This window comes from Microcaecilia unicolor, chromosome 2, assembly GCF_901765095.1.
Source record: "Microcaecilia unicolor chromosome 2, aMicUni1.1, whole genome shotgun sequence".
Classification (NCBI taxonomy): Eukaryota; Metazoa; Chordata; class Amphibia; order Gymnophiona; family Siphonopidae; genus Microcaecilia; species Microcaecilia unicolor.
This window is the reverse complement of record NC_044032.1, coordinates 232,797,270-232,856,591: the sequence shown is the minus strand read 5'-3', so window position 1 is coordinate 232,856,591 and position 59,322 is coordinate 232,797,270. Positions and strand designations below refer to the sequence as shown.

The following is a 59,322-nucleotide window of genomic DNA, read 5'->3' as shown; positions in this document are numbered from 1 at the left end:
AAACCAATTGTATGTTCTCTTCTACCTGCAGCATCCATGAAGAATTGTAAGCCACATTGAGCCTGCAAAGAGGTGGGATAATGTGGGATACAAATGCAATAAAATAAATAAATAAATAAATAAGATATTTTGATCAAATTGAACAGAAATTTTATGGGGGTTTTTTTTTCTAAAAATGTAACTTTTCTATTATTTTCTATGGAAAGTTATTTACCAAAATAGAGATTGTGAATGTGTCAGATTTGAAACATGATGACTTTGCTAAACAGAGAGAGAGAGAGATTTATGACAAATTGTCTTTAATGTGTGAGCCTGTTTCATTGTATTTAAAGTCATCAATGGTAATGTACATAAAATGCTGAATATAACAGCATAACACACATTTTCATTTGTTATAGTGAAGATCAATGTTGTAGGAAAAGCAAGGATCTTGAATATATTCCTGGGGCCACATGGAAAGTACTTATAAGGTTTAAAGCCTTGCTTAAAGCTTATTTTTTCACCAAAGCTTTTCCGTGATCTCTAATTTATTTACATATTACTCTCCTCCTATACAGTCCCTGGTTACAGAGGCATTAAAGTGGTCTTTTGCTAAGTCATGGTAGCGTTTTTAGCTCATGGTAGAAATCAGCTGGTGGTAAACGCCAAGATACTCATATGGGCGTCTTGGTGTTTACCGCCAGCTGATTTCTACCATGAGCTAAAAAAACGATTGTGGCTTAGTAAAAGACCCCCTAGATGTCCTGTTTACTTTCCCTTGAAATTGACCCTTCCCCCCTTCTGTGATTTAGAGTAACTAATTTCTCTCTTTTTCCCTTCACATATAATTTTAAAATATAGGTAAGCATCCTTTTGTGTTTTCCCTTAAACCCCCTTTTAAAATTGTTATTTAAACTGCTTAGATATCCTTTTGACTGGTGGAATATTAAATAAAAGTGAAATGTGACAAGATTTACTACTTACCTAAAAGACCTGGGAAACAAGTTGGGGAAATCGAAGGAAGAGAAGAAAAAAATTGATATTGATTTGAACAATATATCTACTATCTTGGAACAAGCCATAGAAAACGTATCAGAGAGAGCTACATTATTAGTCTCCTTTGTCTTTGAGCAAGACTTAAATGCCATCTTGAGACTAAATTTTAAACATTCTAAGGAACTTTTTGGATCCGAAAAGATCTCGATTTATCCAGATGTTACTAAAATGACTCAAGAAAGGACAAAGGTTTTTTTTAATTTGAAAAAAGAAGTGGTGGAACTTGGGGCTATATTCTTTCTAGATTATCCATGCAAATGTTTGATTTGATTTGGAGAAACTAAATATATATTTTATACACATGATCAATTAACATTTTTTCTAGATTTGAAAAGGCTTAAATAATGTTAGAAATAGAATAGAGGAATATCACGTAGCCTTTAAATTGTAATATACTCTTCTATGTATTCCTATAATTTCCTGTTTGCTTACACGCTCCCCAGGATTTGTGGTCTAAGAAAGCCAATTTAATTTAAATTCTGAGATAATGTAATATTTTTTTTCTTATGACGATTTTTTTTGGCTGTATTTCTTTGAACAAGTGTTGTACTTGTGAAATTATTGAAAAATTTAATTAAAAAAAAAGTGAAATGTGAAAGAAAGCAGATGAAGCTATAAGGTTCCGCCCCCTCCCCCACCCCCACGTGCGGATGGAGAGAGGAATGTTCATTGTGCTGTCAAAAGTCCTCAACATAAGATACATAGATTAGCCGGGGGGGGGGGGTGAGAAGACAGAGAAAGACACTACTTTGTAGCTTTCATGCTTAGAAATTCAAACCCCATGACAATCATAAGAACGAAGAAAAAAAAAAAAGCATCAGGCAAAATTAAGAAGAAAATCCCACAGAATCAACCACAGCTGTTGTCTGCAAGGATCATTGGTAAGTCCAAAGCATTACCACTGCTTTTAAAGATTCCCCATTTTTTTTTGCCTGCACCTTTTGATTGTAGGAGATTGATATCTTGTGCTCCAGTTCGTTCATTTTGACAGAAGTAGTTTCACTTTTCCTGACCGTGATTTACAGTTGTGCCACTTAACTGTGACAACTAGCTTTATTCTCATCTTGCATAGAACAGCATGAGATGAATCAGGTTCGTCTTTAAATCATCCTTGTGGATTCATATCTTGATACAAAACCTTACAGAAACAGTTTTCAGAATCAAAATGTTCAATGTTAGTTCACTCATCTTCTTTTGAATCTGAATTTTATGGTTTGTGTATTCATTTATAATCTTCATTGGGCAATCATTCATGATAGAAATGAAGTAGAATATGGTCATTTTATGAATTTCAGTGAATGCTAACTGAACCATAAGCCAGCTTTGTATAGACCACACAAGGTTTAGAAGCAAATAGCTTTCAAGATCTGGCAAGCTGAAATAAAACACCCCACATTTGATGATGAGGTTTTCTCTTTAATGTTTTCATTATGGCTGCTATTTAGCATGAATCAGTCGCACAGGTCCGATTAAGAAAACCCTTACAGAAACAGGGTGAATCTTGTGTTTTCATTAAGATTTAATGCAAAGCAAGCAAGATATCAAGATAAAATCTGTTATATCACACTTATTTACATTTTTAATGGTCAAACTAAAACATTAAGGGTGTACACAGGTCAAAAGTTTTGATTCATTTTTCAGTTTGTTTTGCTCATTTGTTTTAATAACTTGTTTTAACCTGCACAGCTCAACTGTATGCACTTTAAATTGATTGTGCACACATTAAAGTGTTTAAGGTGCATTAGTGAACAGAACAAGGGGAAATGGGTTTGTTTCCCACTACTGCTTTGTGAGACTCTGGGCAAGTCACTTAATCCTCCATTGCCCCAGGTACAAAATAAGTACCTGCATATCATATGTCAACCACTTTGATTATAACCATAGAAAGACAGTATATCAAGTCTCATCCCCACTTCCTTTACCAGCTTCCTTCCCCCTGCAATTTTTGCATTCTATGGTGCTCACACGACGACTGTGGTTTTCACTTATTTCTAAGTGGGGGCCACTTTGGATCCAAATGAGCTGAAGAAGAGCTACCAAATATCTTCCCACCTGAGGCCTCTACACTAGAGAGTTGCACGGGGACAGAAATCTTACCCGTCCCCGCTCGTCCTCGCTGGAATCTTACCCGTCCCCACCCATCCCCACTGGAATCTTACCCATCCCCACCCATCCCCGCAAAAATTTAAACCATCCCAACCCGTCCCCACCCGTCCCCGTAAGAATTTAATAGTACTTAAAAGAAAGTTCCAGTCAGCTCCCTCAGTCTCTCTCTGGATTTGAGCCACAGCACTGTAGGCAAGGAAGGAGTGGAAGCTGAAACTTGGAACACTCTGGTGTGCACATGTAAGATTTGTCTCTGATTTACTGGCATTGTGTGCTGAGAGGCCGCCACATGCAGGCGCCAGTAGGTTAGGTGACATCTGATTCTTGTGCCTGTGTCAGAGCTGAGGTCTGACACAAGTCTGGTAGCAAAGAGGATTAATAGTAACAAAGTAAGTGACAGCAAATAGACCTGAACGGTCCATCCACTCTGCCAATAGTCACACTCATGATCAAGTCATCATTAAATCAACGAGTGTGATATTATATACTTGATTATGGTCTTTCTTCTGTGTTTCTGGAACAAAGACCACAGAAGTCTATCTGGCCCTATCCTTATGTTCCAACTGCTGGAGTTGCCATCGAAGCCCACTCCAGCCTATTCATGTTCTCATTTGTGAGACACAGACCGTAAAAGTCTGTCCAGCACTGTCCTCATGTTCCAGCCACTGAAGTTGCTGTCTAAGCCCTTTCCAGCCCATCCTACACCAGATTGCCATGTATGAGACACAGACCATACAAGTCTGCCAGGTATCAGCTCTAGTTCATCACAGCCAGAGTCGCCATCTAAGTGTCAGTTGACATAGCCACACACATGCAGCCATTTAAGGTTAGCTTTTATATAACTTCCATTTTCTAATTAGAGATCCTCTGTGTTCATCCCACGCCTTTTTGAATTCCGTCATCATTTGTGACTCTACCACCTCCTTAATGGAAGACTTTCCACATTTATGCTGTTAAAGCAAGGAAGAAGAGGAGGAGGAGGAGGAGACAGCACTCAAATGGTATTCGGTAGATGAGAGGCTGGTGCAGGTGCAGCTTACACTTCTACGGGAAGCCCACAGAACTGGTTCCATCCCCGTGGGAACCCCGCAGGAACTGCCTCCGTCCCCGCGGGAACCCCGCAGAACTGCTTCCATCCCCGCGGGAACCCCGCAGGAACTGCCTCCGTCCCTGCGGGATTCCCGCGGGGACGGAAGCCGTGCAGCTCTCTACTCTACACTGCTGATTAGTGTGTGACAATGATATCCACCTCACCAGCCTGTTTTCAAACATTTCATTGGGGGTACCGTCAAGGAGGTCAGCATTTCAACATACATTCTCTTTGTCTATTGAGAAATGCCTTGTCCTTCAAGCACATGGCTGTTCCTCAGAGGGACATTTTTTTGAAAGGACGACCAAGTAAGAACATCCTAAATGGATGTGCATGTGCATCTCACATGTATTTACAAAAAGGACACAGCCTGTTCTAAAATAAATCTGAAATGGACGTCCATGCACTGGAAGCGTCCAGCATGAACATCCATTTTACAAACTGAAACATCTGAGTTTTGAACTAGGGCAGTGTTTCCTAAATCTGGACCTGGAGGCACCCCAGTCAGTCAGGTTTTCAGTATATTCGCAATGAATATTCATGAGATAGATTTGCTTGCAGTAGAGGCAGTACATGCAAATCTCTCTCATGAATATTCATTGTGGGCTTCCTGAAAACCTGACTGGCTAAGGTGCCTCCAGGACCAGATTTGGGATTCACTGAACTGGGGAAAACAAGGGACATGGACGACTGTATAGCAGCATTCTTAGAAAATGGTCACACCAATGGCCATGCAGAGCAGAGGGTCAGCCTAGTGGTTAGAGCAGTGGACTGGAAACCAAGGGACCCAAGTTCAAATCCTGCTTTAACTCTTTGTTTTTGTAATTTTGAGTCCTCCAGGAACAGAAATGTACACCACTTCAATAGCTTTCAGGCTTGCAGATATCTTATGTATTTAGATACAGTAGGTATTTTTCAGGTTCTGGAGAGCTCACAATAGTAATAATAATAATGAAAAGGGTAATAGTGGGATTTGAACTTGGGTCCCTTGGGGTTTACAGTCGACTGCACTAACCACTAGGTTGACCCTTTCTGTTGTGAGTTTGGGTAGAGAGGCAGAGCATAGCACCACTGGCCCCCATGGCTTGCATTGAAGAACACTGTACTAAGGACAATCTGGAGGTTCAATGGGCCCGATATTTAAAACGAATTATCCAGATAGAGTTGCCAGGGCCATCCACTGTCTGGCTAATACTGCTTAGAGAATGACATGGGGACGGGGAACCACAGTAACCATGGGGACAGGGACAGATCCCACAGGGAGGGGGTGGGGATGGGAACAGAGCTCGTGGGGACGGGGCGGGGATGGGGACAGAGCCCACAGGGACGGGGACAAACTTTGTCCCCGTGTCATTTACTTTGAAGCCTGTTAACGAAGTGGACTGATTTATGTTTGAGTGATACCTACAATAATATTTTGATTTTTGTGGAAAAACAAGCAAACATGCTGGCCACAACTAGCAAAATTTGAATGGGGGATCCTGTGCTACCAGCACATCTTCTAAGAAGACAACTTCTATTCCAGGAAGGACTGTGGAAGACAGGAGAACTAGACTGAATCCTGAGATTGTTGATGACTTATTCATCCACAGATTAAAAAAACCATAACAGTGCTTCATAGGGCATATTTTTCCCCTCTAGGGCATATAGAACGGGTTGTATTTTATACCCCTGGACATTTTAACAGTGTGAATTTGGATTCCTTGGTGTAGTAGAAATCGCCTATTTTAGGGGTTGGAAGGGTAGAGGGTGGTGGTGGTGGGAAAGAAGGTTATTATAGCTGCTCATTGTTATTATTGTTTTCTATCTGTAATTTCTACACAACAGTTGCAGAGCATATTATTCCTTTATATACTTTAATAAAATAATTTAAATATAAAATCATAAGTGTTCAAGGCTTGTGCAGATGAGGACAGAGCCCATGGTGACAGGCCGGGGACAGGGACAGAACCTGCGGGGATGGGGTGGGGACAGAGACAGTATCCTTATAGAAAAGCAGTAATTCCCAAACTTTTATCTTTTCATGGTGCCCCTAGGCTACACATTTTCTGTCATGTCTCCCCATCCCCAACAGTGTTGACTCCTACCTTTGCTGTTGGGGATGCCCAAGCCCCACCAGCAGAAGAGGTCCACTGCCTGAGGCCTGAGCTCCATGCTGCTTTCACAGCAAGCAAAATTGGTGGCATGCTTCAGCCACCAATGCCTGAATTCCGATGCAGGCCCTCCTTCTCTTCTCCCTTCCATCCAGCATCTGCTCTCCCTCTCAATCAATCAATCCCAGTAGGAGGAGGACAGCTAAGTGAAAGAGAAATAAGCTTTGAAAAATATCAGGAGCGTTATTAGGAGGTGGTAGCGAAGCAGCTATGAGGTTATTTAAATGTTTAGAGCTAAGTTAAATACAAAGTTTTGTTGTTTAAAGGGTATAAAAATTCTTTTGGAAATGAATAAAATTTATATTTTACATTAATTCAAACTGGTATTCTTCAAATTCAGAATCTATCCTAAACCTAGTTTTAATTCCTCTCCCGCCCTTTGAGGACGGGAGACGAGGTTAGTTGATTTGTACCCCCTTCTGGTTCGGGCAGAGAGTTCCTGAGGGTGAGCCACGACTACTGACAACTAACCCTCAGAGAATCTACAGCCAACATTGCCTGCCTTTACCAGGAGGGCGGGTTACATCTAGACCTCTTTTCTGCTTTTGACCTCATATCTTTCAGACCGCTTGTTCCAAGTCACTTACTGTCAGTCATTTTCCTCTTCTTACCCTGTAATATATGGGATTCTGTAGGGCTCTATTCTCCCACCAGTATTGTTCAATATCTTCATAGTTTTATTGTTCACATCATTCAGTCACAAGGTTGTAGCTTTTGTTGCTGTGCTGACAGATTCTGTACCCATTATCACCAACCTCTTCATCCATCAGCACTCTTAATGATTGTCTACAATTAGTTTTCTCGTGGCTTAAGGTCTGTCAGTTATTTCGTAATTCATCTAAGTGTGAGGTTATTTCCTTAAGCTCCCACTCCCTTTCCTCCTGTGATTGATGCTTATGCAGTTCCCTTTAGTAAGTCTGTCAGAATTTTAGGTTTCCTTACTGAATGCTATCTGCCCTTTCACTCATTCGACTATTGATACTTTCCCTTGTTATTACCATTCTGGATTACTGGAATGTCCTTTATTTTGGTCTACTTTTATCTACCCTGAAGCATCTACAATTGATCCAATCCACTGCTGTTGAACTTCTTCAGAATGCCTTTGCTTTCTTCATGTCATACTTCTTCTGATTTCTCAACATTGTCTGCTGGTCTCAGCACATATTAAATTTAAAGTCTTCGCTTTGGTCCATAAAGGTCTGGCCCCCTCTGCTCATGAATACCCAATCTTCTGGTTCCTTACACTCCTTCATGAACACTATGCTCATCCCAACAAGCCCTACCCATTTACCTCCCCCTTCTTGCTTCAACTGGACATTTCACGTGGCTCTGCCTTTAGTCATTCTGGTCCACACTTATAGAACATCTTGCATTTAAATATTGGATTGGAACCCTCACATCCAAATTAAATAAAAAAGATCAAAACTTGGCTTTGAGATAACTTGTGGAACCAACATACAACCAGCTGTAGGGCTAATAACAGAAAAAAAATCTAGGAGATCTGAATGTTCTCTGGAGAGACCAACATTTATTGCCACATATCTCCAATGATTACGTGAAAAGAAATGTGCTCTTCTTAATTTTTAAAGTAAGAATACCCTATCCCATACAGGCAGCTGTCCAGTAAGGTTGTAAATTCAGGCAATAGTATAGCATATGAGGAAGCGTACCTGTATCAGAGTTGCAGGACCATCACCGATTGCTACCATAGCTAGTGAATCTGGCCACCTTCACAGGAGTCAGTATTGCTCTATGATTTCTTTTCCACCCATTTATGCTGATGTTTTTAAGTTGAGTTCTGAAGAGCTGGATAAGTAAGATACACAAGGATTGTCCTGAAGAAGTCCATTTCTCATATTCCTCATATTCTTGGATGGGCTACTTGACACTTTCTTTGGGAGCCCTTTGGAGGTAGAAACTAATGCTATTGGAACTGAGTAAATGCTTAACCTTGATTGCACTTGTTATCTGATTGCAGGTGCAGTTAACAGTCTTCGAAGATGCCGAGGTCAGATGGACACCACCCAACGAGGGCATTGAGCGGCAGAGGTTATAACCATCTAAGTGCAGAGGAGTAAGTGAAAGCCATGCTGCACTAGATCAAACCAGTGCCAGGATACTACTCCTTACAAAAATGAAATCTTTTTGTTAAATTGTTGGGAAGTGTGACAGTGTGTGAGAAGGAAAAGGCACAAGGAGGAAGGATGTTGCTGGGCTTCCCCTACTAGATAATCTTGGGTTGTTCATGCATTAGGTGTTTTTATTGTATCATATTTTAATGCTCCTTTTGTAAACTGCTGTTCTCCGAGGACACACAGGATGGCAAGTCCTCACAAGTGGGTGATGTCATCCAGTGGAAAAACCTTCTCTCAGCTTCCATGATTGCTAGAAGCTTTGTCTGATACTTCCACACATGTGCATTCATTTTTGTTCTGTATTGTGCATTAGGTTTCCTCAGTGTCCTTCCTGTTGTACTAACTAAGGGGTCTATTTACTAAGCCACAGTAAAAAGTGGCCTGCGGTAGTGTGAACGTGTCTTTTGGGCACGCGCTGGCCCATTTTTACCACGTCTAGGAAAAAGGGCCTATTTTTTAAGGGGCCAGAAAATGGACATACGCTAAAACTGAAACCAGTGCACGTCCATTTTCGACCTGAGACCTTACCACCACCCATTGACCTAGCAGTAAGGTTTCACGTGTTACCCGCACGGTAAGCATGCAGCACACGCCAACTGCTGTTTACCGCCGGGTAAGCGGCCCACGGTAGAAAATAAGAAAATTATTTTCTACCTCGGGATTTGGCACGTGCCAGATTCAGAATTCCCACCTGGCTCACGTGCTAGCCGGCCAGTAGTGCCGATTTGGAGCATGCTGTATGTGCGTAGGCCCTCCCCCGCCTTTGTAAAAGGGCTCCTCAATTCTTTAGAACTGTGGATTGCAACCTCAAATGGAGTTAATAAATTCTCATTTGGGGTTATACGCACTCAAGTACTTCAGCACAGACAAAAAGGCATAAAGCCAGCAACACCAACACATGGTCAGCTGATACACACAGCCAACCTCTGAATTCCCTGTGTGTTGGTAGATCAGATAAGGAAGTAATTGCAGCTCTTATTATTGCATCTACTTTCAGCAATCATATCCTCAGCCTGCTCCTAATCTCTCCTTTCAGTCTGCCCTTCTTCCTCTTCCCCATTGATTGCCAACATCTGCCTGTGCCTGCTTTCCCTTCATTCACTGCCACAATCTAAGATCTCGGAGGTGCCAAGGGTGGCCCCACCCCAAAGCTGGAAATGTACCACCACTGTGCTGGAGATTGAAGGCCAGTGAGTGAGGTTCTGGCAGATGCACATTCCAAAAACTGACATAGTCTAATCAATAAATAGAAAATAAAATGATTTTTTTCTATACTATACTAAGATGCTGAAAACATCCAAAAATCAAGTGGCGAACATAGCAATTTTTGAACCAGAAACGGTCAATTTTTGTTTTGAAAATGACTATTTGTTAGATGTTTTTGTACTCAGTGTGTCTATCTTTCTAGATCATTTTTGGAAAAAAAATGTCTAAGGGAAAAACGCACAAAAACAAGCCATGGGGGGGGGGGGGGGGGCAGCATTCTTAGTAGACTGGTCACACAGACATCCCAGCCAGGGGCGTAGCCAGGGGCGGGCCTGGACGGGCCCAGGCCCAGCCACTTTCCCTCCAGGCCCGCCCATCCAACATCCTGCTGCTGTCGCTGCCTTTTCTCCCGCGGCTCTGCCGGGTCCGGGAAGCAGCGTTCAGCAGTGTTGCCTGCCTGACTTTTAAAATAATTTATCTCCCCAGGCTCCGCTGCATTTATTTATTCGCCCGTCGCAAAGCGCTGCCATTTGCACAGGCAGCTCTGCTCCCCTTTGCTGCGTCCATCTGGCCCTACGTATCCACTACAGGAAGTGGATCAGAGAGGGCCGGATGGACGCGGCAAAGGGGAGCGGAGCTGCCTTTGTAAACGGCAGTGCCAGGGCCGCCGAGAGGGGGGGCCAGGGGGGACAAAAGTCCCCGGGCCCGGGCCTCCAGGGGGGCCCGGCGCAGCCGCTGCAGTGTGGCCCGCCTGCCCTCCTCGCTCTTCTCCTCGCTCCGGAACTAACCTTAAGTCTCCTCCTTTCACTTCGCGCAAGAAGCAGCAGCAGGGCAAGCCACTCCTTCCTTCCGTGTCCTGCCTTCACCTGACGTAACGTCCGCGAGGGCAGGGCACGGAAAGAAGGAGGAGAAGTCTGCCCTGCTGCTGCTTCTTGCGCGAAGTGAAAGGAAGAGACTTAAGGTTAGTTCCGGGCGGGTGGAGGGGGGGGGCTGGCGACTTCAGGTGGGCAGCGACCTCGGGTGGGGGGGCCCGGGGGTGACCTTGTCCCGGGCCCGGCCCCTGCTCTCGGCGGCCATGGGCAGTGCTTTGCGACGGGCGAAGAAGTAAATGCAGCGGAGCCTGGGGAGACAAATTATTTTAAAAGGCAGGCAGGCACGCAGGCAATGCTGCTGAACGCTGCTTCCCGCCACGCTGGTGAGTGGTGCAGGGATGAGACTTCTCAAGCCTTGGGGGCCTCCAGAAGATTCTTCAGCTGGCAGGGCCCGGAGATCCCCGCCAGCCCAGGTATTTACCTTTATGGGAGGGGGATGGACAGTGAGGAAATATGTGGGTCATGCCCACCCATTCCACCCCCAGGCCCACCCAAAAATTGAGGTCTGGCTACGCTACTGATCCTAGCAGAGCAGTGGGGCACCATTACCCCCTTATATTATATGGTGAGCCAGGGGCGTAGCCAGACAACAGATTTTGGGTGGGCCTAGGCAAGACGTGGGTGGGCACCAAGTGTTCTTCCTCCTCCCCGCCCCCAACCACCACCAAAAAAATATCTCAGCTGGCGGGAAAACGCTTCTTTCCACCTTGGCAGTCGCCATCAGGTATGCGCTGAAAAATGAGCATGCTCAGGTGCCAGTATCATGGAGAGGAGCGTTTTCGTTACCATCAGGGAGAAGTCTTCAGCTGGCCAAGCTTGGGATCCCCACCAGCTACCACTAAATGTGTGTTACTGTTGGGTGGGCCTGAGTCCTAAATGGGTGGGCCCTGGCCCACCCAGGCCCACCTGTGGCTACGCCACTGTGGTGAGCCCTCCAAAGCCCACCAAAAACCTACTGTACCCAAATGTACACTCCTATAATAGCCCTTATGGCTGAAGGTGTCACCTATATGTGGGTTTTGGCCAGCTCACACTTTCCAGACAAGTGTAACAGTTAGAGCTTTTGGTTGCGTATGATAGAGTAGCACAGCAGCTTTGTACACGATACCTCTTTTAGCAGTTTTAGTGCTGGTTTTTCACCTGACCCACAAGGCATTTTTTTCTTCAGATAATACTAGACCCCTAACGCAGGCCTCACGGCCGAAACACGTCACGTGTCGGGTCAATTGTGCTATTGTTAATAAAGACCTTGTTCAGGAAGACACTCATTGTGAGAGGACTTTTATTGGATCCACTGTTTGTTTCACCTACCGTTGGTTTTCCTGTGGAGAGCTCACCTTCTGTGTGTGTTTGCTTTGCTGCACTAATAGGCCTGGCTATAGCATCTGAAGCTGTCATAAAGGCTGGTATGTACTGTGGTAGGGAATTAGTGACCACTTGGGGAATAAGGGGTGGGGGTCATGCCTTAAACCCTCCAGTGGTCATTTAGGGCACCTTTTTGTGACTTAGTCATGATTGAAATCTATTATAAGGCTACTTTAATTGCTTTCTGTTCAGTTTCCGTTCTTTTTGATCCTTCTTGGAAGAGATGCTACTCACTCCCCACCCCATATCAAATTAGCACTATATTAGTGGTATCCACAACAAAGACACAGGAAAATGAGATAAATGTGGATGTGTTGGAGATTGAGCATATACAAATTTATCTTATGCATATTCTCCTGGCCATAGAGCCCCAGGACAGGTTTGGAAATCCCTGCCCTTTTTTTATAAAAACTCCTGTAGTATTAAGGTTTGGATCTATCCTGACATGACAAAAATGACTCAACAAAAAAGAAAACAATTTCTTGCCTTGAAACAAAAAACTGTAGAGATTGGAGCTACTTTTTTTCTAGCATACCCATGCAAGTGTGTAGTGAAATTGGGTCAAACAAAATATAATTTCTTTTCGCCGGAACAACTGAAAGTGTTTCTAGAAGTTAAAACAGTGAAATAAGTTAAATTCTGGAATTTACAGCCTGTATTTTATTTAAACATGAGTGCCAGGAGGTCACGTGACGCGATGAGCGGGAGAAGACGCTGAGTGCGCAGCTCCTGCCTTCCCTTAGATTCTTTATCAAAGATTCGTCCTAAAAATTGGATACAATACCCCACAAACGAAGGTAAACGAAGAGTGCTTAAAAGGAGAAAAGTTTAATACCAATTTGGAGGAGAATGACATCTAAGATTACCAGAAAAGATAGAGAAAAGACCCGGCCGCCCGACGACAAGATGGCGGCTCCGGCGAGCCCGGGGACATCAGCGGTGGGATCCGCGTGGGCAGCCGAGATTGTTGGGGAGGTTACTCAGGCATTGGAAGCCATATTGGAGAAAAAGCTGGGAGCGCTGGATAACAAACTGGAACAACTACATAATAGCGTAACGCAAATACAATTGGACATGGGACAATATCAACAACGGGCAAGTGATACGGAAGATCGTGTGGACAAGGTGGAAACAGAAGTAAGTCGCTTACAAAAACTAATAGCTACTTACACCGATAAAATCGAAGACCTCGAAAATAGATCGAGGCGTAACAATCTTCGCCTCGTGGGGCTTGCTGAAGATTTAGGAGAACGAGACCTGGCCAAATACCTTGAGACGTGGCTTACCAAAGAACTACAACTACCGACTGCGTTGGGCCCGCTGCGAATTGAAAGAGCGCATCGGCTGGGCCTTAAGCAGGGAGCAGAAGGGCGGCCCAGGGTAGTTATTTGTCGCATACTTAATTTTGCCCACAAGGTAGCCATTTTGCAGGCGATGAGAGGCGGAAAAGATCTACACAGTGGCAATAGGAAAGTATTATGCTTTCAAGATTACTCTGCCGTGGTAGCGGCGCAACGAAAGAAATTTTCCCCAGTGTGCTCGGAGCTGATACAGCGAAAAGTTAGATTTGCACTGATGTATCCAGCGAAACTGCGAGTAACCCACCAAACGGGAAATAAAATATTTACCACAGCAGAGGAGGCGAAAGAGTTCCTAGATCAACTGGAAGGAGAAAACTGAAGTGCTACTAAGCTCAAATGAAGAATATATAAAACTGGAAGAGATAAATAACCAATGCACCAATTGGGGACACTAAGCTCAAGAGATCTCAACAGAAAGACAATAATAATTAATAGTATTTTCACCCTGAAGCTGAGACTGTGTTTAACCAACATAGCAGAACAGATATGGGTGTAAACAGTGGAAAACATCAACAGAAAGAATAAAACACAGAATTCAACTATGAACTTGGTCCCAATGGATGACTCTACATTATAAGGGAAGCTGAGCTTACAAAAAATGATACAGTAAGACTGAACTGAAATACAGACTGAGCAATTTTGAAGAGGACCAATGAAACCCAACTAAACTCACTAACTTAACCATAACAAATATCTTGATTCAATCTGACAGCAGTTAATACAGAGATGAAGAAAGGTATGATGAACAAATTTGTCAAGCTGTACTGTTGCTACTATTAAACTGAGCGCAGAATCTTGGATTCAAGATAGGTATAACTATTGTGGAAATAGTAAGACATAAGAAGCAACTTTAAAGAGAGCTATAAAGAGGATGTTGGGGCTTAGTTGGAAGGACCCACAACATGTACGTGGGACTATAATTGACACAGAGGATAATGTTATAACTATAGAAGCCCTGGATTACAAATGAAGTTGTCTTATGGCAGGAACGGGACATAGATGATGAAACACTGATCTGGCCGGTGGAAACCACATAGGTTTATGAGAATGATCATCATAGACTTACTGAACTAACCTAATAGCAGATAGTACAAGGATGAAGAGAAGAATGTTGAGTAATTATAAAACACTGCATTGATATTTATGTTAAGTTGCACTGTATGGTTAAAGTTTAAAATGTGTTAGTAATCGATAGAGGGGTCAAAAACATGTAAAAGATTCATCAGCGAGCTAATATATAGAGGGAAACAGTAGGACGAATATACTGCATACAAATGAGAACAGGGGGGAAAAAAAGGGAAAGGCGTCGAAGGTGACCTAATTCCAATAGGAATAGAAGGGGATAGTAGGGGGGGAGAGGGGATTCCCAGGGGAAGGGAAGGGATAGGGGAGGGGAGGAGGGAGGGAGGGTACAGGAGACATTACCAGACAACACAAGTGATACCTGAAAAGAAAGATAGACTATTCGCCCGATTATTTGAACAGGGGGGGGGGGGGCTGGAGGCTGGGCTGGCTCCTCTCGGACATCAAGATCATGTAAATATGGAGATGGAAGGCCAAGGCAGATACACTAATTAAGGTTATTACATGGAATGTTGGGGGCATCCCTTCGCCCATAAAAAGATCAAAAATCTTAAGACACCTCCAAAGGCTTAGGGCTGACATAGCCTTTTTACAAGAGACACATTTAACTGCAGAAGAACATGCTAAATTGAATAAATGGTGGGTGGGGGAATGTATGTCAACAGCAGCGGTGGGGAGAAAAAGGGGAGTAGCAATTCTAATTAGAAAAGGAATAACAAACCACATTCATAAGATAATCCAGGATCCTGAGGGACGATATGTGTTAGCTATTGTCACAATTAATAGACAAAAACTCTTACTGGGCAGTATATATGCCCCAAATGTCCTAGATCTTAAATTCTACAAAAAACTAGTGGCAAAAATAGCACGTTTAGAATCTATACCAATAATACTAGGAGGAGATTTTAATATGACCTGGGACCCACAAGTGGACCGATCGCACCCTCCGGCAACAATCCACCGTACACAAACTAGAGGACTACCTGAATTGTGCACCACACTAGATCTCATAGATATATGGAGGACGTTGCATCCTGGGATCAGAGAATATACACATATGTCAAGAGCTCATGGTACCTCTTCCAGGATTGACTACCTATTAACATCAAGCACATTATTTCCCACAATTAGAGACGCTGATATAGGACCGTGCGTTATCTCGGATCATGCGACGGTACATATGAATTGGATGGGGGGAGGGGAAGAAGAGAAATTTCGGGGGTGGACGTTCCCAACGTATTTAGTAAATAATGTGAGATTTCGAGAACATTTACAAACGAAATGGGCAGAGTATAAACATTTTAATGAAGACACAGTACCAACTTCAACTAGTTTTTGGGAAGCTGCAAAGGTGGTCTTGCGGGGAGAAACTATCAGTTTTACTACCCAATACAAGCGTGCAAGAGATAGGGAAATCCTGCGATTGGAGAAACAATTGAGAGAAGTGAATAGACATTATGGCTTAAATCCTTGCCCTCGGCTTAGACAGGAGATATTAGAAATACAGGCGGCTTATAACTCCTTATTACATGATAGGGAAGTGAAATCCCAAACATATTATAGATTCCAATTGTATAAATTTGGGAATAAGGGAGGGAAACTTCTGGCAAGAGTTATTGCCCCTAGATACGCTTCCAGAAATATCACTAGTATTAAAACACAAGAGGGAAATGTGATACATTCCAATAAAGAAATTAGACAGGAATTTAAAACATATTATCAACACTTATATAGCTCCACAGAACAAGAAGGGCTATCAGGCACGCAATATCTTCAAAACCTTACGATCCCACAGATAAATGAACATGACCGCAATCTACTGAACGCGGAGATTAGTGAGGATGAGATCACATGGGCTATAAGACATAGCAAGATGGGTAAAGCGCCAGGTCCCGATGGATACAAAGCAGAATTTTATAAATTAATGGGAGAGTCGATTGTACCTACATTAACTAAAGTGTTTAAAGAATGGATATCAAATGGTACATTACCTGAACATTTAAATCTAGCGCGTATAATTGTGTTTCCAAAGCCTAATCGAGATGAGCAACTAGTAACATCGTATCGCCCTATATCGCTTATTAACCATGAAGCAAAACTATTTGCAAAAATTTTAGCAAATAGACTAGGCCGTGTTCTACCAAAAATAATCCATGAAGCTCAAGTTGGCTTTGTGCAGGGTAGGTCGGTAGCTAAGAATCTCAGACGAATTTTGACATCATTGGAATATTTAGAGCACACTAATGAACAAGCTTTAATGATTAGCTTTGACGCTGAAAAGGCGTTCGACAAAGTGGAATGGTCTTTCTTATATGAGGTGATGGAGGGATATGGTATAAAAGGAGAGTTTGTACAGGCGATTAAAGCGTTATATGCAGACCCTCTAGCGCAGGTAATGGTCAATGGAACCTTATCTGAGGTAATTCATATAGGCAGGGGAACGAGACAAGGCTGCCCGTTATCGCCCTTACTATTTGCACTATATTTAGACCCTCTAATTAGGGATATTCAAGAATGCCCAGCGGTGCCTGGAGTGGACATACAACACCAGCAGTTCAAAATGGCTGCATTTGCAGATGATTTGCTAATTATTTTAAAGAACCCAAGAGAAGCGCTGGGTAATGTATTAGAGATTTTTAGGGAGTTTGGAGACTACTCGGGATTCACGCTAAACCTTGACAAATCAGAGGCCTTAGCTATAAATACAGATGCCCATAGCCTGTGGCCCATAGATTTCCCTCTAAAGCGGGCAACTAAATCTTTTAAATATTTAGGGATTATATTACCGGTAAATACAAGAGATCTATATGATTTAAATGTTAGCAAACTCAAAGAGCAGACCATGCACCAGTTAAATTCTTGGCAAAACCTTACGATATCCTTGACAGGGAGGATATGTTTAACAAGGATGGTAATAATGCCGAGGTGGCTGTATGTTTTACAGGTTCTACCACTAAAACTCAAGCAGACTGACATAAAATACTTTTATAAAATTCTGAGAAAATTCTGTTGGGCTGGGAAAAGGGCCAAACTTCAATTGAAATTCCTGCTAGGAGGGTGGAGACAAGGGGGAATGGGGATTCCAAATATTAAATACTACAATATGGCTTGCTTGCTAAGACAGGTTAGAGATTGGGTAATGAATACATCGGATCATACACCACTTGAGTATGAGATAGTGTACTTCGCCCCATATAATTATCTAGCGTTATTACATACCCAGAATAAGATACTCCCCCATAGATTTAAACATAGTGTTTTGCTCCAGCCTACTAGGGAAGCGTGGAGATTTATAGGGAAACTTCTGGGGGGAGACCCCTTTAATACAGAGCTATTAACTATTAGGGGCAACCCGATGTTTGTACCGGGGATAGAGAGTCAAACTTTTGTCACGTGGGAAAGAAACGGCATAGCAATTATGCAAGATATATTGGGGGGTGATGGGCATATCAAAGCAGTAACACAAATGCAAACTAATGCACAATGGAGGGATCATTTTGCGCATAGCCAACTCACGCACTATGTGCGCACACTAAATACAGATGAGATTAAGAAACACTTAGGTGAGAAAATTAGAAAATTCTTCGAAGAAATAGCTGAGGAGGTGCCATCAATCTCCAGTATACACCTGAAATTGTGGGGACTGATGCCTGAGAAAGAGTTTAGTCAACTCCGTCAGAAATGGGAAACAGATATAGGCAGGGCATTGACAGGTTGGAATATTGTAAAACAAATACAGGATATGCCCAGAATAGTAGGAGGAGCTAACCTTAGGGAATGTGCGTTTCGCATATTGCATAGGGCTTATTTTACCCAGACACAACTATACAAATCAGGGGGCATCCATACCGCTACCTGCCTGAAATGTCAGAGGGCAGATAATACGCTATATCATGCGATATGGGCATGCCCTGCAATAAAAAAATACTGGAGACACATAGCTGTATTTCTATCTACAACTGTCAATTGTGATATTGCATTGAACCCTCTATGTCTAGTGCTAGATAAACATGACGCCTTTCCCAGGCTAAACAAAGATAAAATGATGCTATGCCGCAAAACATGTCTCATTGCCAAGAAATGCATAATGCAGCACTGGACCTCTGCACACCCTCCGACTTTCTGGCATTGGCGGAACCAGGTACACCAATTGCTCACTTGGGAAGCGAGAGAGGCAAAAGGGACATACAAACGCAAAGAGCGCTTTCTAAAAATCTGGGGGTGTTATCTGGATGGGATGACTCACAGAGGGAGAAGTCGAATTCTTAACAATCTGTAATATTTTTTTTTTCTTTTTTTTTTGTTTGTTTTTGTTTGGGTGTCAATTGTGATAACAGAAGACTTATCTATAGGTAAATAGGGGGGGAGGGGGATATTATGATCAAGATGTGATATTGGTTATAATATATAGCCGAAACTGGAGGATAACAAATGAAAACACATAAGTCATCGGAGGTTGATACTATTACACTTTATTATGTAAATGATGTTAATCCTTTCTTTTGGCAATAATATCACAATAATATATCAGTTGTTGGAAAGGAGGAGTGGGGAAGGGAGGGAGGGGAGAAAGGGGAACATGGGGGGGGGGAAATTATTACAAACAAGTTGTTGATGATATATTTAGATGACTGCGTTGTATATATACTCATTTTGGTGTTGTATAATGGTCTGTTATTACGATAATATAATAAAAAAGTTGAAACATAAACATGAGCGCCTATTTAGGTCTAGTTTAATTTGCTTAATGTCTATATAACTTCTCTTACTCTTTTCCCCCCAAGCAATTATTGGGGTCTAAGAAAGGTTAAATTTATTTGCATTTGTGTTTGTATTATACTCATTATAATTTTCTTATCTTTTTTATTAATGACAGAAATGTAAATTTCTATTTTGAATGAGAATGTTACAAATTCTTAAAATTATATATTTCTTTACCTGTATTGCTTTAACAAGGTTATCCTTGCGAATTATAATTAAAATTATAAATAAAATAATTAAAAAAAAAAAAAAACTCCTGTTTCAGATTCCTGCTGTATGTTGTTCTTGGGTATGCTAAAACAAGCTTACTCTAAAAATATTGCTCTCTCCTGACTTTCTTGCAGGGCTGCAGGAATTGCTATCCTTGTAATGGTGATTGCTGTTTTGCTGATCATTGGATGCTGGTATTGCAAGCGACGTAGAGGTTATAAAATAATTAAGGTAAGCAGGAACCTTATTCCCTGGTATGCACTTGTAGCTTCGCCAACACTTCAGCTGGGTGTGACATACCAGTAGGTTTTACAAATACTTAAAAAACAAACAAAAAAAGCAAAAATAACCAAAACATTTTGGTCAATATTCAGCTAGCGGTAGGCCCAATATTTAATGTCATGTCATGTCATGTCATGTCTAAGCACCAGCATGGAATATCCAGGGCCATGCCGGCATATGCTGGCCATCGTACCTTATTGGGATGCCAGCTGACAGGTATAAGACACTTATGTGTCCCCCAACTGAATATTGGCCAGGCCATCATAAGAGGAAGCAGGTATCATCACCCACTGAGTTCCCTCTCCCTCCCCAATCCTGACCCCTTCTCCTTCTCTCTCCCCAAAGACAAGAAGTCCCTGACCAGGCCCTCACCCACAGTACTACGAGATTGCTGCTCGAAGTTGTGGTGGCCATTTGGAGGCCAGAGCCGTGACAGGCATCACTTCTGCCCTTCGGACCCCTAAACCATCAGGGCTAGCAAGGGTAAGGTTGGGGGGGGGGGCATAGGGGAAGGAGACCTGATCAGGGGCTTTATGTCTTGGCGGGGGGAACCAGGAATCCCTCAGGCCACTAACTGGAAGTTAACCAGGTACCAGCTGATAGTCAGACTGGTGCCGTTAGCTCAGTGGTAAGGTCTAATCAGTGGCTAAACTAAGACAGCAAAAATGCTTGTTGTGTGAGCTTTCAGCATTGGTGTTTCAGCGCCAGCATTTCTGCAGTGCTTTCACAGTGCTGAACTTTTGGTTGCAATAATTTTGGCCATACTGGAATTTTGGATACAGTCCAAATTATTGCGCCTCTCATGCTGGCACCAAAACAGCAACTCCCTCAGCCAGATCGTTACAGCCTTGCTCCCCACACTGACCCTGCCTGCAGAGTTAAAGTGGCTGGTGTGGGAGCAGCGTGCTTTGCAGCCGAGAAGGTTCTCAGGAGTAGCCAGGGGTCCTTGAGCAGAAAGGAAATGTGGGCTGCCCCAAGCAGTGCTTGTGAGGGAGGGCAGAACAGTCTTCCTGAAGAACCATCCTCCCTCACAGGTACTGCCTGGGACAGTCCACATTTCCTTTTTGCTCAAGGACCCCTGGCCGCTACCAAGAATTACCCCGGCTGCACAGCACACTGCTCCCATACCGGCCGCTTTGACACTGCAGGCAAGCGTATTTGCTGTTTCAGCACTGACATAAGAGGAACAATAATGCCGCATACAAAATTCCAGTGCATCCAAAATTATTGTGGCCAAACGTTCTGCACTATGAGAGCAACGCAGAAATGCCAGCGCCAAAAAACTGATAGCCAAGTCCTGCTTTGAAAATGCTGTCCTAATTTTTGTTGTCGTAATTTTAGCTGCTAATTTGCCAGTTAGTGCTGTGAATATCACTGCTAATTAATTAAATACTGGCTCTGGCCATGAACCATCCCAGCACTAACTGGCTAGCGCCTATATTCTTTGGCAGTGTCTGCTTACTGCCAGCTAGGCAGATACAAGTGATTTAAACAAGCAGAAGGCTGAACAAAAGCTATTCATTGTTATAAACAGCCCCTAGATAACCTGAGAACCTATACAAAAATAGAACTCACAAAATCAGATTGATGAACCAAGGCTTAAATAAGCAATTTATTGTTAAAAAATCATCCTTGCAAGAATGGATGTGTGTCTCTGTGTCTCTAAACTACGAGCTACACACACTATAAGATTTCCCAGATTTTATAGTTACAGTTAAGTGTCTGCCCCTAAGTTTTTCTCATTGGCCGATGGTCACCTGCCTGTCTGCTAGTGTGTTCTGCTTAACAGCAACTGGGACTTCTCACTCTTCGTCCTAACTCCCTCCTCCCTCTCTGTAGTTTCTTTGTTCATAGTTCCCTGCTATCTCACAGATGTCCAGTGTCATGCCTGGTTTGGCCTTGGGCTGGTATAACCCCCCCCCCCCCCCTTTCCTGTCTCTCCTTCATGGTCTCATGCTACAGGGTATCTCAGCTCTGGGCCCTGACTGAAGTTTTTCCCTTTCTTAGTACTTTTACAAGTCCCCCTCCCCCCCCTGTTCCCGCTTCTTACAAGTAGTAATTCAAACAGCTATAATGTACTTCTTTCTGTTACAAAAGAACAAGTTAGAACCTGAACTATACATTTACACCTATGTTCTTTGGAAACACAATATCTTTATTTCCAACATTCATGTGCTACGAAATTTGCAAAATTGCTGCACTGCAGCAAATTGCAAGTGTCTTCCCTTACTGTTCTGTCATTTCCATTATATTCCTGGATGATATAATTGATGTTGCACATCTTCTAGTGGGTGAGAATATATGAACTATTTAAAGGTTAGTTGAAGCAGGTTGGATTTCAACTGCACTGAGCTTCAGGGCAGTGGTGTTGCTAGGCATTGGCAAACAGGATCTATAGCCAGGTTGTGTTTGATAGAGCCCTGAATTTCCTGCTTTTGAAAAATCTGAATTGATGTTGGCTTGGGACCTTAATCCATTGTTTATTAAACAATGCATACATTTTGCCTCTCATTCATTGATCACATCACAGTAGTTCAGATCAGAGGTGGGAGGAAAGACACCACACAGCAGTGCCATTTTTCCTGCCTCTCTCTCCTTCCCATGCAGTCTATACTGAATTGAAGGGCAAACACTACCAACAGAAGAGCTTGTGGACACACAGTGGTGTAGCCACTGGTGGGCACAGGCCCACTCACTTTGAGCTCAGGGCCAGGCCCACCAGCAGCGGCACAGCTGTGATTTGGCTGTTGGAGATCCTCAAGCTTTGCCAGCTGAAGACACCAGTCTTCTCTCCTTCACCTCCCCTCCCCCCCCCCAGGTGATTGGGAGTCTCAACTCCATTCCCCCAATCCCCAGTACCTTTTAAACTCTTCAGTTCTTTGCTAGCAGCAAACAGCAATTCATAGCTGCTGCTCGCACTGGCCCCTAGCCTTCCATCTGAACAACTTCCTGTTCATGAGACTAGGAGGTTGCATTAGAGGGAAGGCCTGGGGCCCTTGTGAGCAGGAGGTACGAGTCGCTGCTTGATGCTAGTCAAGAACTAAAGGACTTAAAAGGTACCGGGAGGTTGGGGGAGGGGAGTTAAGAGACCCCTGATCACCTGGGGGAAGGGAGGGAGAGATGATGGGTGAGGGGCAGGGTTCTCATGCCCACCCACTTTGGGCTCAGGCCTGTCCAAAATTGGGTGTCTGGCTATGCCCCTGTGGACATAGCAGAACACAGAAAAGCTGATAGTAAATCAATATTCCTAAGCATTTGAATTGCTTTACTAATGTTATAGATCTGCCATCTAACAGTGGAGCAAGGTCAAGAGAAGTAGCTTGATTGGTAGTCCACATAGCATTTGTCTTTGTGGGACTGAGATCAAGTTGATTAATAGTCAACTAGTGTGAGACTGCATCTAGACAATTCTGAAAAGGAGTAAGGTTGATGTGTAAAGGGTTGTAAGAAGTGTACAGAATGCCATTAGCATAATAAATAGACTTGATGCCATAGCTATGCGAGTCTGCTGCTGTGCAGACAGGAAGGGGCGAGGCTGGAGCAGCAGCAGCAGCAACTCTTCAAAGCTTTCAGAACTCTGGACTGGTACTGGTAGAGAGAGAGAGAGGAAGCTAGCATCCACAACTAGTGAGGCAGGCAAGCTGTGAGTGATGTTTGGGAAGGGAGAGATGGAGTTGCAAAAGAAAGGGGTAATATGAAGAGGGGTGTGAATACGGGAGGTGGAGGGAGGAGTAAGAAGTGCTGGAGGTGTTGGTGTCAGATGAGAAAGGAGAATGTTGGCGCTATGGTGGGGGAGAAACAAGGAAGGGATGAATGCTATTTTTCTGATGTCAAAATTGCAAGTTTGGGTTATCTGGCATCTTTTAGTTTCAAAAGGTCTTCACTGCCATGTGTGTAGGATAGGGATGGGGAATACAGAGTGCAGAAGAACCATAGAAGGAAGTAGATAGCGTATGAGAGAGCTTGAAGATAAAGGTATGCAAAAGAACTGGTGTGGGGTGGAAGTGTGTTGAGGGAGAACCAGGGCATTAGAAAATTAGGGGGAGAAGAAAGAGGGGTACAAGAGAGTTAGATGGGAGGCTGATGGAGTACATGAGTGAACCATATGCAGTCTCCTGAAATATTAAATTGTATATATGTTGTTTTTCTGGCTTGTACCTTCTGTTGTGTTGACAGAACCATTTTGGTCCTGCTGTGGTCAGAACTCTGAGGGGAAGTTATTGTGAGCAAGTTGCACCAATGGACATTAAACTGCCACTGCAGGAGTACAGCAACCTGGACCTTGGACCTGTGGTGAGTTCAAATTAAGCTTTTGTCCTAGGTTCTATTAATGTTAAAAATGAATAACAGATCACAGCAGAAAAAGGTCATCTGGCCCATGCCCAACAGGATGGGTAGAAGAAAGGAGATGAAAAGGGGCCATAAATAGATGATATGGAAAAGGAGACAAGAAAGTGAAAGAACAAGGAAGGAAATCTGGATATGTTGGCAGGTGAGACAAAATGAGGATGATAGAAGAAGAATAGATTAAAACAAAAAGGCATTGGGGTGGTAAGCATGCTGTATTTCTACTAGAAGAACATAGGAAAAATACTCTGCAATACTTAGCTGATCAGCAAATGCCCAAAGAAATAGATTTTTCTTTCCTTATGATTTCAATAACATGGAACAGGGACCCTCTTTTTTTTTTTTTTTTTTTTTTTTTTACCACTCCATGGTGTGTGATCTGGTGTTGGGAAGGAGTCACTGTGGTGGACTCTTCCTCTGCACTTTACACCTGCTCAATGTGCAGTAACACAAGGTGTCACTAGGCTCCAAATCATTCCGTGTGGTGTACAAATAACACACAGGCTGCCCTCATTTTAAATAGGATATACAAACTGGAATTGAGACATCCAGGTCAGGATGTGTACAGTTCTGATATGGTGCTACTTATGATTTGTACCTGTTGTTGGGGGGGGGGGGGGGGGGCAGAAATAGGGTCTTCATGAATGCAGAACAAATTTACATTTATAAGAATTGCCATACTATCTATATAAGTAATTCTCACCCAGGGAAGCACTGCCCGTCAGCACCACTCACTGTCACTCCACCACTCCCTGCTCCTCACTGTCACTCATGCACCACTCTTAGACCCGCCTCAGCCACGCCTCTTCCACACATAATTCGCAACTCCAACGTTCTAAGTGAAGCTGCAACTTCCGGAATGTGAGGCGGCATAGATCGGAATGTGTCCCCACAAGTGTCCGCCCCGCCCTTGCGTCCGAACGTCCCCATGACATCCGAAAAGCATTGCCGCCCCGCCCTCGCATCAAGACGTCATGATGTCGAGGGCGGGTGAACATAACACAACTCTACAAACGCCGCGACCGCCGCTATGCTGACGCAAACCCCCTACAAACAACATTGGCACCCGCCCCGCCCTTGCGTTTACACGTCAAGACGTCGAGGGCGGCAGAGGACTTCCACAGCCTTAATCCGTGCCGAGGACCGCGACGGGGACAGCGAACAAAATGCAGCGGTGCTAGGTGAACAAAGTGGACTCCCTTCCTCCACCACTTCAGACACAACAGATGATTACCATGCTAAGCAGGAGTGACATCACTCCCCTTCACTGGCAGGCAGGCAGGCAAGGAAGCAGGGAGGGAAGGGGGGGGGAGGAGCGACACCCTGCCCCCCCCAAACTCTCTCTCTCTCACAAACACACTCGCCCACAATCACTCTCTCTCAGTCACAAACACACACTTCCATCTGCCAGGGAGAGAGGGAAGGGAGCCACCCTGGGGGAGGGAGGCCACCCTGGCACACACTCTCATTCCACACACTCTCTCTCTCTGTCCCAAACACACACATCCACCTGGGAGGGAGGGGGGCCACCCTGGCAGAAAATCCCCTTCAAGACATTCATTGCACAAAACAAATACCTTGCTAGCGCCTGTTTCATTGCTCTCAGAAACGGGCCTTTTTTACTAGTATCATATAAAAGGTCTGTAAGGGTCATACATGCAGTGTGTCATATATGTGAGCAGCATCCATCAACTATGTCCTAACTGAAAAAAGGGTGAGAACCATGGCTCTAGAGAATACATATTCAGGTCTTCAAGTCTTTTCATGTTTTTGGTACAAACCCCATACCATTTTTGTCTCCTTCCTCTAAACTGCTTTGAGTCTTATTTTCCTAATGTGATTATGGCCTCCAAAACTGTAAATACTCCTCCAAGTGAGGCCTCAGCAACAACTTGTACAGGAGTATTAGTACCTTCTTTCTTCTACTGGTAATGCCTCACACACTGTGCAACTTCAGATCCTTCTGTCTTTGGCTACTGCCTTGTCACCCGGTTTTGCCACCTTGTGATCCTTAGACACTGTCACCATAAGGTCTTGCTCCCAATCTATGTATATCAGCTCTCACCATGCTGATAGTCTTTTGGTCTTCTTCACACCTGTTCAAGTCCAGATTTCCAAGATGGATAGTTTATGTTAAATCTTTTTTTTATTAAGAAATAAACATACCATTGTATATTACAGTATCTCAGTACGTTTTAACTAGTGAAAGGCCTTACAATATTTTCTAAACAGAAACATCCCCCCCTCAAAATTCTCCCACCACAAATATAGTCTTCCATGAAAGGCATAAATGATGGCTATGAGGGACAGGGACTTGCTAGACCATAAGGGGGAAGGAGGAAGGGAGCACCTGACAAGTACAGAATAACCAAATAACCCTCATCTATCCCTCCCCCACCCCAGAGCCCTAGGGAACTTTACATCGACCTTCAAAACATTTCCTGAAAACTGTTGGCTATGTGATTTTTGGAGATATCGATTAGAGGTGTACGTCCTATACAGATAAAAATGCCTTTTGCCTTTTAGGGTAGAGATGGGCTCCACATGACTGCCAGATCACTAACGCATATAATTTGTTCCTCCCATACCAAAAGGTCAGAGGCTGATCTTGTAGTCAATAATTAAGAATACATTTTTCCCCTACTCAAAAGAACCTTTCACTGCAGCCCTGAGCTCCACATAAATTTGTTTTATTGAGTAGAATCTCCATAGTCATCATTTTCAATGTGTCCCAATAAATGTTGAAAATAAGTTATGAGAGTTATCCAGAAAGCATTTATCTATCTACAGTACCAAATAACATGAAAAAAAAAAGGTGTTGTCATGTGCTTGAAATGTTTCAGACAAAAAGACAAATGGGGTTCACACTCTCCACAAGGACAGAACACAGCTGTGTCTTGAAATGTTTCAAACATTTTGGGGTGCTGGCACATTCCAAAGGAAAAGCTTGTAACTGAGAGAAATAGGCTCTATGTAGTATACAAAACTGACATTCTTGCAACTCAGTGCTATGCATTGCCCCAGGAATCTCTTTCATTAGATTCTTAAATTGTGTTAATCCCAAGAAACCGTCCTGTATCTTTAGCCCATACCTCCAACAATGAAGTGTATACTTTAGGATGCTGGTATTTACATAATTCTTTATGAAGCCAGAAGATGGAAGCCTACCCCCAAAGCATCCCATTTCAGAAAGTCCCTAACTTATTCCCCAAATGTTGAAGGTATGCCCCATGGGTCCAAGGTAGCCAAATAATGGATGGGACAACTGCATGTGTATCTATCAGCAGGCCTAAAAGCCAATTACTATTGTAGTTCACAAAGGTCAATACAATACCATCTTCCCACAGTAAGTATTCTATGAGATGAATGTAGCCAAAACTCAGATTTTGTGGCTAGTGAGGTCAGGAAAGGCTTGTCCTTTCCCTGGTTTTAATCTGGATTCCATTTTTGTCCCTGTCTCTGCTTCTGTTCCTAGTTTGGGATACTACATTGTCATTTAAACCATATGATGCTTCACTCGTTAAGCTAGTGTTTTTCAAGTTATAGTTAGTTATTAGATAAAGAGATTTTCTGTCTGATCAGAATTTTCATTTGGTGCTGCAGAGTTATGTGCTGCCACATTTTGATTATTGCAGTGCCTTGTGTGGTTTACCACAAACAACGCTACAGGCATTCAAGTGGCACAAAACTCTGCAGCAACAGCTAATTATGCAGGTTAGTAAATTAGAGCATATCACTCCACACTTATAGAAACTACATTGGTTGCCTATAGTTCAGTGGGTTGAGTTTAAGTTCCTGGTGGTGTTTTTTTAGAGCTCTACATGATGATGTTCCATTGGCCTTGACTCAGAGGTTGTATTGTCCTGTTTGATCTTTTCAGTATCAAGATCAAGCATTGTTGCAAGTTCCTTCCCTTCATGATGTTCGTTTGCAAACAATGCATTCTTGCATTTTCTCGGTTGTTGGCCCCACATTGTGGAATGCTCTTCCTCTGTCTTTGTGTCAAATTTCTCCCTTGCTTTTGTTCAGGAAGCAGTTGAAGACTTTGGTGTCTGGTAAGGTCTTTTCTGGGTAGCAGGGATTTTAGACCGTTTTGATTGTTTTGCGTTAAATGCATTTACAGCAATGACTGCATTTTTCATTTGTACAAGTAGTTTCCATTTTAATTTTTAAAAATTGTTTTTAGCATTTTATATAGTTGTAATGTCCATTTGTTTTAATGATCATGTTTGTAATATTGTAACCCTGATGTGCAGGCTATAAATTTTGTTAAAATAATTAAAATGAGACACCCATTGTTTTCCATCCCATGGGAAAAGTCTGCATTTCCTTCTAGGGGAAGAAGATCACTACTACTCGATGTAGAAGCTCCCTGTACAAGTGCTGGAGGGGCTTCAATAGAAGACTACCCAAGAATGCCACAGGTAGCCTGGGGTGTTCTGCATAAAGTAAGAAATTTAAAGACCATGGCTTAAAATAAGCTTGTCCAAAGGCTAGGGCAGTATAATTATTACCCTCCAATATCCAGTCTCTAAGATGCCACAATAAGAATGCCTGATTGTACAGTTTTAAGACTGGTATACCCAACCCTCCCTGACTCCTTCAAATAATATCACTTCAATTTGGCCATTTTCCCTCCCCAGCAGAATCTCCCTAAAATACATCACAAAGCTATTAAAGTTTTTTGCCAAGGAGTCAACTAGAAAGTGTTCGAATGATTATTTGAGGGAAGACAACCATACGAAAAAAGTTTGTTCTACCCAGTAATGATAAAGGTAAATTGTTTCAGTATTCCAACTGACATTTTGTATCATTTAACAGTTTATCTACATTCAGTCTATACAGAGAAGAGATATCAGAGATTATTAAGATACCTAACAAAATTACCCAGTTGCTCATTTCAGGTGAAATGATGTACCCCAATACCATCTATATAGTCACTCCCCAACAAAGCTTCTGACTTTGTCAAATTTAGTTTAAAACCTGAGAAGTCTCTATACCCCTAAAAACTTTCCAAGAGTATAGGGAACAATGTACAAGGCTCAATAATCAAGACCAGTCATCTGTAAGGGCAGCTATTTAAAAAAAAACACTGTGTCCCATTCCAAATCCTTGAATCTCTGGGTTGCCCTAAAGTTCATGGATCAATGGATCTACAATTAAAAGTAAGGGGGATAGTGGGCATCCATGCCTAGTTCCTCTGTGAATGGGGAAGGAATTTGATAACAACCCATTAGCTCATACCCGTACATTTAGAGCAGGCCAGAGTGCATTATTGGCCTTTGAGAAAAAAAAACAAACACCATAGGCCTCCAAAACCCTAAATAGAAATTCCCAAATTACTCTATCAAAGGCCTTTTAGGTATCAAAACTAAATAACAGTGAAGGTATATTTCTATGTCTTGCTCTCTCCAATGCAGCTAGCATCTTTATTACATTTTTTACCGGGTTGCAACCACTTACAAAAACCTACATGGTGCTCCACTATGACTAAGGGCAACACGTTAGCTAGAGTTTTGGAAAATTTAGCTTTGTAATTTAGTAAAGAGATAGGGCAATAAGATTCTGGTCATTCAGGATCCTTCTCTGGTTTCAGCAGAATGGTTATCTGAGCACTGTTCAGCGATCCAGATAGAGAGCTTTGATATATGATATTACTGAATATGGAAGTGAGAGGGAGCACAATCTCATCCTTCAACAGCTTATATAATTCACTCCAAAACCTGTCAGGTCCAGGAGTTTTACCCAGGGGGCTGTTAAATGGCCCATGCCACCTCTTCTGGCAGAATACTAGTATTGATCATAGTTGTCTTCATTCAATATTTTAGAGAGATCTAAGCTGAATAGGTAGATGTCACTGTCCGTTGGTGTGGCATCAGCACTAAGTATAAAGAAGCAAAGAATGCTTTAAAAACTGATAATAGCATCATCAATATGTACCAGCACCCACCAAGAGTCTCTCAGGGTGGAAATCTTGCTAGGATCGCAGCAGTGCCTTATCAACTTGGCTAATAATCTACTACTCTTATTTGCATATTTATATAATTGATATTTATCATAGCCAATAGATTTTTGTGTACTTTGATGAAGCTCATTGAAAGCTTGTTGCGTTTCCAATAACTACGTTTTATAAGATAAGGTGTGATGACGCCCATACAAGCGTCTCAATTTGGTTACTTGTCTCTCTAGCCTTACAGTCTCATGTTCTCTGGACTTCTTTTTGAAACTGGAGTATGCTAAGATTTCACCCCTTAAAATTGCCTTAGCAGCTTCTGAGTAAAAAAATGGGATCACTCCAATACTCCTGGTTACAGTCGTCATAACTTTTCCATTTAGACAACAGAAATTTGCAAAATTTCCCATCCTGATATAAATAGAACTGCCACTGAGAGACACGTGGGATGGGAATCAAAACAAATACACAACTCATTTCAATCAAGAGCCGATATCTCTTTTAGACCTATCTCTGTTTTGGCAACTCTAGAGATTAATATATAATCAATTCTGGACATGATGGGGTATGCCTTAGATAAATGGGTATAATCTTTTTCAGTGAAATGCAAAGTTCTCCATATATCCACCATGTCCAGTAACTCACATAGCATAGAAGGGCCTACCCAAACAAGGATCATGTGCCTTGTTAAAATCCCCCCCCCCCCCCCCCCCGCAATCAAAATTGGCAAATCTCCAAAGCTGTGTAAATGCTGCAATAGTTGCTTATAGAAATTGCTATCATAGGTGTTAGGACCATACACATTGCTTAGCACCAGATCTTTCCTATCTATTGTTACAGAAGCAATCACAAATCTGCTCTTACCATAATGTACAATTTTATGAGTTACTATCTGTACCTCTTCTGATTAATATGATCACCCCTGCCTTTTTCTCACTTGCGGGGGACTAAAAATAGTCTGCCACCCACCACTGGTGGCGTCTACTGTGTTCATTAGCATCTAACTGTGTCTCTTGCAGATATGCAATTGTTGCTTGCCTTTTGTTCATAGCATACAAAACTTTATGCCTCTTTATAGGTGAGTGAATACCCTCAACATTCCACCTTATAACCTTTAATGACATTGTTACAGTAATTCTACCTATAGACAAAATAATGGGATCAGCTTCATAATACCCTCAGGGGAATGTTTCAGGCTCCTCCTCCCCCCCCCCCCCCCCCCCCCAGGAGCCATCTCTCCAACATGCCAAATGCATATAGAAAGGGCACACAGGAAAGCCGTCTACTAGAAAAATAAAAACTTAACCTCTAGTCCAGGGCTCTAGGAAACCCACCCTCCCCTCTAGAACATCCCTAAATATACATTCCAGAATCTTATTCCCTCTTAACTTCTCTCCCTCCCCCACCCATCCCCCTCCTCTTCCCCATTTTAAACACACAGAGTGGTGCTACCTTGCCCCCCCCCCCCAAAAGAGAACAGTTTATAAAACTACAGCAAATTAACAATTAACTTTTAAATAATAAAACTGTACCCCTCCACTTCGTGGGTCTATTTTGTAAAGAAAGGCACTCTCAGCAGTGCAACTGTCTTACTAAGGGAAAGGGAAATGGGACTTGATATACTGCCTTTCTGAGGTTTTTGCAACCACATTCAAAGCTGTTTACATATATTCAGGTACTTATTTTTTTACCAGGGGCAATGGAGGGTTAAGTGACTTGCCCGGAGTCACAAGGAGCTGCAGTGGGAATCAAATTCAGTTCCCCAGGATCAAAGTCCACTGCACTAACCACTAGGCTACTCCTCCACAGCATCTGCCCATAGTACTGTTGTCAACAGAATGCAGGTGATGTCACTCCTTCTTAGCATTATTTGGATCAGTGAAACATTATAATAGTACTAAGCAATCCATTTTCTGAAGGTCCAAAAGTGCGGGGAACACCAGCTAGATGCGCATTTTCAAGAGCAGTGCCTGTGACTCTGATCCTCTTTAGCTTCACTTGGAGCAGAGATTTATATCACATTGAGCCTGCAAATAGGTGGGGAAATGTGGGATACAAATGTTATAAATAAATATCTATGGTGCCCAACAGCCCATTCTCAGCATTTTAACAATGCGAATAAGCACCAGACAGCTGTCGTTGTGCTGAAATAGTGCATGTGATGCCAGATCTTTGCAGCATCTGTTAGAGCTACGTACTATATCCATTTTCAGTAGTTAAACTCCAAAGCTCACTTAAGTTAAATAAACATTGTCCAGCCAAACTTGTGCAAGAAGAATGCAGGTGATGCTAATCCTTCATGGTATCTATAAGCAATCAGTTATTCCTAATTATTGTAATCAATCTGCTCTCCAACATTCAGGTAGTTAAACAAAGCAAAACCAACTATACTTGTACAAGAGGAATGCAGATGCAGTTAATCCTTCTTAGATCCAGTTATCAGTCCTTTTAGAAAATATATAACACTGTCCTACTACCAAGGAATAATCAGATTAGCATCCATGCTGTCTACTTGTTTACTATTGCCCATGATCCAAATACCAGTTCTCCAGCTGGCCAGCTCCCCATGAACAATAAACCAAGCAGTAAACTAGAACAAAAAACAGATAGTAATCTCCAGCCAGGACATGCTTCCCCTGGCCTGGCAATAAAGCAAGCTAGTCCAATTGAGAACCCGTTGTTTCTTAATACTTGAACCAAACCAACAACTATTTAAACAGCTCTCATTCAGTCAGGTAAATGTCGCTATAGGCAGTGATACATAGTTTATATCTCCATATCAAAGTTGAAGTTCTATGCAGGTTAAACAGATTTAACCGTACTAACAGATGCCTCATGATTGCAAACTTGGCCTCTACACCGCAGTGGCACTGCTCCCAATGATGCATCTCCGCAGTTCATTGTCTCCAGCTGGTCCACAAAGGTTGCTGCATATGACACTGCAAAGAATTTCACTGCCAAAGCAACAAAAAAGGTCCAGGTGCTTTTACTCTTTGCGTTTTTTTTCTGGTCTATTTTGGTTTTTCTCCCGCTTTCTTTGTTGTTTTAAGAATTTCACTGCCCCATTTCTCATGATTTTCAGATGGGCAGGTACAAAAGGCTAAAATGCACCTGTAATTTCACCAATCTAGAGCACGCTGGGAGGAAATGCTATCCGTGCCAGAGACACCTTAGTGGAATAGTCCTGAAAGCAGAGTACTTTTTGGTTATTATATTCTAGGGACTTGTCATTTCTAGGGGGTTGAAGGATTTCCAGTTTGTGAACGTAACTCAGGACCTTAAAAATCATCACTCTTGGGCATTCAGCCCCTTGTGGTGTGTCCTTTCTACAGGGCCATGCCAAGGGTCTCTGGCGCCCCCCTGCAGACTATCAGTTGGCGCCCCCCCCCCCCCGGTGTGGCACAAGATGCAAAGGAAATAGGAGCTGAAAGATGGAGTGCATCTTTGTGGGATTGCTGAACAAATAAAGGGTTTACAACCACTTAGCATCTCCAAAAAGGTATAGTGGAATTGGGAAAGGTACAAAGAACAATGACCAAAATGATTAAGGGGATGAAACGACTCTCATATGCAGAGCTGCCAAGGGGTCCTAATTTTTGAGAGGGAAATTTTAGTACACGCCCAATCTGTCTTGGCTCCACCCACTCTGGCCTGGCTCCGCCCACTCTACCGTGTGTCAGCTTGAATTTCTTTTGATGTAGGCATAGAAAAAAAAAAGATTTTAAGTGCTCCCAGGTTTCAACCCAATTCATGTTCAATTATGGGATATAAATTATATAAATAAGTAAATAAATAGAAACTCTGAATGTTGAATACCTGATTCTCATAACATGATGTCTGTTTTAGAGGCCGTTTATCTTGAGAAAAAAAATCTCTGCACCAATATAACAATGCTAGGGTGAGATAAATTTAAAAAAAAAATGCTAACAACAATATAAAAATGACAACAGTGGATGCAGCAGCTCAGAGGTTACAATTTTGCTTACTATGTTGAAGGAGAAACAGAGACCAATTGGCTTCAACTTTTCATTCGATCCCTATGGTCTCCCTCCACCATGATGCAGCCTGTGCTCTGTGCAGCAACCAGCCAACCACGTCCACGACAAAAAAAAAAAAGCAAACACGGGGCCGCAGCAGCCTTCAGGCATGCACTGTGGACCCTCTGTCCCCGCTGACATCAACTTTGAGTTCCAGGGGCAGAGGACTGGCAGAACTGACAGCGCATGCCTGAAGGCAGTGCTGCGGCTCCGCATGTTTGCTTTTTGTTTTTCTGCCGCTGCTCCACCGGCTAAGCTAGCTGAAGACCTTGATCCCTATACAAAGTGGTGTAGAGGCTGCGGAATCAAAAACCAAATATAAGGATTTCAAATGGGGTTTGATACCAGTCCCGGTCTCCTTCTAACATTACCTCAGTGGTCAGAAGAGACCTCATTTTGTTCTGGAAACTGTAAGGCTGCAAACTTCGGCTCTGAAGCCACTAGAGGTCTCTGCTAGTCACCTGGCACAAAACCTGAGGGATCTCTACACATATAAATTGGGTACTACCTATTTAATATGCTCAGTTTGTTTAAATCTGAGTGTGGCATAGAATAACTTTCTACCTTTTAGCTAAGTACATAAGTAATGCCATACTGGGAAAAGACCAAGGGCCCATCGAGCCCAGCATCCTGTCCACGACAGCGGCCAATCCAGGCCAAGGGCACCTGGCAAGCTTCCCAACGTACAAACATTCTATACATGTTATTCCCGTAATTGTGGATTTTTCCCAAGTCCATTTAGTAGCGGTTTTTGGACCTGTCCTTTAGGAAACCGTCCAACCCCTTTTTAAACTCTGCTAAGCTAACCGCCTTCACCACTTTCTCTGGCAACGAATTCCAGAGTTTAATTATACGTTGGGTGAAGAAAACTTTTCTCTGATTTGTTTTAAATTTACTACACTGTAGTTTCATCGCATGCCCCCTAGTCCTAGTATTTTTGGAAAGCGTGGACGCTTCATATCCACCTGTTCCACTCCACTCATTATTTTATATACCTCTATCATGTCTCCCCTCAGCCATCTCTTCTCCAAGCTGAATAGCCCTAACCTCCTTAATCTGTGTTTGTCCATCACCATCACCCACTCTTACATTTCATCTTTTGTGAAAGGCATCTTGTTAACTGGAAAACGTAAGAAGATGGGGAGAAACAAGAGAGTTAAAGTCACAGGAAATAAAGAGATAGTTTCCAGAGGATATGGTAATAGTGGTTAGTGCATCTGGGTTTAAAAAAATGTTTGAACACGTTCCTGGAGGAAAAGTCCATAGTCTGTTATTGAGATAGACATGGGGGAAACCACTGATTGCCCTGTGATTGGTAGCATGGAATGCTGCTACTAATTGGATTTCTGTCAGGTACTTTGGATTGGTTACTGTTGGAAGCAGGATACTGGGCTAGATGGACCATTGGTCTGACCCAGTATGGCTGTTCTTACATACTTATGTTCTGTGTTTGGGGTTCCATGTATTATGCATGCATTTGAGAGTTTCTTTTTGTTTCTTTCCACAGGTGCCTGATGCTCCACCAGCCGACAGTAAAACTGACACTGGATCACTGCCTCCACCTTATTCTCCATGACCTTTGTTGTCTTGAAACTACATGAAATAATGCTTTTACAAATCCCTACCCTGAATAATACAAGATACCTATAATGATTCATTAGCATTAAATGTGTCTTTGCTTTCAGTTATTTTTTGTACTGACTGATTTTCTAAATGTCTCAACACAACATTATTAGGTGTTTGTTGTTTGCCCTGTTCTAGACTAGGTGCTTTATGATTTTTCTAACATCCTAGCATGCTGCTTCCATTTACTGTGCGTGAGTATGGACCTGCATGAGAAAAGTGCAGGTTTGGCAATTGGTAGGACAGCTAATAACAAAATTGCTTTTCTGTTCTATGTAAGATAGCCAAAAGCCCCTAAAAAGAGCACTAAGGAAACTATTATTGTTTAAAAAGGAATACAGAATAAAACAAAAATAATAATTTCTCTGTATCACTCCATAGTATGACCACAACATGAGTACTATGTGCAGTTCTGCTTGCTGCGTCTCAAAAAACATAGTGGAATTAGAAAAGGTACAGAGAACAGCGACCAAAATGATTAAATGGGTGAAATGATTCTCTTAGGAGGAAAGGTCAATGAGGTTGGACTTTTCAGCTTGGAAAAGAAATGGCTGAAAAGAGATATGATAGAGGTCTGTAAAATAATAAAGGGGTCTTTTACTAAAGCTTAGCTTGAGTTACCTGCAGCAGCCCATAGGAATAAAATGGGCCCTGCTGAAGATAAATCGAACTAAGCTTTAGTAAAAGACCCCCTAAGAGAAGTGGAATGGGTAAACAAACTAACTGTTTGCATGTCCCCTAATCTTTGTAGTTCCTGAAAGAGTAATGAAATTACTAAGTAGTACATTTAATATAAATCACAATCTGAACTCATTGCCGGAGGATGTGGTAAAAGCAGTTAGTGTGGCTGGGTTTAGAAAAAAGGTTCACACAAATTCCAGGAAGAATAGTCTGTAAGCCCTTCTGGGAAAAGCCACTGCTTATCCCCAGGGGTAAGCAGCATGGAATTTTACCACCTTTTGGGATCCCGCCAGGTACTTGTGACCTGGATTGGCTTCTGTTGAATACAGGATGCTGGGCTAAATACACCTTTGGTCTAATGCAGTATGGCATGTTAGAGAAAGGGTCATAGACTTGATATACTGCCTTTTCTGTGGTACAACCAAAGTGGTTTACATATATTATATGCAGGCACTTTTTCTCTCTCTAGTAGGCTCACAATCTAACTTTTGTACCTGGGGGGATGGAGGGTTAAATGACTTGCCCAGGGTCAGAAGGAGCTGCAGTGGGATTTGTACCTAATACCGCAGGTTCTCAGCCCACTGTATTAACCATTGAAAAATGTCTTACCTGATAATTCTTTCCTTTAGTCACAGCAGGTGAATCCAGAGACTTGTGGGTTGTGTCCATCTACCAGCAGGTGGAGATAGAGAGCATCGAGTTGAACTGTGCCTTATGGGATGGAAAGCTCCTTGGCCTGCCAGTATATGTCATAACAAAGCAGAAGGAAATAACAATGAAACAAAACATTTCCTCTTCCTTACAAAATGTGTATATGGAATCCAAACATCCAAAATCTTCTAGAAGAAACAACTAAGAATAACAAACATAACGCAGCAAAAATGTCTTCAGGATAAAGCTCCCAAGATCTATCACGTCTGAAAGAGCAGGGTGGGACTATGGATTCATCTGCTGCTACTAAAAGAAAGAAAATGATAAGGTAAGACATAATTTTTTTCTATTAGCATCAGCAGCAGATGAATCCAGAGACTTGTGGGATGTAGCACAGCAGTTCCTAAACAGAGTGGGAAGCCAAACCCCCTCGGCAAGAACAGAAGCCCCAAAAGACGCTTCCTCCCATGCCCCAATGTCCAAACAACAGTGTCTGACAAACATGTGGATGGATAGACCAGGTTGCTGCCTAACAGATCTCCTCAATAGCAACCACCCGTGCCTCCACCCACGAGATCGCCAAAGCCTCAGTAGAATGCGCCTGGATGCAATGGTTGCTTTGGAGACCTCCTCTCCTTTTCGAGGTCCCAAAAAGCGTACAAAAAGATGATTCAAATGGCGGACGTCATTAGTAAAAGCCAAACACTGCATCAGGACCCACTTAACATCCAGTAAGCGTTAACATCAAGAACTCTGATGGAAACTGTTCCTTGCAAAAAGATGGCAGATAGAACAGCTGGTTCAGATGAAAGGCAGAAACCACCTTTGGCAGAAAGGAACGAACTGTATGCACTGCAAACCTCACCTCTGAGCAACTGCAGCTTGGAGACTCTTTGGGTCAACGAAACATCCATCAGAAATACCAAGTTAAGTGTCCATTCTAGATATGGATGAACAACTGGAGGCTTAAAGCAGGATACACCTTTGACAAAACGCACTATGGTCTTCTGGGTCAATCTGGAGCAATCAGCATCACCAGGCCCTTGTGAAAATGAACTTGATGCAATACCCTGCCTATCATCAGCCACGGAGGAAAGACATACAGAAGCCGGACTCTGGCCATGGCTGAAAGGGGGCATTGAGGCCCTCAGTGCTGCGTTCTCATTTTCTGCTGAAGAACCCGGGGACCTTGGCATTGCAGTGGGTTGCAATAATATCCAGCACCAGAGCCCTCCACATTCGGGTGACTAACTGAAAGGCCTGCACTGAGAGTTCCCATTCCCTTGGATCCAAACTGTTCTGGCTCAGATAGTCTGCCTGTACATTCAATGCACCCGCGATGTGAGCTGCTGACAGCTGTGGCAGATGAGATTCTGCCCACCACAGAAGCAAACCTATCTCCATCACCAAGACAGGACTGAGAGTGCAGCCCTGTCTGTTGATGTATGCCACCATCATCATATTGTCGGACAGCATGCGAACTGGCGTGCCCTCCACCAGGGCACGAGAGGCTATCAGAGCCCTGTGAACAGCCTGGAGTTCTAAACTGTTTATAGGCCATGGCGACTCAGTTGCAGACCACAGACCCTGTGCATACTGAGAGCGACAGTGCACCCCCAAAATTTGGAGACTAGCACTGGCTATCATAACTGTCCACACAGGAGAGGCTAGCTGAACCCCTCGCATCACATTGAAGTCCCACAACCAGCAGCCCAGACTGTGGCATGCCTTCGGCTGCCAGGACATCCAGGCCCAAGTGTCAGCCTGATTGTCTGACATTGCTGCCTGAATGTCTCACTGCCATCTGAAACTAAACATTACCAAGACTGAGCTTCTTGTCTTTCCCACTAAACCCACCTCTCCTCTTCCCTCATTCTCTATCTCTGTGGATAACATGCTCATCCTCCCCGTCTCATCAAATTGTAACCTTGGAATATTTTTTTTTTTTAGGTATATTAAAAGCAAGAAGCTGACAAAAGAATCAATTGGACTGCTACATGACCGAAGGGTAAAAGGGGCAATCAGGGAAGACAAAGCCATAGCGGACAGATTAAATGAATTCTTTGCTTCGGTCTTCACCGAGGAAGATCGGGGAGAGATACCGGTGCCAGAAATGGTATTCAAAGCTGAGTCGGAGAGACAATGAAATCTCTATAAACCTGGAGGATGTAATGGGGCAATTTGACAAATTGATGAGTAGCAAATTTCCTGGACTGCATGGTACTCATCCTAGAGTAATGATAGAATTGAAAAATGAACTTGCAAAAATATTGTTAGTAATATGTAATTTATCTTTAAAATTCAGACTGGTACCGGAAGATTGGAGGGTGGCCAATGTAACGCCGATTTAAAAAAAAAAAAAAAAAGGCTCCAGAGAAGATCCAGGAAATTATAGACCGGTGAGCCTGTCAGTGTGGGGCAAAACGGTAGAGACTATTATAAAGAACAAAATTACAGAGCATATTCAAAAGCATGGATTAATGAGACAAAGCCAACATTGATTTAGTGAAGGGAAATCCTGCGTCACCAATCTATTACATTTATTTGAAGGGGTGAACAAACGTGGATAAAGGTGAGCCGGTTGATATTGTGTATCTGGATTTTCAGAAGGCATTTGACAAAGTACCTCATGAAAGACTCCAGAGGAAATTGGAGAGTCATGGGATAGGAGGTAGTGTCCTATTGTGGATCAAAAACTGGTTAAAAGATAGACAGGTCAGTATTTTCAATGGAGAAGGGTAGATAGTGGGGTTCCCCAGGGCTCTGTTCTGAGACTGCTGCTTTTTAACATATTTATAAATGATCTAGAGATGGGAGTAACTAGTGAGGTAATTACATTTGCTGATGACACAAAGTTATTCAAAGTTGTTAAATTGCAAGAGGATTGTGAGAAATTACAAGAGGACCTTACAAGACTGGGAGACTGGGCGTCTAAATGGCAGATGATGTTTAATGTGAGTGCAAAGTGATGCATGTGGGAAAGAGGAACCTGAATTATAGCTCGGTAATGCAAGGTTCCACATTGAGTCACCGACCAAGAAAGGGATGTAGGCATCATTGTTGATGATACGTTGAAACCCTCTGCTCAGTGTGCTGCGGTGGATAAGAAAGCAAATAGAATGTTAGGTGCTATTAGGAAAGGAATGGAAAACAAAAATGAGGACATTATATTGGTCCATGGTGCGACCGCACCTCAAATATTGTGTTCAATTCTGGTCGCCATATCTCAAAAAAGATACAGTGGAATTAGAAAAGGTACAGAGAGGGGTGACAAAAATGATAAAAGGGGATGGAATGACTTCCCTGTGAGGAAAGGCTGAAGTGGCTAGGACAGTTCAGCTTGGAGAAAAGATAGCTGAGGGGAGATATGATAAAGGTCTATAAAATAATGAATGGAGTGGAACGGGTAGACGTGAATCGTTTGTTTACTCTTTCCAAAAATACTAGGACTAAGGGGAATGCGAAGAAGATACAAAGTAGTAAATTTAAAACAAATCAGAAAAATTTTTTCTTCACTCAACGTGTAATTAATCTCTGGAATTAGTTGCCAGAGAATGTGGTAACGGCAGTTAGCTTAGCGGGGTTTAAAAAGGTTTGGACGGCTTCCTAAAGGAAAAGTCCATAGACCCTTATTAAAACGGACTTGGGGAAAATCCACTGCTTATTTCTGGGATAAGCAGTATAAAATGTATTGAGCTTTTTTGGGATCTTGCCAGGTATTTGTGACCTGGATTGGCCACTGTTGGAAACAGGATGCTGGGCTTCATGGACCTTTGGTCTGTCCCAGTGTGGCAATACTTATGTACATAACTAGAGGAGGAGCAGTCTACTCACAAACCAACCAACAGATACAGCAGGTAAAGGGTTAAAGAGAAACCCAAACAAAGGAATTAAGATACCACGGACTCACCCAGCAAACATAGCAGGAAAGGGTAACAACAAAGCACACCGGGAAGCAGCATACTGCCGATCAACAGCTGAGCAAACTGAGAAGCAGAATACAGCTGAACAGCAAAGCAATCAGAGGGAGCAAACTTCTACAGACACAAAGAACAAACACAGACAAGGAAAAATCACACTGTGGCACATGCATAGAAGTAAGGTAAGCTGACAGCTAGAGAAAGTAATGCTAGAGCGTCCTATGTAAGCAGAGGCAAACTTAAATAGGTCTGGCATATGATGTCAGCTGCCTCAGACGTCAGCCCAATCCCTTACATGACCAATCAGGAGCCAGACCCAGTCGCTACCCTGCCTGTCTCAGTAAGATCATAGCACGCCACATTGCTCCACCTCAGAGAGCCTCCTGGTAGTAGAGTCAAACTTTTCACTCAGTTCATCAACTGTGATTGCAGTTTATTTAAACTGTTTTCCAACGCCGCTGTGACTGAGCATGTGATTTCTTGCATCCAGTCCCCCGCCGGAATCCTGAACGCAGCTTGCTCTGTCACCATCTTTGTGGTAAGGGACTTAGATTTGTCTCTTGCACCTTTTGCAGTCCTAATAGACATTCTAGGGCTCCCAGCATCAAAAACTACCCAGTAGGGTAAAAATGCTCAAGGTCCCCTTCACCCCTGGAATATGCAGCCTTAATTTGGGAGAGGTAAATATCAGTTTTTTAGCGATTTCTAGAGGTCTCCTGCGAAACTCCACTTTCGCACATCTAATCAGCCTGGATACATCACGTTCTCTCCCTCCCCCCCTATGAAAATTAATTCTTTTCAATTTGAGATTATCAACAAATCTCTGGTGTAGCAATGTGGGCCATGATGGCACCCTCCATTGCAAATCTCTTTATGTCTCATTTTGAAGTGAATTGTTAGTCTACATTTTTCACTGATCATGTGTTTTTATGGTCACACTTTATAGCTGATAGATTTTACCTTTGGAAGAATTACAAAACACAGTTAAATGATGTTGTGCAATATTTAAGCCACTGTCACCCTAATATAAACTTTACTATGACATGCAGTTTGACTGAAATTATGTTTCTGGACATAAGATTGAAGACAATGGTGTTTAGCAAAGTGACAGATCATAACACTCTCTTGCATTTTTCTAGTTGTCATCCTATGGTTTAAAATTTGTTCGTCATGAAAAGATTTTAAAGTAAAGGTGAAAGATTTAAAAGCGAAGTTGTTATGTAGGCATTATCCAGGTTCAGTGGTGAATAAAACATATAAGCCAGCCTTATTTTTCAATAAAGATCTATTGAGTTATAGGAAGAAAAATGCATCAGAATCTACACATTTTGTTACCTATGTGATGCAATATGATAATAGAGCCAAACAACTTTCTAAAGTTTTGAGGAAACACTGCTCTTCCAGCATTTGTCGATTTTGAGCTATGGATTACTTTTTGAAGGGGAAGTAATCTGAAAGAACAATTGAGTCCCTCTCGGATGAGGGTTAATTAAGTTATGGAAGATTCTTTGATACAGGAGACATTTTTCAAGTAAACAGTTTTCTTTATGTGATATCACGATGACCCTTTCAGAATTTATTAATCCAGTTGATGGCAAACTGCATACCCTGTGATATCGTACTTCCTGTAATACGAGTTTTGTAGTCTATGGTATTTTTTATCCATGTCAAAAATATATATAGGTCAAACTTATCGCCAATTTAAAATTAGAATGCAAGAGCATCAGAGTGCTCACTAAAGATGAAAACAGGAAGCTCCGATAGTTGAACAATGCATTGAGTTTGGCCATTTGTTTGAAGATTTACGTTGCTATATTTTAGCTCATATTCCAGTGGAAGTTTGGGGTGATCATCGCTGAAAACAACAGCAATAGGAGCAACAGTGTATTTTTAATTAAAAACAGTTCAACCTGTGGAACTGAATTCAGAGATTGATTTTATTTTTATTGATGCTTTAGAAGACTGGAGATCTGGTTGATGACATCAGAGCTGTTCCAGTTGGATCAGTAGGAGAGATATTAGTGGTCCGTTCATACCCTGATAAAGCAACATGAATATTAGTCATGAAACAAGGGCCTTGTTGGCAGAGACAAAGGATATCTACTTGTGAGATTTATAGAGCACCCAGATGAATTTGGTAATATGAGACAATTTTACTTGAATTGAATTTCATGAATGTTCGATTGGGTTGCATGCTTATTTAGCACTCTTTAAACATTTATAAAAAAACCTTTTTACAAAAATATTTTAAAAACGATACTGGCCGGAGGCTTTTTTATGCCTATGATGGAATAAGTAGCATATATATTTTGTGCACATAGAATTCAGAGCCTTTTTCCTCCTCTTTGGCTAATTTATGTTTTTTTGCACTGAATATTTGGTGGGTGTTCTCAAGAAGTAGCAAAGAAAGTGTGCCTGTGGCTTCCCCAAGAGACTAAACACTGAGCACCAGGACTAGATATATTCTTCAAATATCAGCAGTGCTCTAACTGGCTGCAAAGTGGATGGATGAGGTTTAGTAAAAAAAAAAAATCTACTGTATGCTGTACATGTCTTATCAGAAAGTTGGTTAAGTAATTTTCTTTAAGGGATTCTTTTTTTAAAGTTTTGGCAACTGTGGTTTACATACCCGTATTATCAAGGAGGCGATTTATTCCAGTGACTGTCAGAAATAAGTAGCCAGACCTTGGACTGAAGAGCTGAGAGAATTGGAAGGTTCCTGGACCCAATAGCTTACAATGTGTACATATTTAAAAAATGCGCATTGTAACTTCACAAATGACATCTCTGAGAATGAGCAGATTGCACAAAAGTAAGCAAAATTGTTTTAGGTGTTTATTCAGGTTCCCTTTGTCTAATACTACATTTTGTTTAAAGATCAGACACCATTCAAGTGCAACATATATGCAATAATCAGGAGGGGGTGAAATGTTTTCATATTGCTGTAGATACATATAAAAACATTGTGAAATGTCTGTACACAAATGCTAGAAGCCTAAAAAATGAATTTGAATATACAGTACTAAACGAGGTAGATATAATAGGCATCTCAGAGACTTGGTGGAAGACGGCTAACCAATGGGACACCGATACCAGGGTATTAGTTATATTGCAATCAAATTGGAGGAGGGGAGGTGCAATATGTTATGGAGGGCACCAAGTCAAACAGAATAAATATTTTTCGGAGAACAGAAATTCCAGGTGTGAAGGGAAAGTGAACAGTTTGGGGGGTATACTACTATCCGCCTGGCAAGAATTCACAGATGATGAAATGCTAGCAGAAATTAGAAAAGCCAACAAAATGTAGTAACACCAAAAGAATGGGTGATCTCATTTTTTTCTGATTTAAATTAACGCTATATGACTGGATAAATGCCACATCAGGGAACGCTAGGAAGATAACATTTCTAGATGAAATAAATGGCTGCTTCAGGGAGCAGCTGGTTCAGAAACCAAGAAAGGTGGAGTTATTTTAGATGTAGTGCATAGTAAAATGAAAGACTTGGTGTGAGAGGTTAAATTGGAGCCACTTGGCAATACCGATTATAAAATGATCATATATGAGTTAATAACTAGCATTAACACACTAAAGAATCAACTGCATTAGCATTTTCAAAAGGGCAACTATGATAAAATGATAAAAGAAAAGGCTAAAACGAGCTTGGAAGATATAAAAGGCCAAATACAGAGCAAGAAATTAACTGCACCAGATGGTATCATCTGTATCATCTCAGCATACTGAAAGAACTCAAAAAAGAAATTGCTGATCTACTATTAGTAATCTGTAATCTATCATTGAAATTATTTATGGTATCTGAAGATTGGAGGATGACCAACATAACACCAATTTTTAGAAAGGGTTCCAGAGGTGATCTGGAAAACTACAGACTGGTGAACCAGCTGTCTGTGCCAGGCAAACTAGTCACTTTGCCTACTGTGTTGTATATTGTTGGATGTTTACTAACTTTATGTTTCAACAATTTTTATTGATAATCCAGCATGTTAGACATTCCAACAAGCTCGGTATTGCAAAAAATTAAACATTAAAACATGCTTCATAGGTACAAAATAATATCATCTAGCATCCAAGTTTTAATATTTTCTCCCCTCTCCACCCAACCTCTCCTCCCCAAGTGGTACAGTCACAACTTTAAACATTAGATGGTAATAATACTATAAACCAGCCAGGACTGGCCAGTAGCTCAAAAGGTATATTGTAACCAAAAAATCTTATTGAATATTAACCCACCCAACTTTGAGAACTCCCCCCTCCCCTATTACAATCTCCTCCCATCTGTGCCCCAGGAGGTCTGTACTCTTATGACCTCCCATAACGATGGACGGAAAGCAACTTAAACCGACTCTTGTCCCAATCTCCCCTCCCCCTATTATGTTTTGACAATTGTGATTGAAATTATTTAAAAAAAAACCCACCTAAGGAGTTCCAGTGTGTGCAGCATGGAAAAAACTTCAGTCAAACGCAGACAGATATAACCGACTGCCAACAATAAGGGAATAGTTATCTACAGACTATTCAAAATCAAACTTCTTGCTCTATGTGGGAGAGATTGAGTATATGCACCCCATATTGCCAAAAACGACTTCTTTCGCTTTGGAGAGCTGCAAGCTACCCTCCGCTCCAACAGTATCAATGCATGTAAACGGTTTCTCCATGCCCAAAAAGACGGTACTGCTTCATCTATCCATTCATCTAATATGATTCGTTTACCCCAAATTGTCACTTTCCTTATAAAGAGAACTGCTTCGCGATTAGGGACACAAAAATTTTCATATTTATCTAAAAGTAGTCCCACAGGCACCATCGGCAAAGAACAGCACAAAAGCCCTCCCACATACTGTAAAATAGCTGCCCAGAATAACTGCACCTTTCAGCATTCCCAAAAAGTATGGAAAAATGAATTAGGGTGTTGCCTACACTTCGGGCAGACCAGTGTATCAACTCCACCAATCTTAAATATCTGCTCCTGTGTAAAATATGCCCTGTGTAATACCCGATATTGACACTCTCTCAACTCTGCACTTATAGAAATGTCAGGGATCCGTTTAATTAATGCCATGAAATCCAACAGAGAAATAGGCACCCCTAGATCCTGGCTCCATTTCTCCAAAACAGCCATCCGAGGACTAACCACCAACAGTCGCTGTAACTCCTTATAAAGAGACGAAACAAACAGACCACCTCCCCTGAACTGTCCAAACAATTCCTCTAAATGCTGGCCTAAACTAAAAGTCAATCCTCCTCTATCCAGGGACTTATGATAATGACGTAATTGGAGGTATGCCAGCAAATCTCTAGGTTCCACCCCTCCATTAGCCTGCAACTGTGCTCAACTGAGCCTTCGACCATCATCGTCCAACACGTGCTGCAAAAGAATCAACCCTTGCCCAGCCCATCTCCCAAAACCGGCGTTATCCTGTCCTGGAGGAAATTGTAAATTACCTCGAATGGGGATCTGATCTGAAGTTTCCAGATTTCCTCCCAATAGGAGAACCAAATATCTCCACACCTCTCGCAATGGCCTAAGAATTACACTTTGCCACAACCCCTTCGGTAACATCTTCCAAGTTCCTTGCAACAAATAGTTAACATGCCATGGCACATAATACGCAGTTTCAAACTCTATTGGGGTGAAGTCTTGCTCACCTAAAAACCATTCTCCAAGATGATGTAACAAACAGGCTTGGTTATACACATGCAAATTAGGTAGCCACAGACCCCCGTATTTCCATGAACCTATTAAATACTTGAAAGCCATTTTTGGCTTCTTCCCTGCCCAACAAAATTTAGAAAGAAGTTTCCGCAATAAGTGTAAATCCCACTTCAACAACCGGAGTGGCAATAATTAAAGAGTATAAAGCCATCTGGGAAATAAAACCATATTCAATAACTGTATTCTACCATGCACAGACAATGGCAGATATATCCACCGTGATACCCAGTCTCTAGTTGAATCCAGTAACCTCTCTATATTATACTTGTACAATAATGTAGTCTTATAGCATAGTTTAATCCCCAGGTAGATGAATGAAGTGGCTTCCAGACACAGCAGAAATAACCCTACCCAATCTCTTCGCACAGAGTTGGAGGTTGGAAGAGCCAGAGACTTGTCAAGATTTAGCTTAAAACCAGAAAAATCACCATATTCCACAAAACTATCCATCAGTGCTGCCAGAGATCTCTGAGGTTCGGTAATGTGTATTAATATATCATCCACAAAGGCCGATACTTTGAATTTTTGTGTCCCTAACTCAACCCCTTTAATCTCAGGATTACCCACAATTTCTCTGATCAAAGGATCCAAAGAGAGTACAAATAGTAATGAAGATAAATGGCAAACCTGTCTTGTGCCTCTACCAATCCCAAAGGATGACGAGAAGCCCCCATTTATCCAAATCACTGCCTGAGGTGAGGTATACAAAGTCTGAACTGCCTTAAAAAAAAATCTCCTACACCATAATGACACAAAGAAGCAAATAAAAACTTCCAACCCACACGATCAAAAGCTTTTTCCGCGTCAAAACTAACCAATAGGGACGGGCACCTGTAACCGCTCTACCTGCTCCAAAGAAATAAGAATTTTCCTCATATTCCTCGTGATTGTACGTCCTCATATAAAGCTAGCTTGCGGCTCGGCTATCACAGAAGACAACAACCAAGCCAATCTATTTGCCAAAATCTTAGCGAACGTAACTTCTACATTCAACAACGAGATAGGCCGATACGAGGACTGCTGTGTAGGATCCTTCCCCGGCTTCAACAACAAAATGATCTGGGCTAATTGTAAAGAGCTGGGCATACACCCATCCATAATGATCTGCGTAAACAAATATTGTAACATAGGTACAATGGACAGTGATAAAAGCTTATAAAATTCAGCTCCAAGCCCATCGGGGCTTGATGACTTACATAAGGTACTTTGCTGAATAGCCAAAGACACCTGCTCTTCAGTTATAGGTGCATCAAGTTTATCCCTATCCTCCTCCAACAACCGTGGTGGATCTAAACTATTTAGGTATATCTCTCCTTCCAACTCCTCCCCCACTGGGCGAGTATATAAACGCTTATAATACCTCAGAAAAACCTCTGCAATCTCAGAATCTTCCCTCACCAGAACCCCATCTCCACGATCTATCTGAGATATTCTAGGTGAACCTTTAGATCCCTTAACCAACTTCGCCAAAAGCTTTCCTGATTTGTTGCCATGACAGTATAGCTGAAATTTGTAATATGGTATCGACTTTACCGCCCGAGCATGGAGCAACTCCCCCAATGCGGTCTGCAAAGCCAAGAATGAGCTACGCTGACTCACTGGAGACTTCCCATATTGAATATGCTCCTTAATTAATTGCCTTTCTAGCCTTAAGATTTCCCGGTATCTCGCCTTCCTCTTGAAAGCAGTATATGTTATAATATCTCCTCGCAACACCGCTTTAGCCGCCTCCCAAAAAAGTACTGGAGTGTGTACATGCTCTGCATTATTATTTTGATATTCACTCCACTTATGCAACAGATATTCCCAAAATTCAGCATCCCGATACAAATGTACTGGACAATGCCAGCAAAATGCCTTGTCCTCCACTGGCCCTACAGTAACCGAGCACCACACCAAAGCATGATCCGACACGCTATAGGGACCAATCCCTGCTTCCAAAACTGAAGAAAAAAAAAATCAAAGACAAAACCAGTCAGTAGTCAATACGAGACTGAGACCCATGAGTCCTCGACAGATGTGTATAGTCCCTATCCGTGGGTGTAATGTTCACCAAATATCCAAAAGATGCAAAGTAGAACAAAGCAACGGAATGCCCCTATTCGGATTCCCAACATCTCGTGCAGAATTGAGAGATCTATCCAGGTTTGGGTCATGTACTAAGTTAAAATCCCCTCCCATAAGAATCAGAATATCCAGCATCCCCAAAATCCTATTTGTGAGTGTTTGGATAAATTTATGATCATACACATTAGGGCCATAGACATTGCACAGGAGCATCTCTCTGTGACAAATAACTTTGACAATGAGAAATCTGCCCTTAGGGTCCTTCCAAGTTTACAATATTTGGATAGCCAACCCTTTCTGGAATAAGATCAACAACCCCACCTTACGGTTTATCATTTGTGCCTCCATCAAATCTCCAACCCACCATTTTTTAAAGTTAAGGTGCTCTAAAGTTGATAAATGAGTTTCCTGTGAAAACACCAAATCTGCTGTTTGCCGATTCAAAGCCTGCAAAATTTTTTGCCTCTTAATGGGAGATGTTACTCCATTAACGTTCCATGAAATTAACTTAATCGGGGCCATGGTTGATAAAAATGGCAGTACATCCAAAGATCTAATACCTCGAACCAGGTCTCAGGGCCACCCCAGCTTATAGCCCCCCAACCCAAAGTTACAGCAACAAAAGACCAGACCTCAGTCTTCCACCCTGCCACACACGCCTTCCCAGTACACTGTGCCCTCCCAACATAATAAAACACCAAAGAAAAAAAGAAAAACAAACTACCAACCCCATCCCCCACCCGAAACACTGTCTCCAATCCCACCTTGATTCCCAAGATGCACAGATGAAATTATCTCCTTACCACCCTCCTTCCCTCATACCTGCCTTCCCATCACACACCACCCAATATGGGTCGAGGCCCACGTGGAGTACATGCCCCCAAGCCCCCCCCCTCTTGTAAATTAGGCCCCATTAAAGTACCAAGAACACATCAAGGTGTAGCACCTATCAAGTACTAACAGCATATAACATTTATCAGCAACAAGTCCCTACACCCATACATCCACATCCCCGCTATGCACCTTCAACTTCACTCAAAGGCACTCCACCTTTTAGACCTATTACAGACATATCAGCTAAGCCACTTTATATCATTGTTCAGATATGGTTACTCAATCCTGACAATAGCTTTTATATAGACATCTAGAGTCTGTCTACTACCCCTAACCAGTGCCACATCAGCATACCCCACACTTCCAATCAAACCACTAACAGCCCGCATTCTGCTCTATCACAACCACACTCCTTCACATTCATATTCACATTTAATTGCTCAGAGGTGCAACAGTTAAACGGGACATTTTGGCCTGGTCCACTGTAATAAAAATATGCATTAAAGACAAGCCCCAAAATAAACCAACCAAACTATTAACAACTCGTGTTTAGAACCACTATATCAAACTTCACCAAACTAACATTCCTAGTTAAGTACTCATAACATGAAAGAGTGTAGGGAGACACTTCGGCACAGTCTGTGGAAGCCAAGATATAGACTAACACTACATCTTACAATGATCCTGCCAATTGATGTTAACTTAGAGTCATGCCCACAGTGTCTGAACAGGTCCATGTGAATACCTCCAGTAAAGTGGCCAAAGACGAAAATCTTATGAAAAACATTCCGTCCCGACCTACTGCTTTCAAAGGCGCGCCTTACAAGCACCTCCTGCTATAGTCCAACAAACTGTCAACGACTCATATGTGGGTCCACAGCTTCCAAACTAGCCTGCACTAGTAATTCATGGTTGACTGCTCAAGGGCGATAAAGTTTGAAGAAAAGCCTTCGCCCCGTATGCCGTATCAAAAATTTGAGGTTTCCCCTCTGTGAACACCTTAAGACGTGCTGAATATAACAGGGCAAACTGGATATGTCGTTGATGCAGTTCCCCACAAATCGGAGCATACGCCTTCCGCAACAGAGAGACTCTAGATGAAAAGTCTTGAAAAGACAACACTGGCTTTTTTTCAAACGTGAGTGACCCCTTAGTCCGAATAGCACGTAATATTTCAGTTTTATGAACAAAGTTCAGGAGTTTAAAGATGACAACTCAAGGCCGCGCCTCTGTAGGCCTCCGTGGGCCTAGTCGATGTGCTCTTTCAATACGCAGCACTCCCACTTCCGATTGTAACTGCAAACTGGTGACCTACTAGGATTCCAAAAATCCCCGAAGCTCTGACTCAGCAATCTTTTCGGGCAAACCTACCAAACGCAGGTTCTCCCTTCGCGACCTGTTTTCAAAGTCGTCCAACTTGTCCTCCAAGGTACGCACCCTTTTATGCAGTTCTTCATTACCAGTAGCAAATTGCTGCACCCTGTCCTCTAAGTCCAATACACGCTGACAATATGCTGTAAATTCTCCCTTTAAAGATTCTAGCTGACTATCCACGATGTCAAGCTTATCGGTGATACCCTGCAAACGCTTATCCAACGACGTATCAATAGCCTGTTTCACTTCTGTCACAATCTCTGCAACCCATGCGGAGCTGATTGAACAGTGCCCTGAGTCTCCATCGTCCGCCATCTTGTTCTCACTCTGGCGCGGCTTCTCTTTGTCTCATCGCGGCACTCGCATTGCCATCTTCTCCAACCGACACAAATTAGTTGCCAAAACACTAATGTAGGTTACAATCCTTCACCGGCCAGGATCCAATCACCGATAAACCCTCTGAAAATAACTTCTTTGAGGTATGGGCCCAGGAGCGCGCTCCACCAACGCCCGCTTACTAGCACGGCATCACGTTAGTCCCCTGTTTACTAACTTTAAATAAAGAGTTATAAAAAAAATTACTGAACACCTAGACAAACCTGGTTTAATGGGAGAGACAACAGGGATTTAGGCAAGGAATTCTTGCTTCACCAATCTTATTTTTTTTGATGGTGTAAATAAACATGTGGATAAAGATGAGGATGTTGATATAATGTATCTAGATTTTCAGAAAGCTTTTAACAAAGGCTCTCATGAGAGACTTCTGAGGAAATGAAAAACCTATGAGACAGCAAAGTTACTTATCTGTAGCAGGTGTTCTCTGAGGACAACAGGTATATATTCTCACATGTGGGCGACATCATCCACAGAGTCTGGTGTGGACACTGCCATAGTGCACTGTCACCCTACAAACGTTGAGGCAGTGCCCACACATACATGCGAGGAACTTCAGAGAACAGGAATGAAGTAGTTCAAAGGGAGGTTTCATGAAAGCTGTGAGGATGACATTGAGATCCTAAACCAAAGGCAGTGGTTTGATAGGAGGTTTGGTATGAAAAACATTTCATAAATCTAACTATCGAGGATGAACAGCAACTGGTTTATTATCAACTTTGAAGTAAAATGCACTAACGGCATTCAAGTGTACTATGACTTAGTTTTGAGGCCAGAATCTGAAAGATGTGAGCAGTCTGGAGTGCCCTAAAAACTTTCTAAGACCACATAAGGGTAGGCAGAGAGCTCCTAGCAGGGTCAAGTGCTGTGGCTGTACACCAGAGGGAAATCTTTTCCAATGTATTTATTTATTTTTATTAGACTAGAATTACAAGCCAAGTGAATAACAACTTGTTCAGATAATAGGAAAAGAAAATTACACATCCCAAAACTTTTACAATGCAATATAACATCCTCTCATTGTCCCCAAAATTAAAGAGGAAGGAAGGAGGATCCCTCAAAAATGAGAGAGAGATTCCAAAAGGAAAACATAAAAACTATCAATAATAATATAGCCTAAAGACAGATAATCATAAATGCCTGATTGAGAAAGAACTGTAAGTATCTCTAAATAGAGGGTGCATTCACTAACTGCAAAGGGAACTTATTAAGAAATTGTTTTAATTGCATTGGGTCATAAAATAAATATGTCACATTCTGGAACTTTATCAAACAAGAGACTGTAAATTGCAAAAAAAAAAAAAAAAAAAAATCAACAACAAAAAATCCCTCACCATTCTGTTGAACCCGTGGGCGGAGATTCAAGAAAGACTTACATCTCTGCTGAGTTTCCCTACCCATGTCAGGAAAACACCTCTATTTCTGAAAAACCTCAGTATTACATTCTTATCAGATTTAAACATGGACACCAAAAGTGTTGAGTCTCTACCAAATCCTGAGATGTCTCCAATAACTCAGATCATTTAAACTGCCAGGGGAGACAGTTTCCAAACCAACATTTATATCCACTCTAGATGTTCCCACAGTCTCTTTTTGAAAGCAAAATGGTAGATACTATTTATTGGGGACAGCAAATTATTGGGCAACTGTAAGATCTCTAACATATACTTCTTACATAGTTCTCTAGCTGATAACATCTGTAATTTAGGAAAGTTCAGAAACCTGAGATTGCAATCTCTCATAGAATTCTCTAGTTCTTCCATTCTAAATTGCCTCTGAACACAATCAATTTCATCTGCCCATCTCAGTAATTTAACTTATTCCTCTACACATTTAATTCTTCCTAGTTTTCATGTGATGTTTCAATTTTGGTCACCCTTGATGTTACAGTCTCAACTACATTTTCTACAATTTTAGTTAGTGATATAACGGCTCTCCAGATAGAGGCAAGCTGGCTCCTCCACAACAACAGATGACCCCAGCTTCCGCACTGTACCTACTGCCTTGGGCAATTCGCCACAGGGTCGAGATGCACCAAAGAAACAACCAACATCCAAAGACTCTGCTGCACCTTGTACTACCTCTTCCGGGGTTGGAAAGCTGCCTGCCAGAGGTTGTAGCAGGGTTCGAGCAGGTGGGCTAAGCATGTCATCAAGCTGTACTGTCTCTCTGTGCCGGAGCAGCTGCAAGTATGCCTCCAGTCCCATGCTGAGGAATTGTGGCATACCACAAAACTGAAGCCTGTACTGAGGGGGAAACACTTGGTAAGGGTCCCCTTACTTTTGCCCTCCACTTATGCATCTTTATGCAAAACTCTTCAGGAAAAAAAACAAATGAATTGAAAGAGCAACCTACAGCAGTTCAAACTGTGTTGGCCATCTTGGGAGATCCTCAACCTTTTCCACTTTAAATGGTAACATTTATGTGTAGAAGGTTTACTGGAGGCTAGGAGTACCCAAGAAACTCCAAGGATCGTAAATCTATGTAGTCAGGAACCACGCCATCTAGGCTAGAGTGTGAGGGTCTGGATGGAGGAGGGACCCCTTGTTCTGTGTTATTAGGGTTGGAAAAGAATCTAACCTCAATGGTTCTCAGGATGTTAACTCTAGGAGAAGAGGGAACCAGATTAGACATGGACAGTACGGATCAATCAGAATCATGGTTCCTTGGTCTAGACACAGTTTGAGAAGAGTTTTCCCTACGAGAGGTAGCGGGGGAAAGGTGTATAAAAGGTCTGTTCCACAGTGGAGCAAGAAGGCATCTGGGGCTGTACTGTTGGGAGCATACATCCTGGGACAAAAGTAGGGAAGCTTGTTGTTCTGAGCAGAAGCGAAGAGGTCTAACGCTGGGGTCCCCCACTGCTGGAATATATGATGAACTACTGAGATGCTGAGGGACCATTTGTGAGACTGCAGGACTCTGCTCAATTTGTCTACCACAGCATTCTGTGTGCTGTCTAGGTAAACTGCTTTTACAGAGATGTTTCCAGAGGCTGCCCAAGTCTATATTTCGATAGGTTGCCAACAGAGGTGGTAAGAACCTGCTTGTTCAGGTAACACATTGCAACCTGGTTGTGCGGAGTATTATCTGATTGAGAATGCTGTCTTGGAAAGTTTTGAGGGCGTTCCAGACTGCTTGCAATTCAGGAGGTTAATATGATATTGTTTCTTCACTGGGGACCAAGAACCCTGTGTGTGGAGACCATTGAGGTGAGTACTCCAACCTACCATGGAGGCATCTGTGGTGAGGACCTTGTGATGCGGAAGAAGCTGAAATGAATCACCCTGGGTGAGATTCTGGGTTACCATCTACTACACTAGACAGTGGCGACGCTGTTGTGCAACTTGAATATGGGTCAAGAGTAATCCCGGGACCATCGAGAAGAGAGTATCCACTGAGGAATTCAGAAGTTGAGTTTAGCCAAACGGTGTTACATGGACTGTTGAAGCCATGTGACTGAGCAGGTGGAGCATCTGACGAGCAGATACTTGGGTAGATTTGAACGCCCGAGTGGCAAGATACAATGTGTTGATTGCTCTTAGTTGAGGAAGGAAGGCTTGGCTCTGAAAAGTATTGAGGAGAGAACCTATGAATTCTAAAGTCTGGACTGGTTGAAGATGAGATTTCAGGTAACTGATCACAAACCCGAGGAGTTCTAGGAACCTTATGGAGGATAGAATGGAGATGTGTGCCCCCAGAAGGCTGCCTTGACTAATTAGCCATAAAACTAGGGAAAGATGTGTATGTACCACTTGCAAAGTGTTGCAGCTACCACTATCAGGCACTTCGTGAAGACTGGAGGAGAAGAAGCCAAGTCAAACTTCAAGCCCTTGTATTGATAGTGCAGTGTTTCACAGCAGAAGTGGAGGAACTTTCTGTCTGCAGAGAGAATAGGTATGTGCATGAAAACCTCCCTGAGATCTACAGAGCAAAGCAAGTTGTTGAGTTGTATCATGGGAAGTAGTGATCCCAGGGAAACCTTCTGAAATTTTTTCTTTGAATAGAAACCAAGTCTCGTAGATAGAGAATTGGTCATACTCCCCCCATCTCTTTTGGTATGAGGAAGTATTTATTTTTCTTACACTTGTACCCCGCGCTTTCCCACTCATAGCAGGCTCAATGCGGCTTACATATTATTTACAGGTACTTATTTGTACCTGGGGCAATGGAGGGTTAAGTGACTTGCCCAGAGTCACAAGGAGCTGCCTGTGCCTGCAGTGGGAATCGAACCCAGTTCCCCAGGACCAAAGTCCACCACTCTAACCACTAGGCCACTCCTCCACTCACACAGTATCTGGAATAGAACCCTTGATCCCTGTCCAGCAGAGGAACTGGTTCTATTGTACTCTGCTGGAGGAGGGCCAAGAGCTCCTCTCAAAACTATATCATCTGGAGGGACTTGAAACAAGTTCTTTTTTCCCCAATGCTGAGCGTAACCGTGCTGTATGATATGTAGCACTCAATGGCCACCTCTGATAAAAACTGGATGAATCGTTCTCTTATCGGTAGTCATTTGGCACAGACAACTGTACAGTGGCAATGCTCTCTAGGAAGGAGTCAAAAACTCTGAAGTGAGTAGTGGGGCGTAGTCCTTTAAGGTGGATGAGGAGGAGGAGTGTAATGACTTTTACACATAGTAATTGGAGCGTCATAGTCCTCCTGAAAATCTTCTAGAAGAAGAGTTAGCAGAAGTATGTGGCCTAGATAGAGATTTAAAGTATATATCTTTTTTAAATTAGGTTGGACACTTCCTCAATTTTGTCACCAAAGTCGAGTACCTGAAAATGGTTGATGCTTCCTGGACAAAAGAAGGGTTCAAAGGTCCCAAAGGCCAAAAAATGAAAAATAATTTTAAAACATGAATACAGAAAAAGAAGAAAAAAAATATCCTGAAAAAAAAGGAAGGCACCAAAAGGCAAACATGTGATGCGCTGAGGCCAGATTAGGAAACCAATCTCTCTGCTCTGTGGAAAACGAAAGACCACTGGTCCTGTGTTCGAGCGCTGGGCAGGAAGGCACCCATGCATTTGCAGTGAGGGCACTGCCTTAAAGTTCTAAGTGACAGTGCACTATGGCAGTGTCCACACCAGGCTCTGGTAATGATGTCACTCACACATGAGGTTATTATGTCTACTTGACATTGGAGAAAGGAAGCAATGTCCTGTTGTGGATCGGGAACTGGTTAAAAGATAGAAAAGAGAGAGTAGGGTTAAATGGTTAATTCTCTCAGTGGAGGATAGTGAATAGAGGAATACCAGAAGGATCTGTACTGGAACTGGTGCTTTTTAAAATATTTATAAATGACCCGAAAATGGTAACATAGTAAATGACAGATCAGTCTGCCCAACAAGATAAACTCATTTTACATGGTATGTGATACTTTATACCAGAGTTTGATTTGTCCTTGCCATCTCAGGGCACAGACCATATAAGTCTGCCCAGCACTCTTCTTGTACTAAAAGTTCTGAAGCTAATGTCGAATCCCCTTAAAATTTACACTCAAGCCCATCCATATCTATTCAGTCACGATCAGGGCGTAGACTGTAGAAGTCTGCCCAGCACTGATTTCGCTTCCCAATTACTGGCGTCGCCACCCAATCTCTGCTAAGATTCTGTGGATTCATTCCTTCTAAACAGGATTCCTTTGTGTTTATCCCATATGTTTGAATTCCATAACTGTTTTCATTTCCATCACCTCCCATGGGAGGGCTACCGCCTTCCCGACTCTGGAAAAGGTTTGTGAATTAATACCTTTCAAATATTTGAACGTCTGTATCATGTCACTCCTGTTTCTCCTTTACTCCAAGGTATACGTGTTCAGGTAGGCAAGTCTCTCCTTGTACGGTTTGCAACGCAAATGCCATACCATTTTTGTAGCTTTTCTTTGCACTGCTTTCAGTCTTTTTACATCTTTGGCAAGATACGGCCTCCAAAACTGAACACAATACTCCAAGTGAGGCCTCACCAACGACTTGTAAAGGGGCATCAACACCTCCTTTCTTCTGCTGGTTATACCCCTCTCTATGCAGCCTAGCATCCTTCTGGCCAAGGCCACTGACTTGTCACATTGTTTCTTCACCTTTAGATCCTCGGACACAAACACCCCAAGGTCTCTCTCCTGAGTTGAGCTTACTAGTCTCTCCCCTCCTATCCGATATCTCTCTTTTGGGTTTCTGCACCTCAACTGCATACTCTACACTTTTTGGCATTAAATTTTAACTATTTAAATAAAAGGGCACATATTACTGAACACCGGAGCACTCCTACAGAAACCAATTTTTTAACGTACTCCAGACAAATGATGTAAATATCAAATTTCTATTTATTATAACAAAACATAAACCAACATACATTCATTCCCTACTGTTTGAACAAAGCTCAATCCTGCTGTAACTGCCAGACCCTGGACCATTCTTCTAATGTTCGGAGATCCCTTCTCATTGTTTCTACTCCCTCCAGGGTATCCACTCTATTGGCTATTTTCGTGTCATCCGCAAAAAGAAAAACCTTTCAACCCTTCAGCAATATCTCCCACAAATATATTAAACAGAATAGGCCCCAGCACTGAGCCCTGAGGAACTCCACAGCTCACCTTCCTTTCCTCCTAGCAGATTCCATTTATCACCACCCTCTGCCACCTGTCGGTAAACCAGTTTCCTATCCAGTTCACCACTTTCGGTCCTAAGTTCAATCCTTTCAGCTTATTCATGAGTCTTCTGTGGGGGGCTGTATCAAAGACTTGCTGAAATCCAAGTAGATTACATCTAGCGCACATCCTTCATCCAGTTCTTTGGTCACCCAGTCAAAGAAGTCAATAAGATTCATTTGGCAGGATTTTCCTTTGGTACAGCCATGTTGCCTTGGGTCCTGTATGTAACCTGTTGGCTTCTAGAAAGTTAACTCTCTCTTCTTTCAGTAGTGACTCCATTATTTTTCCTACCACCGTGAGACTTACCAGTCTGTAGTTTCCCACTTCTTCCCTGTATCCACGTTTGTGAAGAAGGACCTCATCCGCTCGTCTCCAATCCCGCGGAATCTTTCCTGTCCTCTATTAAATAAATCTTTATGAGGTCCCGCCAGGACCTCTCTGAGTGCCCTCAATATCCTGGGATATATCCCATCTGGCCCCATAGCTTTGTCCACCTTCAGATTCTCAAGCTGTTTATAAACTCGGTGATCAAATCTGCAAATGATACAAAAATTATTCAAAGTTGTTAAATCATATGACTTGAAACATTATAGGATGACCTTGGGAAACTAGAAGTCTGGGCATCCAAATGGCAGATGAAATTATAGCCACACGACGCTAGGTTCTACATTAAGAGTCACCACCCAGGAAAAGAAATTAGGTGTCATCATGAACACCACACTGAAATCCGCTCAGTATGTTGCAGAAGTCAAAAAAAGCAAACAAAGTTAAGAATTATTAGGAAAGGAATATAGATAAAACAAAAACATATTATAATGCCTTTGTATCACTCCATGGTGCATCTGCACCTTGAGTATAGTGTGCAATTTTGATTGCTGCATCTTATAAAATAAAAACAGATATAGCAGAATTTGAAAAGATACAGAGAAGGGCAACCAAAATGATTAAGGGGATAAACAAGTTTCATATGAGAAAAGGCTAGGAAGGTAAGTGCTCTGCAGTCTGGAGAAGAAATGGCTGAGGGGAGATATGATAGAGATCTGTAAAGTCTTGAGTGGAATAGAATGGGTAAATATTAACTGATGGATAGATCAGCCACAAAATGTGGAGGAACGCTCTATCCCTATGACTGCAGTGTACATGAATTAAAGAGACGGGTGGGTAGGCTCTTCCACAGAGAAAGGAGACACCAGAGTACCTGTACGTAAGGATTTATTGAAATTTCACCAAAAGACTCGACTCAACAGCTGTATTTCAGCGCCTGCCTCAGGAGTCTGAAAATACGGTGTATACTATTTGTATGTTGTTCATCAAATCCTTTATTCAGGGAAATGGGAAATGTTGCTAAGCACCAATCTTCCAAATGAAAAAGCATCTACATTTCTAAGGAAATCTGTAAAAA

General features: G+C 42.3%; 1 protein-coding gene across 2 annotated transcripts; it reads left to right on the top strand.

The window, feature by feature from the left end:
- The first annotated feature begins 1,780 nt into the window (after nt 1–1,780).
- MLANA (melan-A) lies at nt 1,781–35,680 on the top strand. 2 transcript variants are annotated; one of them, XM_030192370.1, is made up of 6 exons: nt 1,781–1,916; nt 8,363–8,458; nt 19,512–19,608; nt 23,836–23,952; nt 28,343–28,430; nt 35,504–35,568. In XM_030192370.1, exons 2-6 carry the CDS (start codon nt 8,385–8,387, stop codon nt 35,509–35,511), a joined length of 384 nt encoding a protein of 127 aa, XP_030048230.1. In that variant the 5' UTR covers nt 1,781–1,916; nt 8,363–8,384; the 3' UTR covers nt 35,512–35,568. The 2 variants fall into 2 exon arrangements, with proteins under 2 accessions (XP_030048230.1, XP_030048231.1); XM_030192371.1 differs by lacking the exon at nt 28,343–28,430 and having other exon boundaries at nt 1,792–1,916; nt 35,504–35,680.
- Nucleotides 35,681–59,322: the final 23,642 nt, after the last annotated feature.

What these genes read in the sequence shown, in the direction of transcription:
- MLANA (XM_030192370.1), top strand. Translation starts at nt 8,385, where the DNA reads ATGCCGAGGTCAGATGGACACCACCCAACGAGGGCATTGAGCGGCAGA. An exon ending in AACCATCTAAGTGCAGAGGA is followed by an intron (nt 8,459 to 19,511) that starts GTAAGTGAAAGC and finishes ACTTTCTTGCAG; the next exon opens with GGCTGCAGGAATTGCTATCC. An exon ending in GAGGTTATAAAATAATTAAG is followed by an intron (nt 19,609 to 23,835) that starts GTAAGCAGGAAC and finishes TTGTGTTGACAG; the next exon opens with AACCATTTTGGTCCTGCTGT.